This window comes from Sapajus apella, unplaced genomic scaffold (genome assembly GCF_009761245.1).
Source record: "Sapajus apella isolate SASKATOON/1434 unplaced genomic scaffold, GSC_monkey_1.0 scaffold2, whole genome shotgun sequence".
NCBI lineage: Eukaryota > Metazoa > Chordata > Mammalia > Primates > Cebidae > Sapajus > Sapajus apella.
Genome location: NW_022436942.1, coordinates 21931989 through 22003022, shown reverse-complemented (window position 1 = coordinate 22003022; position 71034 = coordinate 21931989). Strand labels below are relative to the sequence as shown.

Sequence of the window (71034 nt, the reverse complement as noted above, 5' to 3'; positions counted from 1 at the left end):
GCCGAGGTGGGCGGATCACAAGGTCAGGAGTTCAAGACCAGCCTGCCCAATATGGTGAACTCTGTCTCTACTTAGAAAAAAAAAAAAAAAAAATTAGCTGGGCGTGGTGGCATGCGCCTGTAGTCCCTGCTACTTGGGAGGCTGGGGCAGAAGAATCATTTGAACCCAGGAGGCAGGAGGCAGAGGTTGCAGTGAGCCAAGATTGCACCACTGCACTCCAGCCTGGGTGACAGAGTAAGACTCTGTCTCAAAAAAAAAAAAAAAAAAAAAAGAAAAAAACCAAAACTTTGAGAAAAATTAAAGGGCAGGGGATCCTTATAAGAGATCAGTGATTCTTCTCAAAGTGTGGTCCTCAGATCAACATCAGCTGGTAACTTGTTAGAAATGCAAATTCACAGATACCAGACCTTCTGAATTAGAAATTCTGGGAGTGGGACCCAGCAATCTGTTTCAACAAGCTTTCCAGGTGATTCTGCTGCATACTAAAGTTTGAGAATGATTGTGTTCTAGATATTTAATAAAGATTATTTCTATGTAGTTTCTGTATTTTGGAAATACAGCTCTCCACTGGACTCTTCCTAGAGGGCAGAATGGGACTGAAATATCCTTTAGTTGGAATTTTTAATTATAATGAGATTCTGAACAAGACAGCAAAGTAGGAAGAAAAAGTAGATACCATTGACAAGTTGTATCCACAGGCATAAATTCAATATTCCTCAAATTTAGTCAGACGCTAAAAACCATAGGTCTGTGGTATCATGTAGGGTACTAGATATAAACAAGATAGAGGACTCTGGTTCTGATTCTGTCTCTTACTATGTAAACTTGGGCAAAATTAATCAATCTAGGTTCTATTTTCTCTGTTGTAATATACGGTTTTTCAAGTCCCTTTTGTATAATTCAGGTGCTGGCTCCCCTTTGATTTCCTGGGCCATCTAAGGTTCCTAGATCACTTGAGAATAAGAATCCTTCCCAGATTTCTTATCCTAAAAACCGAATGTATATCACCGCTATTATCTAAGTATACTATATTACCCCTCACAGTAGAAAGTAGAGGTTACTATCCCTGTGTCATACATACAAGGAGAAGTTGAAGTCCTGCCTCGTTTAATATAGTTTAACAAACGTGTCCTAACTGTGGCCTTTTCAAAACTTTATGACTTCTCATACCTCTTAATTTTCAAGTATCTTATTTCAAATTTGGGCAATACCATACAGACTTTTCCTCCTCAGCAGTTGGGGAGTATTCCAACTTTTTCCCAGTACGCTAAAAGTCTTGTCCGATATAAAACTATATGCAAACGATTTAACTTATTTTCTAAAAACAACAAGGAGTACATACTGTAAGTTTCTTCCATGTTGGAACTGAAGGAGCTGAATCCAAGTGCTGGAAAAAACAAAAGTGAGTTCAGGGAATCAGAAATAAAAATGTAACAAAGGGTAACCCTAACAGGTGGAGTCACTTCTGGAACAGAAACTACCCAAGTTCAATATAAGAAACCCTTACTCTCCCCACTCCCTCCATTATTTTCTTTTCTTTAAAGCATTCTTCTTGGAATCATTTTAACATCATGGTCGAATTCACATTCTTGGAAAAAATTCTAGGGCCTACCAAATAGTTAAGGAAAACTAAATATGACTCCTATAGTTCAAATTTAAGCTGTATTTGGGTGACAAAATGTCTACCTTAGGTGCTATTACTTAAGTGCCTGTCACTGTTTAGTATCTGTTAGGGCTTGATACTATTAATATAATATTATTGATTATAATGTAAATATTAATATTTAACATTAGAGGGGGCAAGTCAAGATCAGGAAAATACTGTTATTTAAACTTATGCATAAGGACTGGGAGTGGTCACTCTCACGTCTGTAATCCCAGGACTTTGGGAGGCTGAGGCTGGAGGATCACTTGAAGCCAGTAGTTTGAGACTAGCCTGGGAACAAAGCCAGTGTCTCTATAAGCAAAAAAAAAAACCTTAGCCATGCCAGGACTATGTGCCTGTAGTCCCAGCTACTCAGGAGGCAAAGGCAGGAGGATCACTTGAGCCTAGGAGTTTTGAGGTTCACGCCATTGCACTCTGGCCTGGACAACAGAGTGAGATCCTGTCTTTAAAAAAAACAAAACAAAAAAACCCTTATATGCAAACATAAAAGCAGTGTTTTATTATAAATCTTTCCTCTCGGGTTCTTAAAAATACAGATAGGCAGGTTACCAGTCTTGCTCCTCTCTAGGACATGGAAATGCTGGAAACCATTGACAGAATATACTTCACCTTTCCAATATGCTCAGAAACGTGAGTTGACTATTTTCATGACTTTTCTTAAACATGACCAGGAAGGGCCACACTGACATTGTCCCTTTTTCTAGTGATGCTTCACCTCCTCTCCCCCAAGTCTTCAGTGCGAAAGTCGCAGTACTTTAAGCTTCTCCAATTAATACTCATTCCCTCTATGCACTGAGGGAAAACTTTTCAATGTTAAGGCTTAAGAACTGTCCATATTATGTATAACAGAGTCACAAGAGAACAAATCTGTAACAGGAATGTGAAAGATTAAAAGAGAAATGGTTTCATAGTTTGAATCCTCTTCTATTAGAAATCTCTTCTACTGAGCACTGAGACTAAATAAATTATTGTGGGAAAAACCTAATGTATATAAAACCGTCCCCATAGGAGACTTCTGAAAAGGGTCTTACTGTCTCTAGAGCATGCTCTCATGTGGCCTCTCATACAATTCTACACTCCTCACCCCCCCATTCTATGACATAAGCAGCGGTGGAACCTATAATAGGAAATACAAGTAATCGGCCAGAACTCTAGTTTTTTGCTGCAGAGCCCATTTGTTAATGACAATCATTAGCAAATTTGTCTTAAAAATATTTTTCATGTTTATGTTTTGGATCAAGAAATCATCCACGGCATCATCCATTCGAGGGCCTTCTTGGCGCCTTTTCTATGTTCTTTTTAAGTTAACCACCTACCCCACCTCCTCTTATTTAGTCTCATTGAGTAAATCTGCTGTGAGTGTTGTTGTTGTTTAAAGCAAGAAAAATGATTCTTTTACCAAGGCCGTCTTTTTGTCTCACTTACATGTAGTTACTTAATACTTTTTCATTAAAAATAAGAGTTTAGAAGTATGTTTTTTGATTTTACGTGGGTGATGAGCACCAGATTCAGCAGCTTGTAGGAAGCCAACCTATTCTTCCCAGACAAAAGGACGAATTACAGGACACTAGGGGAACTGGAATTCACAGTTAACATCACTTATCCATGTCCGTTTTACGTATCTTCCGCATCAAAGTGTTAAAAGGGGATTCTTTACCTTTTCCCTAGATCCCGGTGAAACCGGCAAACTACGCGGAAGCAATCAGGTGTAGCGGATGGATATAGTCGGCGGCTACTGGTTAAACGCTTAACAGAATTCTGGGCCTTAGTAAAAGAATCATTTTTCTTCCGGGCCTTGGTAAAAGAATCATTTTTCTTGCTTTAAACAACAACAACAACAACAACACTCACAGCAGATTTAATCAATGAGACTAAATAAGAGGAGGTGGGGTAGGTGGTTAACTTAAAAAGAACGTAGAAAAGGCGCCAAGGAGGCCCTCGAGCGGATGATGCCGTGGAACCGGCTGGTAGCCAAAACAGCTGCACTGAAGAGTCCACAAGGCCGAAGGCCACCGGCAGAAAACTGAAAACGGGATATTAGAAGGTGAAGGTATGCCAGTACGCAAAAGAGGAATTGTTCAGGGGTGCCCTGGGATGCCTTTCCTTACCTTGGTCCACACAGGCTGTCCTCACAGCCGAGTTCGTTCCTCGCGCGCCCCAGCAACGGCCACTTCCGGTGTCTGACGGTGGTGGGTGGGGCGCGGGCCCACACTTCCTGCCACCAGCAATCTCTGCTCTGGCATGGTGTGGGGCTGGGGTTTCACCTGTGGAGCTGAGCTGTGGGCCCCTAGGGTCAGCTCTCTGGTGGCCCTTCCCCATGACGATCTCCTCCTTGGAATCCCCCTCCTTGGCCCGTCCTACCCTGGCCCCCAGAACAACAGTGGCCTTCAGTGGGTGGAACTCGCATTTCTTTCTCCGGGGTTTGTGACAGCCATCTTAGAAAATGGGCACCTAAGATCACCTGAGGTCAGGAGTTTGAGACCAGCCTGGCCAACGTGGTGAAACTTCGTCTCTACTGAAAATACAGAAATTAGCCGGGCGTGGTGGACGGTCACCTGCAATCCCAGCTGCTTGGGAGGCTGAGGCAGGAGAAGCGCTTGAACCCTGGAGGTGGAGGTTGTGGTGACCCGAGATTGAGCCACTGCCCTCCAGCCTGGGCGACAGAGTGAGACTCCGTCTCAAAACAAACAAGAAATGGGCACCTGAGGGGATGGGACTGGTTAGAGGTGGGGAGCTGCCTAAGAAGAAGCCTTGTTTGTGGAAGCTGTCTAGATAGAAAAGTAATTTAGATTTTGAGGGACGAGAAGAGGAATTATAAAGGAGTTAGGCAGTACTGCCACAAAGCAATCACCAAGGACAGGAATTTTGTGTCTGGCTGTTCTTCTTTAGCATGTGTTATAAAATCCCAAAATTCAAAAGCCAGTAACTGAGAATACTTGGTAGGATGATGGTTGTCCCAGTCTGATTAAATAGAGCTTTGGAGTCGGGGAGAGAGCTTAATGAAGAGTTGGAGAGGACAAGAGGCCCGGAAGGTTACAACTTGATAATGGAATACCAAACGTAGTGGGTGGCTTTGTTCTGGGAAAAAAAAAGTATAAGCTGCAGTTCTTGTCGCCAAAGTGCTTAGAAAAACAAGTTCCAAAGTGGATGAAAGGTTTAATGGCAGTACAAAAAAATTCCCCCCCCCCAAAAAAAAGTGGTAGAGACTGTAAATTCCTCTAAGGAAAAAATTAATGGAGCCTGAAATGACTTGGGAAGGCACTATAGAGAAAAGGGACTTGTGGCCTTTGAAGGTTAGACAAAAGAAGGAAGGTGTTGACACTACAGGTAGATCTGGTGGTAATATTTTTCGAAACCAAGAAGTAAAAGATGTGACAAAACATTCTGTGCTGTCCAAAGTGTAGGAGGCTGTCTGGGAGATTAGTCTGGGTGCTGAAATACTGGGATTTCTACAACATTTCAGTGGTATAGAGCCCAAATATGACTTGAGAGGACTATCCTGACAAAAACTGAATGTAGCTTTAGTAAAAAGGATCAGTGGGACATATTCTTCTTCTTCTTTTTTTTTTTTTTTTTTTTTTGAGACAAAGTCTCACTGCTGCCCATGCCAGAGTGTAATGGCACGATCTCTGCTCACAACAAGCTCTGTCTCCTGAGTTCAAGTGATTCTTCTGCCTCAGCCTCCCGAGAAGCTGGAACTACAGTCAGGCACTACCACGCCTGACCATTTTTTTGGTGTGTGTGTATTTTTAGTAGAGACAGGGTTTCACTGTGTTGGCCAGGCTGGTCTTGAACTCCTGACCTCAGGTAATCTGCCTGCCTTGGCCTCCCAGAGTGCTGGGATTACAGGCGTGATCCACCGCGCTGGGCAAGGGATATTTTCATTTTACATGATTAATTTGTGGACGTCTATTGTTATTCCCTCTGTCCTTGTCCCTTCTTTTCCAACTAGAAGAAGAGTTTGCTTCACGGCCATCAGTTCGGATTAAGACACTAAAAAGAACCAAGTGTTGATGGAAGCCAGGCTCAAGCCATTCTTGTAGGCTAGTGGTTCTTAATCTTGTCTGGACCTTAGAATCACCTGGGGAGCTTTTAAGACATACCATGTTAACTTCCCATCCCAGACCAATTAATGTGAAAGAACCTGGCATAGCCATTTTTAAAACCTATCCGGATGATTTTAGTGTGTAGCTAGGGCTGAGAACAACAGAGCTAGGCACTGTTTTGAATTTATAAAAGCTATTCTTTCACTGGATGGCCTGGGTGATTCATCTGAAGGAGGAGCAAACTGTTAAAGTGCTTTGTGAAAGAATTGCAATGAAGGAAAGCTTTATTGTAAACTTAGCACTAAACATTTTTAGAAAAAGTTGCTTTGGAAAATCAGTTTTAGATTGTTAGGAAATATTTTAAAATGATTTTCATGAAATCCTAAACCTCTGAATTTATGACAATATCATTAATGCAGATTGGTGGGGCCAGTGTGATTTGAACTGAAATATGTTTTCAGGCCTTAAATTGCAGTAATCTGGTGAAATTGTTGACGCTGCTACTGTGACCCATAACTACTTTTTATTCAGATGCCTGCAGATTGAAATTTCTGAGGAAGAAAGAGCTAAGGCTTAGGAGGATAGGGGAATGGGTACTAAACCAGAATCCAAAGTCAGGCTTCACTGCATTCATAGTAATGCCTTGTCAGGATGACAGGACCCTCAACTGATAATGCTGTTTCATTTAGCACCTGTGAATAAGGCCAACTTTCAAACAAGCAAAAATCAAACCTGTCTTTCCATGGTGATTTTGAAATAAAAATGCACCACACATCTATTCTTTCTATTCTTAAGTGCTTTGTTCATTCGTTTCCAACCCATAAATTTTCTGCTTTGTCTGAGGTCCCTGCTGCGCTTTCTTTCAGACTGGTTTTTCCAGCCAGGTTGATTGTATTTGAAAAGGAAAATACAATAAGACAAGGCATTTTATACAAGGGTCATTCTGGAAGCTGGTGGGAATTAATACCCTAAACTGAATCTGATCCATGATGGTTCTATCTGTGCGTATATTAGCATTTACCTCTAAATGGTGTGTGTGTGTATATATATATTTACATTTTTTTGGTAGAGATGGGGGCAGGCTCGTTATATTGTTCAGGCTGGTATCAAACTGCTGGCCTCAAGTGATTCTCCCACCTCAGTCTCCAGAGTTGCCAAGATTACAGGTATGAGCTATGACCCCCGGTCTCCTATAGATTATATTCTTTTTTTTTTTTTTTTGCAAAACCACAGCTTTATTGAGATAAAATTCACATACCATACAATTTACTCATTTAAAGTGTATAATTCATCACGGTGTGTGGCTCAAGCCCGTGATCCCAGCACTCTGGGAGGCTAGTTGTTTCTTAGAATTAAAAAAAACAGTTACTGGGTGTGATGGCACATGCCTATAACCTCAGCACTTTAGGAGGCTGAGGTGGGTGGATCGATTGAGCTCAGGAGTTTGAGATCAGCCTGGGCAAGATGATTAGACTCTGTCGCTCTAAATACAAAAATTAGCCAGGCCTGGTGGTGGGCTTCTGTAGTCACAGATACTTCGGAAGCTGAGGTGGAAGGAGTCCTTGAGCTCGGAGGTCGAGACTGCAGTGATCTTAGTTTGCAGTTCACTGTGGAGTGTGGCACTGTACTCCAGACTGGGCAACAGAGTAAGATTCTGTTCCAAAGAAAAATTTAAAACAACAGAATTAACAATAGTAAAAATAAGATATCTGGACTAATGAGTAAATAGATCTATTCTCTTAATTATTGGAAAAAGCCCTTTGTTAGAAAAATAGTTTTCTCAGATTTTAGGATTGAAGGAATTCCAGTAGTCCTTGAGATTCCTTGGAAACATTCAGTTTTCAGACAACCTAATACAACTTAAACTTTTGCCAATCAAAATACCAAAATGTATTTTTTTGTTTCTGGCTTTGGTTTTATGAACCAAGTTCTCTCATCTAATTATTAATTAATTAATTAATTTTCTCATCTAATTATGATTTCTGATTGGCAGTTGAGTGTATAATTAAAAATGGAAAAACGATTCAATAAATTTAGCTGCAAATTCTTTCAAAATGGGGGCTTCGATGGGCATGGTGGGTCATTGTCTATAATCCTAGCACTTTGGGAGGCCGAGGTGGGCAGGTCATCTGAGGTTGGGAGTTTGAGGCCAGTCTGGTCAACATAATGAAACTCCATCTCTACTAAAAAATACACACAAAAAAATTAGCCAGTTGTGGTGGTGTCTGCCTGTAATCCCAGCTTCTCAGGAGGCTGAGGCAGGAGAATCGCTTGAACCTGTGAGGCGGAGGTTGCAGTGAGCTGGGATTGTGCCACTGCACTCCAGGCTGGGTGACAGAGTGAGACTCCGTCTCGAAAAGAAAGGGGGGCCCTATGGGGCAACATAATAGATACTCTTCTTGGTGAGAATATGTGAGAATAGATTGGGGAATATTGCTTTATCAGAGGATAAAGATGGGGTTGGTTACAATTGTTCAGGAAAAGTAGCAGGGAGAGGTAGTGAGAGCCAATGAAAATAAATTTATGTTTAAAAAAGAGTGGCTGATGAGAACTTGCCATTCAGCTCTAGAAAGCTGAAGTAAAATACAGAATGAGTAAAAAAACTGGTAGTGATATTTTGTTTACCTACACTTTATAGTCATTCTGTGTTCTAATGTGTAAATGTTACATATTTCTGTAATCCACATTGCCTGTAATAGTTGCCAGTATAACTGAGAAATCTATTGTTTATGTTTTTCCTTTACATATACAGTTCTTTCCCCAGGACTCAGCAACAAATATTTCCTTGCACTCTTTTTGGTGCTGGCACCTAAGATGTATATTGTAAGCCAAAGTTCATAAGCATCACTTTGGTAACTTCTTAAAAGACTGTTGAAAAGATGGTAAAAGGTGTGAACCTGTGGATTATATTGAAAAAAAAAAAAAAAAAGATGGTAGAAGGGCAGAATTATACTAAAGAAACCTTACTAAAAGTTGTGTAAAGTACTGGTCTTCCACAGAACAATTCTAAAATTCCAACAGTGCTTTTTTCGGATCTATTATTTTAAGGCATATAAAATGTTTAAATCCGTGGTTTATTTTCTCTGTGAAGCCTTCTTTTAACCTCTACCTGGGATTAAGTCCTTACATTCTCCCTCCCTCCCTCCCTCTCTCTCTTCCTTCCTCCCTCCCTCCCCCTCCTTCCTTCCTCCCCTCCCCTCCCCTCCCCTCCTTTTCCCTTCCCCTTTCTTTCCCTGTCTTTTTTTCTTCTTCCCAAAGGGTTTTGCCATGTTGCCCAAGCTGGTCCCGAGCTCCTGAGCTCAAGCCATTCTCCTGTCTTGGCCTCCTGAAGTGCTGACATTAAAAGCAGAAGCTACCGTGCCTAGCCCCAAGTCCTTATATTTTCTTTTAATCTTCCTCCACCCTTCTATCTTCCCAGCACTGAAACTGTCCCTGATACCAGTGGCTCTCAAAGTGTGGTGCATAGACCGGCAGCATCAGCATCACCTGGGATTTGAGAAAATGCACATTTTTGGGTCCTATTACAGACCTACTGAATCAGAAACTCTGGGGCTGAGGTGCCCCACAGTCTGTGTTTTAATTAGCCCTCCAAAGAATTTTAATATCCAATAAAGTTTGAGAACCATTGCTCTATACTGTAGTTGTCAACATTGTTCCCCCAGAAAGGACCATGGCCACTACAGTTTTTTTTTTTTTAAATTGAGTTATGATTGGCAAATAAATTGTATATATTTAAGGTGTACAACATGGTTTTTTGATACAAGTATAACTTGTGTAATGACTTCCACAATTGAGCTAATTAACAAATCTATTATCTGACATCGTTCTCTTTTTGTGTGTGTGTGGTGAGAATACTTACGGTCTAGTCCCTTAGCAAATTTCAAGTATGTAATACGTCATTATTAACTATAGTTGCCAGGCAGTACGTTAGATCTCCAGAATTTATTCATCTTAAACTGAATATTTGTACCTTTTCACCAACATTTATCTCCCTATTTCCCCAATACACTACAGTTTTTGAGTAGTAACATAGCAGATACTTGATTATTTGACCTGAGAACACAAGTATATTTTGTTAGGTGCTGCAGCAACTGTATGACATCATCTATCTTGTAAAGAGCGTGTGGGAAACAGAGACTAAAATATTTAGGTTTTTGAACCTGTTTTATACTGCAGCTGCTTGGAAAGGCAGAGCAAAAAGGCCTATAAAGTACGGACCAACCACAGGATAGATAAAGATGTGGAACCAATAGGATATGTTTTGGTGCATCTAGGCACGAATTATAGGTCTTAGCAATTTTTTCCCTCATAGTTCATACTATGAATGTAAGGGTTTAAACCTTTAAACCTGATTTTAGGGAAGAAACTTTATAGCCGGAAATTCTTTACTATTCCATAAATATAGCTTAAATCACCATTTTTTTTTTTTTTTTTGGAGACAGGGTCTCACTGTGCTGCCTAGCAGTGGCACAATCTCGGCTCACTGTAGCCTCAACTTTCTGGGTTCAATTGATCCTCCCACCTCAGCCTCTTGTGTAGCTGAGACCACAGGCACTCACCACCATACCTGGCTAATTTTAAAATTTTTTATAGAGGTAAGGTCTTGCCATGTTGCCCAGGCTGGTCTTGAACTCCTGGGCTCAAGCAATACTCATGCCTTGGCCTCCCAAAGTGATGTGATGACGCTTATGAGCCATCATGCCTGGCCTTCAATTGCCTTAATAGAACTTTTAATTTTATTTTATTTTGAGACAGGGTCTTGCTCTGTCCTAGAGGCTGCTGGAGTGCAGCAGTGCTAACACAGTTCACTGCAGCCTTGACTTCCTGGGTTCAAGTGATCCTCCTGCTTCAGCCTCCTGAGTAGGTAGGACCATACGTATGTGCTACCACGCTCAGCTAATAGAACTTTTTAGAGAAGAGAACCTGGTTACCAAAGTTTTTGAAAGGTTGATTTAATCTGATAGAAATATTTAGCCCAGGTCGGGTGGTGGTGGCTCACACCTGTAATCCCAACACTTAGGGAAGCAGAGGTGGGAGGACAGCTTCTGCCCAGGAGTTTGAAACGTGCCTGGACAATATAGCAAGACCTTGTGGTATTCTCCACAAGAATATATTAAAAAGACAAAAAATAGAGAAATATTTAGCCCAGACTACTGAGTCTTTTTTTATCCCATTGATAAAATATAGATTCTCCACATTCAGCAACCTTGATTGTAGGTACAGGACGACAACATAGCCAAGGTCATACCTATCTTAAAGCATCTTATAGCTTAACAATAATAAAGGAGATTGAAAGGTTAGTTGCAGACATAAGCCTGCTGTTACGGGAGCATGGTGGAATAGTTTAGACTTCGAGAACTCTAGGAAGGCTTTGAGGCAATTACTTTTAACTCTACTTAGAAAAATGTACGTGCGTTTTTGCCCCCATAAGTTTATTTGGTCTTTCTCGAAGATTTGACCAAATGTGATGTTAGAAATCACAAAGTAATGTTTTAACTTCTATTGTGCTTTCTTCCAAAGGCCTCAACATTTCTTAAAGATTTGAGTAGCTCTGGAACCCATATTTTGAATGACATAGTTGCCTAATAAGTGATGTTTTTACTCTTAAGACTGGGGTGGCCAACCTGATTGGTCTGGTTGTCCAAGGATCATTATTTTTATTTTTTTGAGATGGAGTCTTGCTCTGTCACCCAGGCTGGAGTGCAGTGGTGAGATCTTGGCTCACTGCAAGGTCTGCCTCCCGGGTTCAAGCAATTCTCTTGCCTCAGCCTCCCGAGTAGCTGGGATTATAGTCACATGCCACCACACCTGGCTAATTTCTTAATTTTTTTGTAGAGACAGGGTTTTGCCATGTTGGCCAGACTGGTCTCAAACTCTTGACCTCAGGTGATCCGCCTTTCTTGGCCTCCCAAAGTGCCGGGATTCCAGCCAGGACAATTATTGATAGTGACCCCTTTCATACTCAAAAGTATCCTTGTTTGTAAAAAAAAAAAAAAAAAAAAAAAATCATGTGATCACGTCAAATAAGACTGTATGGCCTTTTAAGGGAAGATTCTCTACACGTAAAATGTGATAAAGAAAGCCTTTGATGGTATTGGGTCATTTTCCTTAGGGAACTTTTTTTTTTTTTTTTTTTAAATAATGTGATGTCTATATACCAAAGGGTAATTTAAAAAATTGAAAATATGTGGCTGGCCGTGGTGACTCATGCCTGTAATCTCAGCACTTTGGGAGGTTGAGGCGGGTGGATCACCTGCTGAGGTTGGGAGTTTGAGACCAGCCTGACCAGCATGAAGAAACCCTGTCTCTACTAAAACTATAAAATGAGCTGGGTGTGGTGGTGCATGCCTGTAATCCCAGCTACTCAGTAGGCTGAGTGTTGGGATTACAGGCGTGAGACACGGCACCTGGCCAGGAAAAATATTCTTTACTTAAATAAATAAAATCGTGTTAAGATGCCAAAAATACCAAGAGTTGTTACCTAAAACTTGCCAGTTAAGATTTCTCCAAAGTTAAAAAAAAAAACTTAAAAATAAATATTCTGTCTGCTGGCTGTTTAATCTACAACTTCTCCATCGCTTTTTCTCCAGGACTTGTTTTTGGGATGTTTATCATCCACAGCCTCTTTTATTTATTTATTTTAGGTCTCCTGAGTCAACTGTAGGTGATGTTTATAAGAGGAAAGTTAGTTGGAATTCAGTCCTGGAGAATTAATCTAGATAATCAATTAGAAGAGATAAAAGTTACTCTGTCAAATGTAGTTGATATTACTAAGAGTAGAAATCATAGACACAAGCCACTGTACCTGGCCTCCTTTCAATCTCTTGACCAAGGCCTTACACGTTTTTTTTTTTTTTTTTGAGACAGAGTTTCAAAATAGTTGCTTACTTCCGTTTTGTATAATTCTTTTGCACTTTTCCATCTTCTTGTGTGCGTGGCAGGTAACTTCATTCATGACTCCTGTAACTCTTGGATGTGCCCTTCCAGCTTGTTTAGTTGGCAGTCCTGACCTCCTTCATGTGTAATATGCTTATTTGTTCCCCTTCACTGTTTTGGAAATTGGTCTTTTATTCTTTGAAAATCTTACACAGAATTAAGAATGTTATGTATGCAAGTCCTTGATGGAATACAGTCTGAAGCGGGGCCCTTGAGAAGGAATGGAAGTACTTAGGACCCACCAACACAGATCTTTTACATTTGTAATTGAAGCTTAGGCATCTGCCATGCCTTTGACCTGATGGCTGTCTCACTTTAAGAATCCAGGTTTAAAGGTATTCTGCTCCCTCTTACAACAATGAAAAGATGGTTTACCTTATCTTTCACAAACCAGCATTTTTGTAACAAAAGTCTTAAGAAAAAAAATGGAGTATGATGCATATTATCTAGAAAGAAGTAAGAAGTAACACAAGTACTTAGTTTTGTTTTGTTTTTTTTGTGAGGGAGTCTTGCTCTGTTGCTTAGGCTGGAGTGCAGTGGCGTGATCTTGGCTCACTGCAATCTCTGCCTGCCAGGTTCAAGTGATTTTCCTGCCTCAGCCTCCTGAGTAGCTGGGATTACGAAGGTGTGCACCACTACACCCAGCTAATTTTTTGCATTTTTAGTAGAGATGGGGTTTTACCATGTTGGCTATTCTGGTCTTGAACTCCTGACCTTATGATCTGCCTGCCTCGACCTCCCAAAGTGCTGGGATTACAGATGTGAGCCAACATGCCTGGCTAGTATTTTTATATGTTTGTAGAGAAGGGTAGCTGGTAGCAGAGATTTGAGTCTTCCTTCCATAGTTGTTGCTGAGGAGTGGGTGCTTTGCCAGGCACTACATTCCCACCTCCCTTACATTTAGGTGTGGTCACATGACTAGCTTTGCCAATGGGAATATGAATGAAAGTGTTCTTTTCCAGGCTGAGGTGGTTGAAAGACAGTTGCACCTTCTCCATTCTCTTTTTGTGGCAGCTTTGGACACCAAGTGTGGAAGGTGACAGTCACAAGATGGAAAGAGCCTGTGTTCTTGAATCACCATCACCCACTGAATACTTGTGTGGGATTTATACAAGAAAACTTCTGTTGTGTTAAGCCGTGTTATTAACACAATTTGGAGTTTATATATAGAAGCTAGCATTGCTCTAACACACACATGCATCTGTATTTAATATTAGTCACCTTGTGAGGTTGATTGTGAGGCAGCCTTGTACAGATGAAGAAGATGTGTTTAAGAAGTAACTTCCCTACTATGCAGCCACAAAAAAGAATGAAATCCTGTCCTTTACAACAACATGTATGCAGCTGGAGGCCGTCATTCTAAGAGAATTAACACAGGAACAGAAAACCAAATACAACATGTTCTCATGTATAAGTGGGAGGTAAACACTGAGTACACATAGACACAAAGATGAGAACAATAGACACTGGGAACTAATAGGATGGAAGGGAGGTGAGGATTGAAAAACTATTGGGTACTGTGCTCATCTCCTGAGTAAGGGGATCATTCATGCATCAAACACAAGTGACACAAAATTCATCCATGTAACAGACCTGCACTCTGAACCTAAAATAAAAGTCAAAACTAAAAAAAAAAAAAAAAAAAAAGGTAACTTCTGTTCAGGTCAGAGCAGATAGTCAAACCTAGATTGGACTGAAGGCTAGCGAGGTCTCCATGATAACATGCTGCATCTTAGAGAAAGAGATCACCCGAGATAAGACAAATCCCACCCTTTCAGATTATAAGTTTCAGTTTATACCAGTAATGTTTTTTATGGATAGGAAAGTGACCAGATATTGGTACGATAGGAAAAATCTTTTAAGTGTTGCAAGTGATTTTAGATTTTAGTTGGATTCCTTTTTACTGGGTTGCCTCCCCAGAGACAGGTGATATTATTAGATTTACTATTTTGATTGTTCTTGTGAAGAATTTTGTGGGAAGAGTATTTAGACTCAAGCCTTCAGAGCTTTAGTATTTATTACTATGAAGGGCTAGGGTCCAGGCCTTAATTCTTGAGTATATTCACTGTTTCACCTTTATTCACCTACGTTCCAGACATCAGGGTCAGGAATCTGGCAGTATTAGAAAGTTTTTCATTTAGTCCCAAACTTGGAGAAATAACCTTTGGAAGATTAAATGACTCTGAAATAAAGAAGACCACAAGTTATAGAAATAGAGAGGAACTTCTTTTTGTTTTTTTCCTTCCTCTTCTTTGTAAGTCTTCCATAGCTGTGAGATACTGGAGTGGGGGAGGAAGTGATAGAATTTTTTGCCATTTATCTGCTCCCAAAATGAAAAACTTACCATTATCTACAGCAGTTCTGTTGGCACGGTTGGCCTCATGTTCCTTGAACCTTTTTTATTGGGACCACATGACTAGCATTACTTTTGCAGTTAGCCATCTTTTTAACTATCTTTGGATTTTTCTAGAAAGAAAAAGTTCTAGGTTTTTCCTGTATTCCATCCTCCACCCCTTTCTGGAAATGCTGAAGAGATATCATGTTCCAACATGAAGAACTGCCAGGTGCTACATATAGTCAGAGGCTTGTTTCTTTTTAGAGATGGGTCTTGCCATGTTGCCCAGGCTGGTCTTAAACTCCTGGCTTCAAGCATTCCTCCCACCTCAGCCCTCCAAGGTGCTAGGATTACAGGTGTGACCCACTGTGCCCAGCCTGATTTTTTTTTTTTAAAACATTAACTTTTTATTTCTGTGCTTATTTTCTCCCTCTAGTGGTTTACAGTTCTTATCAGAAAAAGTTACCCTCCTGCATGACAGGTGGTGCTGTAACCTGATGGCTGGCATCCTGTGGTTTGGGTCATAAGGACATATTTCTAAGGCTTCTGGCTCCATGAGGACTAAATGGCAGGGACCACAGGTTGTCAAAGAAAAAGACTGACATTTAAGATCAGGTAGTCTTGGCATAGACCTACTTTCTATTGTCAAAAGAAAACTAATATGAAAGATATGAGTATCTCAAGTCTTACCCATGAAAGTTTTGAGTAACTAAAGCAATAGCCTAGCCAGTTAGACAATAGGGGAAGTTCACTGCTTCCCATGCCTTGGAAGGCAAAAAATTAACATTTGTATATACTTTTAGTCTTATAAGTTGTTTTAAATAGAGTGCTTATCTCTCAAAGTATTAAACAGACAAAGATTTTTGGAAAACTCACAGTCTGGGTAAGATGAAATTTAATACTGTAAGCTTGTGCTGGAGAAAGCAAGGCTGGGGCAGATAATTCCTTTACTATTCAATGTTGGTCCCTCCCTCCCTTCTCCAACTTACCTAGATTAAGCTCTTTGCCAGAGAAGGATGCTAATTGTCAGATAGGTCAGAATAGCCACTTTTGGAGAAAAGGAACTTTTATAATAAAAAAGGCTACTTTATAATAATAATTTTTTAGGGATGGGGCCTTGATGTTGCCCAGGCCGGAGTGCAGTGGTTATTCACAGGTGTGATCATAGCACAGGACAGCCTCAAACTTCTGGGCTCAAGCAATCCTTCTACCTCAGCCTCCCGAGTGGTTGGGACTACAGGTACATGCCACCATGCCCAGCTTGGGCTACTTTATAATTACCTGAGAATGCCAGTCTCAAATTTCTAAAGTTGTAGGTATTAACATATGAAGACTCCTAGAAGTGATCCAAGAATATACCATCTCAAATCTGCTGCATTTTACTGACAATAGAAGGCCTCCTTTATTCCACGGCTAGCTGTCTTTAGCTATCCTAGCAGACATACGTATTAAGGACTCTCAAGTTTCCAGGCAACAGCTACACTGAGATTTCTGCAAAGCAAGGACAGTATAGTTTGATAGGGGGCGAAATAAGATCAAGGCAGACTGGCATAAGCAGTAGGGATAGAAAAGTGCCTTAGAATAGCCCATTTCAATTCTGCTTTGCATCATGCCTAGGGCATAGATAAAGGGCACAGAGCTAGACTATTAAATGTCAGATCTTCCTGAAGGCATTTTGGTGACTAAATCCAGGGATTTAGACTCGGGTACCTTTCAGGAACACAAACCAGGGTAGTTCTTTAAAGCTTTCACTGCATATTAATGATGACATTAGAGCCATGAACCCTTATTATAAAGTGAATTGGCTCTCTGGAAAATGAAGGCTGCAGTATAACTCAACATTGTATACAGTTATCTTTAGATTCTTAAAGATAATGGAAAAAGAGCTTCAGTAACCCAAATGTAGTCTTTAGACAACACCAAACCCTCATTTTGGCCAGGAGACTACAAACATGAAGTATGACCAGGCTGATAAGGCTGGTCTTAATAGATGAAGATTGCTTCAGGATAGGTGGGGAGAATTGGTGATGTTGGATTATTCACCTAATTATGAATAGCTGAATGGAGGCTAAGACCATTTGGTTTTATATATGTTAGACATGGCAAAAGTATTCCCAACCTTGGTGCCACCTTGACACTTAAATCTAGCCTGAAGGATCTTGAGACCTACCTTATTCTTGAAGCAGTGTCTGTCAAGAATCTGAAGGCAAGCGTGACTTGAAAGGGAAGACAACCCTTTGGTAAGACAAAATAAGACAAATAGCTGAAGTTTGAGGAGAGGGAAAGCACAGTACCTTTTAGTCCAGTGATGTGAATCAACTTTCTATTCAAGCCACTCAATTCCTCTCTTCCCACCATATGTTCTATGATTTCTCAGAGGTTCGGAAATTTTTGATGTCATAGTTAAGTCTTAGAGAAATGGCTCTCAATCCCGATTGTGCATGAGGATCACTGAGTAGTTTTAAAGTGACAGGTCCTTTGGTCCCACTCCAAAACTACTGGATCAGAATCTTCAAGAATGGGCTCTGGCTAACTGTGGCTTTAAAAGAGTTCCACAGGCCTGTCACAGTGGCTCACTCCTGACATTCTAGCACTTTGGGAGGGCGAGGTAGACAGATTGCTTGAGGCCAGGATTTTGAAACCAGCCATAGTGAGACTCCCATCTCTACAAAAAAAATTTAAAAATTATTCTGGTGTGGTGGTGTGTGCCTGTAATCCCAGCTACATGGGAGGCTAAGGCAGGAAGATTACTTGAGCCCAGGAGTTCAGGCTGCAGTGAGCTATCATGACTCAATAGTACCCCATCCTGAGCATCAGAGCAAGACCCTGTCTCTATTAAAAAAAAAAGAAAAAAGAAAAAAAAAAGAAAGAGTTCTACAGGGGATTCTGATCTGCAGCTAGGGCTACCAGGCTGTACTTTGGTAGTAATTAAATACCTCTGGAAGAGTTCCTCCAGTTTATGGGAGAAACTGCTGAATGATCTTTCCAATAAAGTTTCTCTAAAGACTACCAGTTGGCATAGTTAGTTCCATTTAAAAAAATATTTTTTTCCCATTTATTTATTTTATTGCATTTTAGGTTTTGGGGTACATGTGAAGAACATGCAAAATTGTTGCATAGGTACACACGTGGCAGTGTGATTTGCTGCCTTCCTCCCCATCACCTACATCTGGCATTTCTCCCCTTGCTATCTCTCCCCAGCTCCCCACCCCCCACCGTCCCTCCCCTATTTCCCCCCAACTGACCCCAGTGTGTAGTGCTCCCCTCCCTGTGTCTATGTGTTCTCATTGTTCAACACCCGCCTATGAGTGAGAACATGCGGTGTTTGATCTTCTGCTCTTCTGTCATTTTGCTGAGAATGATGGTTTCCAGGTTCATCCATATCCCTACAAAGGACCCAAACTCATCATTTTTGATGGCTGCATAATATTTCATGGTGTATATGTGCCACATTTTCCCTATCCAGTCTATCGTAGATGGGCATTTGGGTTGGTTCCAGGTCTTTGCTATTGTAAACAGTGCTGCAATGAACATTCGTGTGCACGTGTCCTTATAGTAGAACGATTTGTAATCCTTTGGATTTCTACCCAGTAATGGGATTGCTGGGTCAAATGGAATTTCTATTTCTAGGTCCTTGAGGAATTGCCACACTGTCTTCCACAATGGTTGAACTAATTTACACTCCCACCAACAGTGCAAAAGTGTTCCTATTTCTCCACATCCTCTCCAGCATCTGTTGTCTCCAGGTTTTTTAATGATCGCCATTCTAACTGGCGTGAGGTGGTATCTCAATGTTGTTTTGATTTGCATTTCTCTGATGACCAGTGATGATGAGCATTTTTTCGTATGTTTGTTGGCCTAATGTATGTCTTCTTTTGTAAAGTGTCTCTAGCCATGTGCAGAAAGCAGAAACTGGACCCCTTCCTGACACCTTACACTAAAATTAACTCCAGATGGATTAAAGACTTAAACATAAGACCTAACACCATAAAAACCCTAGAAGAAAATCTAGGCAAAACCATTCAGGACATAGGTGTAGGCAAGGACTTCATGACCAAAACACCAAAAGCATTGACAACAAAAGCCAAAATAGACAAATGGGACCTAATCAAACTCCACAGCTTCTGCACAGCAAAAGAAACAGTCATTAGAGTGAATCAGCAACCAACAGAATGGGAAAAAATTTTTGCAGTTTACCCATCTGACAAAGGGCTGATATCCAGAATTTACAAAGAACTAAAACAGATTTACAAGAAAAAAACTAACAAGCCCATTCAAAAGTGGGCAAAGAATATGAACAGACACTTTACAAAAGAAAAAATATTTTTTGAGACAGGGTTTTGCTTTGTCTCTCAGGTTGGAGTGCAATGGAGCAATCACAGCTCACTGTAGGTCTCAACCTCCTGGGCTCAAGCAATCCTCCTGCCACAGCATCCTGAGTAGCTGGGACTACAGGTGTGTGCCACCACACCCAGCTAATTTTTGTATTTTTTATAGGGATGGAGATTCACCATGTTGCCTAGGTTGGTCTTGAACTCCTGGGCTCACGCCATCTGCCTACCTCAGCCTCCCAAAGTGCTGGGTTTATAGGTGTGAGCCACTGTGCCTGGCCTAGTTCCGTTTTTAAATCTGGAGTTTTTCTTGATGACTGTCAAATAGAATCCACAGAAAGTGACATAATAAGCTCACTACATACTCAAAGATCAAAGTCTTACTTTACTGTTGACATTTGTAATCCAATGTACCAGGTCTTGAACCAAACGTTTACATATGCCATGTTATTTAATCAGTTCCACAGTGGTATGTGGGATTACCACCATTTTATAGATTAGGAAACAACTCAGTGGTGATAGATAGCTAAAGTTACAAAGCTAGTAAGTGTTCAAATAGCATTATTAATATTATTTGAGGTAATACATGTAAGCTTGAGTGCTTATAGTACTTTCAATGCTTTACATATATAGAGTAAATAACTAGCTTAAAACTTTGAAAATACACACAATAGCTCCATGAATAGGAAGTATTGTCGATATCATCTTTATTTTATTGCCTGTAAAATAAAGGATGCGAATTCAAGGTATCTGGTTCCAGAACCTGGGCTCTTGGTTACTAAATCATAAGGCTCAGCCCACTGTACTCAACTACACTTGCGCCAAATTCTGTCTGATAACAAAGTGTAGGCTTTTCCCATATACGAAGTACAGGAGAATAAGTATTTCCAGGCTTCAACAATGTTTCGGTTCAGCTGGCTAGGCAGTATTATATGAAAGCTAGGCACAGAACCTGATTTAGATGTAAAGTATGTGGTATAGACCAAGTGTTTTGGGAGTTTGGTAAAACCTAGACTTGGGACTGTTGAGCTAGATCTTGAAGATTGAATAGGAATTGGATAAGCAAGAGGGAAAGCATGCATAAGTGAGGTTGGAGAGGCAGACATGAACATAGCACATTCACAGTAGGCTAAGAAGATGGTCCCCACCAAGCTGGGGAGTATCTATTGAGCAGAAAACAAGATGCCATGGCTTGTTATGGAGAGTCTTCAACCACATTTTTCAGGATAAAGACAAGAAATTCAAGTGAGGGCCAGGCGAGGTGGCTCACAAAAAATGCAAAAATTAGCCAGATGTGGTGGCCTGCACTTGAAGTTCCCAGCTACTCAGGAGGCTGAAGTGAGAGGCTCTTTTGAACCTGGGAGGTCAAGGCTGCAATGAGCCATGACAGTGCCACTGCACTCCAGCCTGGGCAACAGAGCAAGAGCTTGTCTCAAAAAAAAAAAAAAAAAAAAAAAAAAAAAAGTAATACAAGTGAGAAAGAGCCGATATAGTTATACTAACCCCAAGAAAACTGGTGCTATGCTGCTGCTAAGCTTCCTAGATGTTGTTCTCTTACTGCCTACTCCTTATTTTCCTTGTTAAAGATAGAGACCAGTAGAAATCCTACAAATTGCTTTAGTAAAACCTGGGTTTCCTTGAAAACAGCAGGTGATTCAAATCTTCATGACCAATATCACATTACCTCAAGCCCACAGCTTTCTAGGGACCCAATCTGGTAAATAAAATGGAAGGCAGATTTTATATTACTTAAATGCAAAGTCTACCTTAGAGATGTTTGAAATTTCATGCGTTAAGTGTTGCCATCTTGCTGCTTCTTTTAAAAATACATTCTCTTTGGAGCATAGATGTTAAGTTTCTTTTTAAAAGTAAAAAAAATTTAGATCCAGGGGATACACATGCAGGTTTGTTACATGGGTATATTGTGTGATGCTGAGGATTGGGCTTCTAATGATCCCATCACCTATGCCCAAGTAGTGAACATAGTACTCAGTTTTGTTTTTCTTTGCTTTTTTTTTTTTTTTTTTTTAAAGAGCCAGAGTCTTGCTCTATCAACCAGGCTGGAGTGCAGTGTTGAGCTCTTGGGCTCAAGCGACCCTCCCACCTCAGCCTCCTGAGGAGCTGAAACTACAGCCTTGTACCACCACCCTAGGCTAATTTATTTTATTTTATCTGTAGAGGGGTAGGGGAGGATCTCACTGTATTGCCCAGGCTGGTCTTGAACTCCTGGCTTCAAGCAATCCTTCTACCTCTGGCTCCCAAAGTGCTAGGATTATAAGCACGAACTACTTCACCTGGCCCCAACCTCTTAAGTAATAATGCGGATCAGCCTTGTCTCTCTTCTCCCACTCTCTCGGATTTATTGGGACAATGGGAACTCTGGATATGGAAAATAGGAATGATTGCAAACCCGAGAAAAGGAATGGCAAGGTGGTGGAAATGAAGAGAACGCTTTGATTTAGAATTTTTCCTAGGACCTTTTGCTTTGTGTCCTGAAAGAAAGTTGAAATAGAGTTGAAAATTTTCTTGAGTTAGAGGGTTAAGGCCTCGTTGGAATGGCAAGAATATTTTAATGCTAAAATTCATTTAAGTCTCTAAGATTTAAGGGTGATTACTAATTTCCTCTTTTTAATCTTGATTAATTTGGTTCTTCTTCATATTCTTAATAATTCAACAAATAAACCAGCATATTTACTGAGCGACTACTGTGTCCAAGAGGTGGTGTTCTAGATCAGTGTTTTTCAACATGGAATATTTGTAACAAAACCTCCTACAACAGTGCTTATGTAAGTACAGACTTCTAGGCCCCACAACAAACTCGCTTGCCTACCAGTCCTGAATCTGAGGACAGGGATTGATCTGTTTCTCAAGCACCCATAAATACCATAGTACTAGAGCACAGGTTCTCAAACTTGAGTGTGCATTGGAATCACCTGGAGGGTTTGTTAAACCACACAGTGCCTGGAATTTTGGATTCAGTGGTCTGGGGCGGGTCCTAAGACTCTGCATCTCTAACAAGTTTCCAGGTGATGCTGATGCTGCTGTGTCACATTTTGAAAATTACTTTGAGAATTACTATGTACTGTACAATACAATGCACTGTAGTAGAGCATTGTGAGGAATATAAAGAAGTATTAGATACAATTCCTGTCATTAAGGAGCTTATGCTGTAGTTGGGGGATATACAGCATCCACTATAAAAATTTAACAAGGCAGCTGGCCAACATGGTGAAACCCCATCTGTACTAAAAATACAAAAATTAGCTGGGCATGGTGGCAGGTGCCTATAATCCCAGCTACTCAGGAGGCTGAGGCAGGAGAATCGCTTGAACTCGGGAGATGGAGGTTACAGTGAGCCGAGACCATGCCACTCCTGCCTGGGTGACAGAGTGAGACTCCATCTCTCTCTCGCTCTCTCTCTCTCCATATATATATATATATATATATATATATATATATAATGTCTTTGACAATATAAAATATAATGCAATATAATATTTGACATTGAATGGGGTCTTTAGGAGGAGATGGATTCGATCTGGGTACTAAAAGATGATGAGGCCTAAGGTTCATAGGCATTCTTGGACATAAAAAAGGGAAATATAGAGGTGTACAGGGTGGGGTGGTAGATACTTGTTTGTCTAGCATAGAGCTTTGTTTGTTTGTTTTTCATTTGAAACAGAGTTTCTCTCTTGTTGCCCATGCTGGAGTACAATGGTGCAATCTCAGCTTGCTGCAACCTCTGTCTCCCAGGTTCAAGTGACTCTCCTGCCTCATTCTCCCGAGTAGCTGGGATTACAGGCATGTGCCACCACATCTGGCTAATTTTGTATTTTTAGTAGAGATGGGGTTTCTCCCTGTTGGTCAGGTTGGTCTTGAACTCCTGACCTCAGGTTATCCACGCCTCAGCCTCCCAAAGTGCTGGGATTACAGGCATGAGATACCACACCCGGCCTTTTATTTTTATTTTTTATAGAGATGGGGTCTTGCTATGTTGTCCAGGCTAGTCTGGAACTCCTGAGCTCAAGGGATCCTTCCACCTTGGCCTCCCAAAGTGCTGGGATTACAGGTGTGAGCCACCATGCCCAGCCTAGCGTAGAGCTTTGTCTAGGACACTTACGGGGGAGTAAGACCCAAAAGTTGGTGCCAGTCTGTGAAGAGCCTTGAAAGCCTGTCCTTCTCTTCAGCTCCACCCACTTCATAGCCTAACCAAAAGTGCTGTACAGCCAGAAAGAGGAAGTCTACCCTGCTGAATGTGCAAGAGGAAGCACAAGAAGGCTCTAAGGGCCTGTGAGCCATCATGACTGATTTCACCCATTAGCCAATTGCAGAGGCAACAGAAGACCAGCGCACCAACCAGGCTGGGTCCCTCCTCCCAGAGGGTGTCACCACCCAAGCTGAAAGAGTCTGGGGAGATTGGCATTGCCATCTGGTGCTCCTCTCTCTCTGTGGCCATCATGTCTTTGACATCTGCTTACCAGCATAAATTGGCAGAGAAGCTCACTATTCTGAATGATCGAGGTCAGGGGGTTCTCATCCGCATGTATAACATCAAGAAGGTAAGCATGAGCGATGAAACCAGAACTGATTATTCCAGCAACAATAGGGCAGGGAACCCTGAGGCGGCAGGTGCAGCAGTTAGACTCCCCGCTTTTTTCCACTGCTTTTCCACTGACTATAATCTACATAGTCACTCAGATTATATAGGCCAGCCAGTTCAGGAAGGCAGAAGCAGAGGCTTCTTTTCAAGGCTTCCCCTTTCTAGGTATGAGTCTCACTCCAATGAGGGCATCTGCTTTCTTCTGGGGATGGGGGTAGGGGTGAGGGTGGGGAAACAACTGTTGGATAAAGGTCTGGGGCCTAACATTCCGGGTTTTATTATTTTTTGTGGATCCTCTACACTCTGAAGAGACCTCAAGCTGGGTCTCTGGCAAAAACTTTTCTTTCTTTTTTTTTTTTGAGATGAAGTTTTGCTCTTGTTGTCTAGGCTGGAGTGCAGTGGCATGATCTTGGCTCACCACACCCTCCGTCTCCTGGGTTCAAGTGATTCTCCTGCCTTAGCCTCCTGAGTAGCTGGGATTACAGGCTTGTACCACCACACCCAGCTAATTTTTGCGTTATTAGTAGAGATGAGGTTTCTCCATGTTGGTCAGGCTGGTCTCCAACTCCCGACCTCAGGTGATCCGCCAACCTGAGCCTCTCAAAGTGCTGGGATTACAGGTGTGAGCTACCGAACCTAGTGTGGCAAAAATTGTCTACGGCAGTACTTCCCTAAAAGGAAAAACATTTAGATAATTAGATATTTAGATTAAAAAGGGTCGGTGCCTTCTGAGGTACTCCTGGGGTGGCTCATGCTGTGGTGGTTGTGTGTGTGTGTGTGTGTGTGTATGAGTGTTTTTTTTTTTTTTATTTTCAGAATAGGAATCGAGGAATTGAAAGAGGCTGCTTACAAGAAGTGGGATAGGGTCTGGGCAAACCATAGGTAGTAAAGAGATAAAGACGGGGTTTTTATGGGAGTTCCTGGCAGAGAAAATAGGGGACTTTATGGAGGGAGCTTTTGTAATAAAACAAATCACCAGGAACATGGTTTCTCTGTTGCCATGAATCATGTAAATGCCCTTTGGGATAAGACACTTACATAGTAAACAAAGCTGTGACACTGAATCTTGCACTGTATCTAACTCCTGAGCAGCTGCTTTTCTCATTCCTTCCGGCTTCAGTTGAGGGGCGGGGAAACAGCTTCCTCTTTGTGCTGAGGCCAAGCAGGCATTAAGCTCTACCCATCAAGACAAAATGCCCAGGTTGTTATTTAGTTCTAAGATACTTGGCTTAACGTCTTGGAATTTTTTCTTGACCTACTCTCATGCTTTTTAAATTTATTCCCAGATTGCCTTTTCCTAAGACAGATTATGAGAATGAATGTTGCAAGAAGAGGTATGTTTCTCAGGAGGAGAAAGGATTGCATTATAGTGTGGTTTCTCTCTGCAGACTTGTTCAGACCCCAAATCCAAGCCACCTTTCTTACTGGAAAAGTCCATGGAATCATCTGTCAAGTATATCAACAAGAAATTTCCCAACATAGATGTCCGAAACAGTACGGTGAGAACTTAGTCCTTCTCTCCTTTCTTTGATGTAACTCTCTGCTTGAGTGGCTGAGATTCTCCTCTTTTGATGCCGCTCTTCAAACTTGGCAGGGGAAGGAGTAGCCTTTTTAATGTAGTTTTCCAAGTTTCAACCACAGGGCTTCAGGTTGTTGTAGAGCTTTAAGTATTGAGAATTCTGAGATAAGATGGGATTCTTCCAGGGTAAGCTGGAGTGAAGCATCTCCCCGTTTCCATTGCAAGATTCAAGAGAAAACATTGTTTTTGTACAAGACAGCGCTGTCAACCCAGCAGGACGCATGTATTTTATTGCTGTCTCTGTTTCCCACTCATTGTTTCCTTGCTGTTTGTCTTAGATTTATGCATCTAATGGGGTATCTCTACTTTTCCTTTATTAAATGTTAACCCTGGAGTTTTCACCCATATTTGTAGCATCTTTGCATTCTGTTTCTTTCAGTTTTGATATAAATAGTATTATCTATTCATCTAAAAGGGTTCTTAAAATTTCCTCTCATTTAGCTCTCTATATCTAGTCATGATCACATGCAACCATTCTACCTAGATAATCTCCTTTGTTTAAACACCTTCAGAGCATTGGAGAGTTTCTAACTTCCTCTGTCAGTATATTTCAACCCTCTTTCTTTCTTTTTTTTGTGAGACAGAGTCTTGCTCTGTTACCCAGGCTGGAGTGCAGTGGTGCAATCTTGGCTCACTGCAACCTCCACTATCCCAAGTTCAAGTGATTCTTCTGCCTAAGCCTCCTGAGTAGCTGGGACTACAGGCGGCTGCCACCATACCTAGCTAATTTTTGTATTTTTAGTAGAGATGGGGTTTCACCATGTTGGCCAAACTCCTGACCTCAGGTGATCTGCCCGCTTTGGCCTCCCAAAGTGCTGGGATTGCAGGTGTGAGCCACCACACCTGGCTGCAACCCTCTTTAAGAATGTTTTAGGTATAACCACTGTTCTTCTTGAGTTACTTGGATCAACTGTCTTCTTATTTTGCCTTTGTTTTTTGTTTTTTTGTCTTATATTGTTTTGTTTTGTGTTTCTCTCAGCAACATTTAGGACCAGTACATCGTGAAAAAGCCGAGATAATTAGATTCCTCACCAATTACTACCAGTCATTTGTGGATGTCATGGAATTTCGGGTGAGCTCTCTCGACCCCTTTCCAATGTAGGCAAGGTCTTTCAGAGGCTATTTGTTCTTTAGATGTTAATTTATTTGCTCAATATAAGTTCTTGAAATAATGAGAGAGATATACTGCTCTGGAAAGATATTTAAGTTGTATTGTTAAATGAAAGCAAATTTCAAAATAGTATATGATACATCTCAGTTCTATTTTAACATATATATATATATATATATGTATATGTATATTTAGTAAATACCTAGGAAAGATCTGGAATATTTTACATTAAACTGTTAAAAAGAGATTGATTCAATTTACTAAGCTATGCACGTTTTTTCTATTTTAAATATTGTGGTAAAATACACATAACATAAAATTTATCATCTTAACTATTTTTCAGTGTACAGTCCAGTGGTATTAAGTATATTCATAATGTTGTCCAACCATCTGAAACTCTCTACCCTTTATACCTTAATTCCCCATTTCCCTTTCTCTCCAGCCCCTTGCCACCACAATTCTACTTTGTTTCTGTGGTTTTGACTATTCTAAGTACCTTATGTAAGTAGAATCATAAAGCATTTGTCTTTTTGTGGCTTGTTTTATCAGCATAATGTCCTTAAGGTTCTTACCTGTTGTAGCATGTTGTAGAATTTCCTTTTTAAGCTGAACGATATTACACTACATGAATATACTACATTTTGCTTACCTGATCATATGTTGATGGACACTTTGGTTGCTTCCAAGTTTTAGCTATTGTAAATGATGCTGCTATAAACATGGGTATACAAATATATCTTCAGACCCCTACTTTCAATTCTTTTGGTTTTACACACAGAATTGGAAATGCTGGAATATGATAATTCTATTATTAACTTTTTATTTTTGAGACAGGGTCTCACTTTGTTGTCCAGGCTGGAGTGTAGTGGTGCAATCACGGCTCACTGCTGCCTCAACCTCCTGGCCTCAGGTGACCCTCCCATCTCAGCGTCTTGAGTAGCTGGGGCTACAGGTACATGCCGCCACATCTGGCTAATTTTTTGTATTTTTTATAGAGTTGGGGTATCACCATGTTGGCCAGGGTGGTCTCAAACTCCTGGGCTCAAGCTGTCCACCCACCTCGGCCTCCCAAAGTGCCAGACTGTGCCAGGCCTATTTTTAACTATTTGAGGAACTGCTGTGCTGTTTTCCACAGCGGCTGTACTGTTTTACATTCTAACCAACAGGACATAAGGGCTCTAATTCCTCCACATCCTTGCCAGCAATTGTTATTTTGTTTTTGAGAGTAGCCATCCTAATGGATAAGAGGTGTTATCTCATTTAAGTTTTAATTTGCAGTTTTGCTAATGATTAGTGATGATGAGCATTTTTCATGGGTTTATTGGCCATTTATATATCTTCTTTGGAGAAATGTCTGTTTCATTCTTTGACTGTTTTTAAATTGGATTTTGTGTGTGTGTTGAGATTTAGGAGTTCTCTGTACAGGTTGAATATTCCTTATTTTCAGGTTAGGAAAGCGCAACCTATGTAAGTGATATATGTTTGCATTATTTGAGTTTTTAACATTTCAAGTATTTTTTTCACAATATTTTATTACAAACCTACTGTAAAATTTCTAGAATAGCACAATGAATATTGTTTTACTACTGGATCTCCTAATTGTTAGTATTTTGCCACATTTTCTTATCCTTCTCTATTTTTTTTGAGACAGAGTCTCACTCTGTCACCCAGGATGGAGTGCAATAGTGTGATCTTGACTCACTGCAACCTCCGCCTCCTGGGTTCAAGCTATTCTCCTGCCTCAACCTCCCAAGTAGCTGGGACTACAGGTGCACACCACTAAGCCCAGCTAATTTTTATTTTTTAGTAGAGACAGGGTTTCACCATGTTGGCTAGGATGGTCTCGATCTCTTGACCTCGTGATTTGCCCACCTTGGCCTCCCAAAGTGCTGGGATTACAGGTGTGAGCCACTGTGCCCAGCCATTTCTCTCTATTTTTTAATGAACTATTTGAAGCTACCTATTAGGTGATCTACATTTTACACGCTTTTAAAAAATTATTTATTATTTTATGGAGTCTCACTCTGTCACCCAAGCTGGAGTGCAGTTATGCAATCTCGGCTCACTGCGACCTCCGTCTCCCGAGTTCTAGCAATTCTCCTGCGTCAGCCTCCCGAGTAGCTGGGATTATAGGCAAGTACCACCACACCCAGCTAATTTTTTTTGTATTTTAGTAGAGACAGGATTTCACCATGTTGCCCAGGCTGGTCTTGAACTCCCGAGCTCAGGCAATCCACCCATCTCGGCCTCCCACAGTGCTAGGATTATAGAAGTGAGGCACCGTGCCTGGCCTACAACCTTTTTTAATTTAGAGGAATGGGACACAGGGATGATAACATCAGGAAGAGTGTGTATAATATAATAGAGACTTGTGCCTATGGAAATATAGGCATTTGGCAGTGTAGCTGATAGGGGCCCACTGGTGGCTTACTAAGGAGGAACTTCCTCCCTCTTTTGACAGTGACTTTCTTCTGTTACTTGGCTTTCTAAGACCTCTAAGGGAGAGGTCCCTTCCTAGAAGTTCTGGTAGTATATCACCCCCTCTTTGTTCTTTATTCATTTTTGTCTTCACTTCTACCTCCAGGATCACGTATATGAACTTCTCAACACCATTGATGCCTGCCAATGCCATTTCGATATCGTAAGATCCTTTGCAATTCTCTTCTATGGTAGAGTCAAAGAAAAGGCCAGATCTAGGTTGTAAGGTCTAGGTCTAGTCACAGGATGGGGTGGGAAGGGACTGGAAGAATGGCTATTTCATTTATTACTCCTCAGGACTATAATTGTTTTGTAAAAAGTGCTGAAGTGAAAATGTATTTACATGTTAAGCAAATCACCAATGTGATTTAATTAATTAAAAATTACATAAAAATCTTCTTCACCTTTTCCATCTCCTAAATGTTACCTTATTTCCTGGCCGCTTTGTATCTTGAGCTCACTTTTAGCCCCTGACTTTTGTTCCAATTTTCTTGTTCTTCTTTTCAATCCTGTCAGTTTCTACTTCTAAATAGATTCACTCAATCTATTGAGCACTGTCTCAAGTGGTTGGGGAAATAAGGATATCCAGGTTAACTGGCCTTGCTGTCCTTGGATTCCTATGTATTTTCCTTATAGAATCTCAACTTTGATTTCACTCGGAGTTACCTGGACTTGATTGTGACTTACACCTCAGTCATTTTACTTCTGTCACGGATTGAGGATCGACGGATACTCATTGGCATGTACAATTGTGCCCATGAGATGATGCATGGGCATGGGTGAGTTAAAGGAATAGTATTACATGAAGAGTCTCATACATGATGCTATGATACAGAGAGTCCCTCATACAAGGGAAATTGATGCCATGATTTCTTATATGAGAACCTATAATCTACACTGACCCAGGTAAAATAAGGTACACTTTTACATATTCAGTTGACTCTGAAACAACATGGGTGTGAACTGTGTGGGTCTACCTTATACATGGATTTTTTCCAACCAAACATGGATTGAAAATGTAGTGTTTGGGGGATGTGAAATCCACCTATACAGAGGGCTGACTCTTCAAATGGTGTGGGTTCCTCAGGACTGTCTGTGGGACTTCAGTATGCACAGGATATTGGCATATGCGGGAGTCTTGGAACCAATCTCCCTGCCTGTACTGAGAGGGAGCTGTAGTTAACTCTTGAATACCTGCTAGTGGATTATCCAATTTGTGTAATCTCTGATCAGTTTTTAATCCTGGACTGGCTTCTATCTGATTTTCAGGTTATTGCAAAAGGCAAAGAAAATTCTTTTTAGTGTTGGTAGGAATAATATTAGTAAGGTAAATCCATTAGAGGTAACTAATGCATGGTAACACATTTGAAGCCGAATATAAATGGATTTTGAATTGTCTGCGGTTCTGTCCCCCTCCATTCGTGCAAATGTAAGTATTTCAGGGCTGAAAAATGAAGGCTAAAGGGATCAGAGTGGGTTGTGTGGCACGTTGTTCTATGCATGATGGGTATTCCCACGTGCCTACATGGATACCTAGACACATGCCTTACCCGTTAGCTTTGAATATTTATGTACCCTTTTGGGTTGTATACTAATTTGGATCTAGGCATGTTACTTAATTTCAAATTAACACAGATTTATAGAGCACCTATCATATGTCCAACCCTATTTTTGGTGCTTCTAAGAAAGAAAATTTCATGGACCTGCCTAAAATGGAATGGTTCTATGTAGCCATAGCTTAGTACACCTGAGCCTGGAATGGGGTATCTTTATATGTAATTTACAGTTTAGTATGTATACCTCTGGAGGTGTTGGAGAGTGCCAGCCTATGCACATATCTTTATAATATATGCAAATGTAAGAGTTCATGTCATGGGTAAGGGAGGGCTGGAAACCCTCTCCTCTGCTTTCTTCTAGTGACCCCAGTTTTGCCCGTCTGGGTCAGATGGTCTTGGAATATGACCACCCTCTGAAGAAGCTGACAGAAGAGTTTGGGCCTCACACAAAGGCAAGTTCCCTGAGAGTGGAGAATTCCTCAGGTGGAAGTATACTGTCCTCATCATTGCCGCTAAGGTTTCATTTGCTTTTCCCCGCAGGCTGTGAGTGGAGCTCTCCTCTCTTTGCACTTCCTCTTTGTCCGAAGGAACCAGGGGGCTGAGCAGTGGCGCAGTGCCCAACTTCTAAGCCTCATCAGCACGCCCCCAGCCATGATTAACCCTGCTAATTCAGATACAGTGAGTGCCCTTTTCCTTTTGTTAGTGGAAGCATTCTTTTTGCCAAGGCCATTGTCTCTGTAGAAGGTGCTTCTTTCAGGAAATATCAGGACTAAAGAATGCTTTAGTCTTCTTCTAGGATATGCCTCTAAATTGATCACTTCTTGTAGCTAAAAAGTCATGGTTGGTTTGGGGCTTTTGTTTGGATCAGGGTTCGTGGTTTAACAAAAGTGATCTATAAGCAGTTAGTGCACGCATGGAAGGAATTTAGTAAATATTCACCGAATGAATGAATGAATGAATGAAACAGAGTCATGAAGCAACTATTAAGCCTAGCAGCAACTTGATTTTAGGAATCAATTGACCTATTTTTAGTTTTTTGAGACAGTGTCTTACTCTGTCACCCAGGCTGGAGTATACTGGCATGATCACTGCTTATTGCAGCCTCTACCTCCTGGGCTCAAGTGATCTTCCCACCTCAGTCTACTGAGTAGCTAAGATTACAGGCATGTGTCACCATGCTTGGTTAATTTTGTTTATTTTTGTTTTTATTTTTGAGACTGAGTCTCATTCTGTCACCTAGGCTGGAGTGCAATCTTGGCTCACTGCAATCTCCCCATCCTGGTTCAAGCGATTCTCCTGCCTCAGCTTCACAAGAAATTAGGACTATAGGCATGAGCCACCATGCCCGAGTAATTTTTTTTTTAATCTTTAGTAGAGATGGGGGTTTCACCATGTTGGGCAGGCTGGTCTTGAACTCCCAACTTCAAGGGATCTGCCTGCCTTGACTTCCCAAAGTGCTGGGATTACAGGCGTGAGCCACCATGCCTGGCCTATTTATTTATTTTTTTATAGAGACAAGGTATCACTATGTTGCCCAGGCTGGTCTTGAACTCCTGGGCTCAAGTGATCCTCTTGCCTCAGCCTCCCAAAGTGCTGGGATTACAGGTGTGAGCCACTGTGGCTGGTCAGAAATCAATTAATTAATAAATGTTTTTGTTCAGTGAATATGAGTTCAAATTCCTTCCCTCAAAGAACTTATAGTCTGGTAGGGAACATATGCCATGTAGTCATAAAAATATAACTGATAGTACATGATTAGTGACAAGTGCCAAATGAGTGATTTATACTTTAACCGGTAAAAGAATCCAAAAGATTAATCATCATAGGGAGAAATGATGAGAAGGTTTTAAGTCTTGCTCTCCTCATTTTATTGTTATTAAAAATATTTGAACTGTTGAAGAGAAGTTAAGTTAAACCTTTGCTTGTTCTGACTTCCAGCCCAAGTTCCTCTTTTTTTCTCAACAGTATTGTCTTTTCCTCACTCCACTTCCAGTGCCTCATCACCTCCATTAGTGGCAGGTTTCCCTGCTGTTGGTTTATCAACGTGCCCTATCTAGTCTGGTAAAATAAAAATTAGTTAAAAAAAATTTTAGAGACAGGGTTTTGCTCTGTTGCTTAGGCTGAAGTGCAGTGGTACAATCACAGCTCACTGCAGCCTTCACCTCCTGGGCTCAAGAGATCCTCCTATCTCCAAGAGATCCTCCTATCTCCACCTCCTGAGTAGCTAGGACTACAGGTACACACCACCACGTCTAGCTAATTTTTAAATTTTTTGTAGAGACAAGATCACACTGTGTTGCCCAGGCTGGTCTCGAACTCCTGGCCTCAAGCTATCCTCCTGCCTCTGCCTCCCAAAGTGTTGGGATTAAAAGCATTAGCCACCACCGTGGCCAAAAGTTAGTTTTGATACTCAGATTCTAGCTTGTCCTTTCTCCTTTAGCTAAGTTAAATAAGTGATCATCTTTGCTTCTCTTCTCACAGATGGCCTGTGAGTATCTGTCTGTGGAAGTAATGGAGCGCTGGATTATCAGTAAGTTTAGCGGGATTAGGTGGGAATGGATGAAGCAGCACGTGACATGAAGAGCAAGTCCTAAAAGTGTTCCTCTGCACTGTTTTCCCACCTACAGTTGGGTTTCTTCTTTGTCATGGGTGCCTCAACTCCAATACCCAGTGCCAGAAGCTGTGGAAGCTATGTCTGCAGGGCTCCCTGTACATCACCCTCATCCGCGAGGATGTGCTGCAGGTGCACAAAGTCACAGAGGACCTGTTTAGCAGTTTGAAAGGGTGAGGAACATGAGAGCCAAACTGATCTTCCTTGAATATTTTTTAGCCCCTCCCAACATCCTTTTTCATTCTCCATGAACGTTCCCAGATACAGGTGGCTAAAATTCATTCCAACTATTGAAGAGGTAGAGATTGAATACCTACTATTAGCTAAGTGCTTCACTGGGTTTTAGGGATACAATAATGAATAAGATAACATGGAGGTTAAGAGCATAGACTCTGAAACAAGACTGCTTGGGTCTACGCACTAGTTGCGTGGCCTTGGGCAAGTTGCTCAAATTTTCCATGCCATTGCCTCAATTTCCTTATCTCTAAAATGTGGATAATGGTAGGTAGTACCTCCGTTATCACGTACCTCGCAGGGTTGTTGTGAAGAATGAAAGGGTTATTTGTAAAGCAGGTAGAAAAGTTCCTGGTGCATTGTAAGTGCTATGTGCTTGTTGAAGAAAAAAAGACAGTTTCTGCTCTCAAGGAATTTATAAGTTGGGGGGAAATAGACAAATTGTTTGATAGAGTAAGAGATTATATGTGTAAACACAAAATACTGTGGACACATTTAGGACACTTAAACTGGCCTTGCAGCATCTGGAGAAACCTGGAGACAGGTAGATCTGAAGACTAAATAGTGTGTGTGTGTGTGTGTGTGTGTGTGTGTGTGTGTGTGTGTGTAATTGTGTGTGTGTAATTGTGTGTGTGTGTATGTGCCTGGGCATTGGGTAGAAAGGTAGGGGAGTTGATTGAGGCAAAGAAAGATATTCTAGGCAGAGTAACTATCAAGACTTTTGAGGTAATGAAGAGCATGGCAAGTTCTGAGAAGTTCATGTAGTTCAATGCATGGGCAGCTGGGTTATAAAAATGAAGATGTTGAGATATGAATTTGGAGAGGTAAATTGGGATGTTGTATGCTTTGCCGTGAGTTCGAATCCATCCCAAAGAGGATGGGGAACTGTTGAGTGATTTCAGACAGGGGAGTGACATGATCATATTTACATTTTAGAAAAGATCATTCTATCTGCATGAAAGAAAAGAAATTAGATGGGCAAAACTAGAGGGAGAGATTAATTAAGTAAATGAGGAGGAATTGAGGATGATATCGAGGTTTCTGGCATGGATATCTGGCATTCCTTAAGATAAGAGAACATGTGTTAAAAGCAAGTTTGTGGGGGAAAGATTGTGTATTTAGTTTTAAACAGTTCAACTTTGAAACATCTGTGGGCCACTGAAGATAGATGTATTAGGCCTTCCACTTTATGGTTCTGGAACTTGGAAGTGATGTCTGGAGTCAGATAAAGATTGGTGAATTGGTAATAAAAGCCAGGAGAGTAGTTGAGATTACTCAGGAGCAAATGTGGAGTGAGAACAGGATGGGATAAAGCTCTGTGTACCTTGATATTTAAGGGCCAGAGTAATCAGTGGGAGATACAGAAAAGAAAAGGGAAAAGAGAAGCCAACAAAGAAAGCAATTCCTATAAGGAAGGACCAGTGACCTATGTTAGATGATGTTGAGAGATCAAATAAAATAAGAATTGAAAAAATGTTCATTGGATTTGGCTATAAAGTTGGTTTTAGTGCCCTTCTTGTGAACAACTTGAGTGGTGAAGTTGAAAGCTGAGTTGCAATGAGTTGAAGAGCAGATGAGAGATATGGAATTTAATAAACAACTCTTTTAAAGTTTGACTATAAAGGGAAGAGTAGCGAGAGCTAAAATGAGAAGGAGAAATGGGATTAAGGAAAGGGTCAAAATACCTATATCATTTTTTTCTGGTTGCAAATAGAACATCCAGAAATATAAAAAATGAAAAGTGGAAGTTAGCTGTACTATCACCTTCCAGAATAGTTTGTTGTGCATCCTCCAGATGTGTGTCTGCATGTGCGTGTGTGTGTGTGTGTGTACAAGCACATAAAGGTGGCATGTATTTTCAACCTTATGAAAGTAATTTTTAAAAGCAATGGATCCACACTCTACATTATGTTTTATGGTTTGCTTAAAAAAACTTACTATGTTTTGGATATCTTTGACTATTTGTCTATAGAGACTTATTATTTTTGAGATGGAGTTTTGCTCTTGTTGCCCAGGCTGAAGTGCAATGGCGCGATCTCGGCTCACTGCAACCTCCACCTCCCAGGTTCAAGTGATTCTCCTACCTCAGCCTCCTGAGTAGCTGGGATTACAGGCATGTGCCACCACACCTGGCTAATTTTGTATTTTTAGTAGAGATGGGGCTTCTCCATGTTGGTCAGGCTCGTCTTGAACTCCTGACCTTAGGTGATCCGCCTGCCTCTGCCTCCCAAAGTGTTGGGATTATAGGCGTGAGCCACCACTCCCGGCCTTTATTATTATTTTTAACAGTTGAATAATATTACATTATGTGGTTGTAACATAATTATTTACCCGATCCTCTATTGATGGATAAACTGTTTCCATTTTTTAAAGTCAATATAAACAATGCTATAATGAAGGTTCTTAGATACATATTTTTGTGAATCTGTGAATATTTCTTTTCTTTTCTTTTTTTTTAAATTGAGATGGAGTTTTGCTCTTGTTGCCTAGACTGGAGTGCAATGGTGTAGTCTCAGTTCACTGGAAACTCCGCTTCCCGGCTTCAAGTGATTCTCCTGCCTCAGCCTCCCAAGTAGCTGGGATTACAGGCACGTGCCACCATGCCCAGCTAATATTTTGTGTTTTAAGTAGAGACAGTTTTACCATGTTGACCAGGCTGGTCTTGAACTCCTGACCTCAGGTGATTCACCCACCTTGGCCTCCCAAAGTGCTGGGATTACAAGCGTGATCCACTGTGCCCAGCCTTGATGTGTGAATACTTCTATAGGATAAATTCTTAGAAGTGAAATTGCTGAAAGGTATGTACCTTTAAAATTTTAATAGCTCTAACCAATAACTGTTTACCGTCTAAACAGTTATTATCAAGAGTATTATCTCCCAGTATCAAGTGAGAATACTGATTTCTCACACTCTCAGCAACTGAGTATCATCATTAAAAAACACTGCCAGAGTTGGCTGGGCATGGTGGCTCATACCTGTAATCCCAGCACTTTGGGAGGCTGAGGCTGGCGGATCATGAGGTCAGGAGATCAAGACCATCCTGGCCAACATGGTGAAACCCTATCTCTACTAAAATATAAAAAAAATTAGCTGGGCGTGGCAGCATGTGCCTGTAGTCCCAGATAGTTGGGAGGCTGAGGCTGGGGAATCACTTGAACTGGGAGGCAGAGGTTGCAGTGAGCCAAGATCAGGCCACAGCACTCCAACCTGGGCGACAGAGCAAGACTCCGTCTCAAAACCAAAACCAAAACCAAAATCAAAAACCAAACCAAAACCAAAAACAATCCCCCAACAAACAAACAACATTGCCAGAGTTAAGAAAGAGTAAACCTAAGATAAATAATTAGAAGTTGCAGGAGGTGGATTTGGGCATATGTATGAGAAACTTTCTTGTGATTACTGCTTCTGAGGAATGGAAGGGATGTTTAAGGCTGTTCTGTTCTCCATCACTAAGAACTGCAACTAACTTGTATGATTTATAGTTCAGGGAGTTCTTTGACATAAATGATCTAATTTATCTTCATGCTAATTCAAGAATAAGAATGAATATCTTTTTTTATAAATGAGAAAATGGAGGCTCAATCTCAGTGTCACTCAGTTAATAAGAGGTGAAATTAGGACACAATTTCAGGTTTTTGGACTCTGAATCTTTTCTCTTTCCACTGTACTATGCAGAGATTGAACTAATTATCCAACAGGATTGCAGTGGAGTTGAATCCTGACTTAAGATACTTTCCAACTCCAAACATCTTTCGTTTTGTGCTAGTTCAATAAAGGAGTGATTTGGAGAGGGGAAATGAGGGGTGATGAAGCCCCATTAATGTGGTGGCAATAGTGACACAGGACAAGAGAAGACAGATATAAGGAACATAGAGAGGAAAGAGTCGCAGATAATGCTGGGATTCTGAGCCTGGGTCACTAGGAGAAAAGAAGAGATGTGGTTAAGAGAGTCAAATATTGCAGAAAATTAAAAGCAATGAAAAGTCCTTCTAATTTGGTGATTCAGAAGTTCGCATTGACCTTAGAGATAGCAGTTTGCTTAGTGCTGAAGGCTTTGTGGGATTCAAAGGTCAGCGAGAGGTGAGGAAGTAAAGAGAGTTTAAGTGTCTCTTTGGAGAAGTTTGGTGGTATGGGAAAATAAGCAAAGTTCAGTGGATTGTCAGGGTCAAGCAAGGGTCTTCGTAGAATAAGGGAGGTTTTGAACTTGTTTGTTGGGAGAGGAGTTTAAGCCAGTGGAGAAGGAGAGATGAAGTATCAAAAAGATAACCAACAAAGGGAAATTCTAAAAGGAAGTTGGTGGGAATGGGAGCTAAGGTAGAGCCTGAGTAACTACTTTTACTTGAGAGCAGGGCCTGTGTTATATTTAGACACTGCTCCATTTATCCCCTCAAACCTGGAAGAATTCCTTGATTTGAAGGAGTCAAGGCAGGAGCACAGGAAGAGAAGTCTAGCCCCAGCTTTGCCATTAAAGCCCCATGTGACCTTGACAAGTCATTCCCCTTCCTTGGGTATTATTTTCAGTATCTGTAAAATTAGGAGTGGAGTTGACTGATCTCTAAGCTGCGAGTCTTTTATTAATAGGCCAGGGTGAGAAACGGGGTTTGAAAAGACCCTGCCTGTGAGCGCTGCCCATGTTCCCATCAGGCTGTAGACTGGATGCTCGTGACTGGGAAGGTGAGGCTAGGGCCCTAATGGGTAGTATGGTCAACCCTACTGTGCTTGTGTCAATCCTCAGGTATGGCAAGCGAGTGGCAGACATAAAGGAGAGCAAGGAACATGTAATCGCAAACAGGTAAAGGGTGGCGAATACGCTCTCTGAGAACGGATGGAATAGGAATCTCTTCTCACTTTTGTTCTCACCTAGGCTATCCTTAGTTTCTGTACAGCTTTATTGCCTCAACCCCGCTTGCTGCTGTCCCATCAATTCTTTCTTCTTTTCTTTTCCCTCCCTCCCTCCCTCCCTCCCTTCTTCCCTTCCTTCCTCTCTCTCTCCCTTTCTTCTTTTCTCTCTTTCTCTTTCTCTCTTTCTTTCCTTTCTTTCTTTCAAGTCTCACTCTGTTGCCCAGGCTGGAGCACTGTGGTGTGATCTCGGCTCACTGCAACCTCCACCTCCCGGGTTCAAGTGATTCTCATGCCTCAGCCTTCTGAGTAGCTGGGATTACAGGCACCTGCCACCATGCTTGGCTAATTTTTCCGTTTTTGCTAGAGACGGGGTTTCGCTATGTTGGCCAGGGTGGTCTCGAACTCCGGACCTCAGATGATCTGCCCACCTCAGCCTCCCAAAGTGCTGGGATTGCAGGCATGAGCCATCACTCCCGGCCCTTTTTTCTTTTTAAACTAAGTCTAACTTGAGCATTTAACCTTCCTTCTGCCCGATGCCCCTTCCTAAATATAGCTTTCTTCTGCGCTGCCTGTGGAGGGTTTTTAAGTGTGGGAGAGGTAATAGTTATGCTCCCCTTTTCTTCCTTAGTGGCCAGTTTCACTGTCAACGGCGGCAGTTTCTGCGGATGGCAGTGAAGGAGCTGGAGAGTGTGTTGGCTGATGAACCAGGACTACTGGGTCCCAAGGCAAGAAGAAGAAAGTTGGGAGGGGGATGATGGCCGGTGATAAGAGACTGGTAGCCACATGGCATTCATGAGATTTTGCCTTTCTGAGTCTTTTGTGATCCATTTGTATGTATATATGCTGATTTCCTTGAATCTTCTTGGAGTACCCCAAAACTTCTTATATCTCTTTTTTTGGCACTATACAGAGTATGTCCTGTGTTATAGCTACTTGTATACTTGTCTTTTCCTCTATTTGAGTGTTAACTAATTGGAGACAGAACTTTTTTTTTTTCTTTAAACCACATAAATACCCAGTAGATATTTCTAGAACTTAATTTGATAGGGAGAGAAGGGTACTAATTGTGAGCTGGTGTCAACTGTGTACCTGTCTGATTCTGTGTCATATAGCTGAGGTTTTTTGGTGAGTCTGAATGTTTGTTACTGGACACTGTGGTGGCTACACAATGACATCCATATGTATATTATCATGCTAGTTTTCTCTGTGCTTTGAGATCTATTTCTAAAGTTGAAAATTCTAATAGTCTCTGTCCTCTCCGTAGGCTCTTTTTGCTTTCATGGCCCTGTCCTTCATTCGTGATGAGGTCACCTGGCTGGTTCGCCACACAGAGAATGTCACCAAGACAAAGACACCTGAGGACTACGCTGACTCGTTAGTACTTGACATGACTAAGAACCTTGTCCTTAGATGGACTGGGGACAGGGAGGGATCAAATAACCTCAGGAGGTCTCAATTTCTGCCCTGTTCTCACTGTGTTTGTCTCAATTGATATTTCTAGTCTCATTCATCTCTGTTCTCATCCTCAACTTTATAGGAGCATTGCAGAGCTACTTTTCTTGTTGGAGGAGATTAGGTCTCTGGTCCGAAGACACATCAAAGTGATACAGCAATACCACCTTCAGTACTTGGCAAGATTTGATGCTCTTGTGCTCAGTGACATCATTCAGGTATGATGTTTAATTGATTATACTTTGGAAATTCCAGGGTGATCCCTGCTGATTTTCCTGTTGAAACCCCTCTGGCTGAATGTCATGTTCTGTAAGTTGGGTGTCAGAAAGTCCAATCTGCCCCTTTTTATTTGTTAAAAGAAAAATAAAAGATTAAAAATCTCGGCAGTCTTTTTATTTTTCCTACTAACTGAAACCATGTAGAAATAGGAGAGAAAAATAAGGGGAAACTGGGTGTTAGAATGGCAGGGAACTCAGGAAGTTTCCTCCATCTCTTGCTTGGCCTTTTCTCTCTGTTTTTGGCACTTAGCAATTCTTTCCACCTTCATATGCTGACTCAGCCTCATGGTCCTAGCGAAACTATGCCCATTTGATGGTAACTGCAGCTCCTCTTTCAGAACTTGTCTGTGTGTCCAGAGGAGGAGTCCATCATCATGTCCTCGTTCGTCAGTACCCTCTCCTCTCTGAATCTCAAACAAGGTAACTGGAGAGAGGTTTGGGGGCAGGGTGTATGTGAGGATGAACATCTTTTATCTGGAAATATTGATCTTTGAGTCAGGAAGTAGGACAAGATGTCTTTGAAGAAGATCTACCAGTTGCATATTGATGTGCTGTTTATGGTTTCCTTTCATGCTTGCTTCTGTTGTCTTGCAGTTGATAATGGAGAGAAGTTTGAATTCTCAGGATTGAGGCTGGACTGGTTCCGCCTACAGGTAATGATCTATTCCTGTTAATGATTCCCATCCTCAGACTCTTCCTCCCCAACAATCCCTTCTGTTTTTTATCTCCTAAATTTGCTTTGTGGAGTGAGTCAATTTTGAAAACTGCTGATTGGGCAAGACACACCCAGGCCAAACTGTAATTCCAAGGCTGGGGGCCCTTTTCATTCATCTTGTTTTTCTCCACCCTTTCCCAACTCCAACCGCAGGCATACACTAGTGTGGCTAAGGCCCCCCTGCACCTGCACGAGAACGCTGACTTAGCCAAGGTGATGAACCTCATTGTCTTTCACTCCCGAATGCTGGACTCAGTAGAAAAACTGTTGGTGGAGACTTCTGATCTGTCTACTTTCTGGTATGTTTTGGTTCAGAGCTCTTTTTAAAAAGTTTTATTGTTTTCTGTTTTTTCTCCATTATGCCACTTACTTCAAGGAATTTTTCTTTTCTCTAAGAGACAGGTCTCACTATGTTGCCCAGGCTGGTCTTGAACTCCTGGCCTCAAGCAATCCTCACATCTCAGCCTCTTGAGTAGCTGGGATTACAGGCGGGAGCCACCAAGCTCTGAACTAGAGCTCTTTATAAATTCACTTGCTCTCTTGCCTGGCCTCTGTGGAGGCTTGTAATTCCCCTAGATAATCGGAAAGTGTTATTTTCTTTGGGATCCCCTTAAGATGCTCAAACTCCACAGCTCACTTGTGTCAGCTTTTTGCCAGTAATCCTAAGTGATAGGAATTTAAAGTTGATTCCCTTTCATTCTGTATTCCCGTTTGTTCTTTTATGGAAAACTATTCAGATTTTATACAGCCTTCTCTTCTCTAGGTTAATTAACCCATATGTCTAGTTTCAATCTCCTCTCTTTGGAAATGTCTTCAGTTTTTTTTTTTTTTTTAGCTCTAGGAATATTGTGCTTTAAAAGAGACATGAAAAACTGCATTTTAGTGGACAGAAGTGAAAATAATTGAAAGGGCTAGAGAATAGACCTATAGTAAAACACCGAATATCCCATAAAAACTAGAAACAAGCTATCTGTGAAAATGTTTTATGATGTGTGGATTCATCTCACAGAATTAAACTTTATTTGGATTCAGCAGGTTGGAAACACCCTTTTTGTAGAATCTACGAATGGACAATCATAGGAATGGACAATTTGGAGAATGAGCATTAGTTTGTCTTCTTTAGACAGCACTTGACGTTTTTAGGTGACCCCTGTTATGCATAACTCCACCCTTTGAAGGATCAAACAAACAAGTGAAAACACAGTGTGTTGTCTCTGCTTTCTGCAAGCAATATAGGTGGGGAGATATAATTCCCAGATGTGAAAAGGACATCAGCATAATACTTGCAAGTGTAAGGAAGTGTAAAAGAGTATATGAAGTTGCGAGGATGTGGGTTAAGGAAAGATCTGTCTGAGGGGATTAATTTGAGAAGATTTTCTGGAGCCTGAGTGTTACATTTTGGGAGGAATGTGAATTAACACTACTGAAGGACTTCTAAATTAGGGGGAATGGCCCAAATCATGCCAAGGTTCTAGGGGAGGAATAGTCCATTTTGTGCAAGGAAAGAAGAATATCATTAAACTTGCCTGGGGTCCTTTATAAAAGCCTGGAAGGGTTAAGTTTCTTGGGTTCCCTTCTATCTTAAGGGACCAGCACTTATACTCTATTTCTTTTTATTTTCACTCACCACTTTACTAACAAGGACTAAACTCTGATTTAAAGTTTTCCTTCTCATTTCTCCGCAGCTTTCACCTCCGTATCTTTGAGAAGATGTTTGCTATGACCTTGGAGGAACCTACCATGTTGCGTTATGCCATTGCTTTCCCCCTGATTTGTGCTCATTTTGTCCACTGCACTCATGAGATGTGCCCAGAGGAGGTAGGCATCCTGAACTCCAGACCCCGCCATCTTTCTAGCCACATCTCATCTTTGTCACCCAAAGCACAATTCCAAGGATTGATTTTGGTCCCAGAAAGGGTACAAACATAATGTATGATATGGGTCCCTAAATACCTCAGCTCAATGTAGAATCTATCCTCTCTCTGGGCCTCAGTTTCTTCTTCTGTAGGAATGGGTAGGAATCTTCCGTAAGCTTCAGGCAAGGGATGAGGGCAGTATTGCGAGGAAGAAGTGGCCGTCCTGGTGATGGCGATCTCTTCTTTGGTCCCTCTTTCCCATAGTACACCCACCTGAAGAACCATGGTCTTCACCACTGCAACTCCTTCCTGGAAGAGTTGGCCAAGCAGACCAGCAACTGTGTCCTGGAGATCTGTGCTGAGCAGCGAAACCTAAGCGAGCAGGTAGGCTCAGCCCTCTCTGTTTCACTCTCCCCTCTGCTAGCCCTCAGTGCCTTCCCTTCTATCTAACTTTATTTCCCTCTCAGAGGCCAAGCTCAGTAGCTCCTTCTCGCAAGTAGGGCTAGGGCCTTTGTGTACTTGAGTTTATGGCAGAATTCTTTGCTTAGTTTAGTCCCTTCAGTCTTTCCTCCCTTAGGACTGGATAGAGGTGTCTAAAAATACTCTTCTTTGAACAGCTGCACTCCAACAAAATCTGCTCTCACTTGAAGGGTTCTGAGAGATGAGTTAACTTTCTAATTTACTTCTCCTCCTGTCTTTGCCCTGTGTACACATACTAAGGACAGTGGCCCCCAGGTCACCTGTCTTGTCTCATCTTTCTGTCTATCTGTATCCTAATCTGTGGCTATCTAGACATTTTGGGGCATCTCTTCCGTGTTTATCCTCAAGGCTGCTTTCTTGCCTCCTTCTTATTATTTTTCCCCTCTCCTCCCTTGACTGACTTTTAGCACCTCATCATAATTAGTTCAAATTAAATTTCAGAAAATTTGAAAATGAGAAACTTGTTTTGCTGTTGCCTTGGAGTCTTTTGGGTTTCCCAGACTACCTACCTTTCCTGGGTTTGAGTCAGGCTTGGTAAAGGGAAGTTGTGTGTGTGTGTGTGTGTGTGTGTGTGTACAGATGCACAGTTACATTATTACTTAACCTTTTTATTTTTCATATGCAAATTACACACAATGGGGATAAAAATACTTTCTTCATAGAAGTGTCATAAGGATTAAATAGAATACATTTAATATTTGATATATAGCACTTAAGAAATGTTACCTGTTATATTTGTTGTTACTTACTGGGCACAAAGCCCTGTGCTGGGTTTTTGGGTTGGGACCCAGAAGGAAGGTACGCAATTCCTGCCCTTGGGTAATGTCCCAGTTTAATAGAGAAAGGAATATACCTATATTTAAAAGAAAATTAAATAATTAATGCAAGAAAGATATGCAAATGAGTATAGTTGCAGGTATATTCATCACTCAGTATGCTTCATCTTAGCCAAAAGGCTGAGAAATCCAAGAAGAGATCATCAGTCAGTATGAGTGACTACCACATGCAAGAACACTGCTGCAGAGATTTGCTCAGTGCTGTCTCAGGGATGACTAAAACATGATATGAATAATTTTCACACATACTAGAACTTTTGCAACTAAATGAGTATTGGCTTTCTAAAGTTAACATTCTGAGTAAATAATTAGTGTTACTGCCATTACAAATGGAATTACATATTTTGGAACTGCTTTTAGAATCTGCTACAGACGCATAATCTTTTGCATAATCTCAGGGTTGACAGATCCTTTTCCATCGAGGTGGACTTGATTTTTTTTGAAACAGCCAAGAGTTTGGATTTAAAAAAAGAAGGTGTGACTATAAAGTAACAAAACTGGTTTTTTTGTGTGGCTCTTATGCTGCTCTCAGAATAATTTCAACCGAGGAGTTTCCAGACGTGGCCTGCTCATGCTCAGCAGCTCTGGTATAAATGGAAAGAATTCCAGTTACCTTGAAGGAGGGGGCTGACTGGGATGCCGGGTTGATGTTTAAGCTAATTAGCAAGAAATATGATATTTTTAAAAAGTGGAAAGACAGTGCTGGCCACACTGTGAACTCCGAATCTTTGGAGGATTGTGGTGGTGTGGGTAATTGTCTCATCAGATGGAATAGGAAAGGATGTGGCACGTGAGATGATTGTTCCATCTAGAAAAAAAGTAACTTTTCCTATCTTGGAAGACCCTGCAGAGCACAAGTGAATGGGACTTTCAGCTCTTATTCTTTATAATTGAGTTTTTCCATGAAGAAAGTCTCTCTCAGGACGTGGGCATGGGAGTGAGGCTCTGATCCCTGAACGACACTGCTGTCTTGAGACTTTGAGCCTATACATGCCGAGATATTTTTGAAAACTGAAAGAGGTGAGCACATTCTGAATAGGACCCCATTAGAGAAAGAGATGCATGGAAGGAAAGAGAGAGGAAGGCAGAAAGATAAAATAACAGACAACAATGTACAACAGCCTTTTTATGACTGTCAGATGCAGTTTTAGCAACAAATCTCATTTCTCTATTTACCTGTGTTTGTTTCTGAAGCTTCTACCTAAGCACTGTGCCACTACAATTAGCAAGGCCAAGAACAAGAAAACCATGAAGCAGAGGCAGACTCCCAGAAAAGGAGAGCCTGAGAGGGACAAGCCAGGAGCTGAGAGTCACCGGAAGAACCGCAGCATTGTTACCAAGTAAGGATCTGTCTGGGCCTTCGATGGCCAACTGGGTACTGCATCAAAGAAGGCAGAAAAGGAAAGAGGGAGGGTGACACAGAAAAAAGAAGCGCACAAGTCGTGGTGGGGATGAGGGGTATGGAAAAGCACTTAAATGTGAATTTTGTACTTTGCCTTTGAAGTCTGCATCAGCGTATACACTTCTAGGCTGAGTATACCTAGAAGATGGGTCATGGGCCCAACACATCCTTCCTAGACATTAGCAGACAGTGCCAGACCTGTAATCCAGGCTTATTTTACTTTCTAGCATGGACAAGCTACACCTAAACTTGACAGAATTGGCACTGACAATGAATCACGTATTCAGTTTCTCTGTGTTTGGACATACTATCTTCCCTTCTGAGTACCTCAGCAGCCACCTGGAGGCCAGACTCAACAGGTATCACTCTTTCCTTGTCCTCTGCTTGGATGGCCGTCCTCATACCATAGCATATACCTCTGCATATAGTATGGTAGTCCTCAAAGCTGGGTCCAGTTACATTCGTCCTGGTGGTCATGCCACAGTGGAGATTCCGATGCAGTCAGTCTAGCACAGGTCCCAAGCATCTCTGTTAAAGGCAAACAGAAGGAATCCCAAACCTCTGTAGGTGGTTTTGATGAACACCTAAAATTGAAACCACTGGTTTAGTAGAATGAGCAGGGCCTTTGCAGTGAGCAGAACTGTGTTGACAACCTGGTCCTTAGCTAAGACATTGGAGCAGATCATTCAACTTATTTGAGCCAGTTTCCTTCCTTGTAAAGTAAGAATAATGGCATTTACCTTACTTATGGATAATTGAGAATTACTCATAATTGAGAATTGGTAGAGAATTAGTAATGAGTGCAAAGCTCCTGACATATATTAGGCTTTAATAAAATACACCCCTTTCCTCCACTTTGCCTCTCACTCCATTGCCCTGTAAAGTAGGAGGCACACCCCTTACACTGGAATTGGACATTACAGTCAGCAAGTAGGCGAATGGGAGGAAGAATTATTATGAATAATCTTCAACTCCTCTGTGTTTTGTTTTGGAGTATGTAGCTTATTCATTCATTCAACAAATATTTATTGAACACCTGCTGTGTCTCAGGAGTATTCTAAAAACTGTTTATATAGCAATATATGAAACAAATAAAAACCTCTGCCTCCATGCTTACTTCTAGTGGGGAAGATAGATAAACAAAATAAGAAAGTAGAACACGTAGTAGATTCAATAGTGATAAGGGCTAAGCAGAAAAATAAAGCAGGAAAGGGAGACAGGAAGTTTGTGTGGTGGTAGCTGGGGGGCCGTGGCGGAAGTGGGTGTTGCAGTTTTAGATACCGTGGCCAAGAAAGGCCTCCTTGACAAAGTAACATTTGAGTAAACCTGTGAGGAAACCAAGAAAGCCAGGCATGTGACTGTTGGGAAAGAGCATTCTAGGCAGAGGAAGCAGCAAGTGCAAAGGCTCTGAGGTTTGAACATGCCTTCTCGGTTCAAGGGACACAGAGGAAGACAGTGTGGCTGCAGCCCTATGAGCCTGGGAGAGACTGGGAGGATGTGAGGTTAGGGAGGTCAGAAAAGTGGCAGATGGTGTATGTGCTTATATGTCATTATAAAGACTTTGGCTTTTATTTTGAGTGAGATGGGAGATGGGGAACCTTGGTAGGTTTTGTACAAAGGTATAACAATTAGACTTGACTCAATATTGTACTCTGGCTACTTTAGCGGGGACAAGGACAGAAGCAGGGAAACCAGTTATGAGTCTATGTTTTGATTATAGGAGAGGCAAATTTATTTTTCAACTAGGTTTTTGCTCAGGTGAAATTAGTTTGTTTTCATTACGTATACATGAACTATATGGAAGACAGTGTCTCAGTTGCACACATGATGTCAGGAAGAATGACAGTGTGATAATGGCCCATGTGCAAGCCTTCAGACGCTGCTGGTGAGTTCCAGGCCCTGAAGCAGCATGAGTGTGATATTCAAGTTTTACCCAAATCATCTCTGATACTTGCTTCACTGACATCTTGCTCCCAAAGACCTAAAATTGGCCTAGAGATTTGGCCACTGTTAACTCTAAATTAGATTAGTCTTGCCCTTAGTCTGTCCCTTCTGTATTATTTTCCCTCAAGTGGTACTTGAGAGTCCTTTTTCCTTTCATCTGTAAAGCAGACCGGCTCCCTCTTTCCCATCCTCTCCCCTGCCATAAGCATTTTGCCAAAAACATAAAACAAACAAAAAACTCAAACGTCTGTGGCTTTAGGAAGACTGGGATCAACTCATTGATACTGAGGTGTAAATAACTGACAATGTCTATCCCTTTCCTCTGTGGTTTACATTTTAACAAGGAAAAAAGTCCTTAGTCAGAAGACTAACTCTAATTGTGAAATCTCAGATACCTGGGGAAGGTATTTTGAAAGGGGTTGGGGTCCAGTGGTGAGGGATCTTACCGGTGTGCCCCTACAATAATATAGTGTGGATAGTTATTCTACCCTTTCTTTTTTTAAATTTAATTTAATTAAATTTTTTTTTAATTTTTAAAAAACATTTTTTTTTAGAAAAGACGGCGTTTCACTATGTTGGCCAGGGTGGCCTTGATCTCTTGACCTTGTGATCCACCTGCCTCAGCCTCCCAAAGTGCTGGGATTACAGGCATGAGCCACCACACCCGGCCTATTCTACCCTTTCTAAAGTTGGCTATAGCTGCATGCTAGCCACGCACAATCTCCATTTAGCCCTGGCACGCTGTGGTTACTCAGGATTATACTATACTTCCAAGGATTCCTTCCTTCCTTCCTTCTTTCTCTCTCTCTCTTTCTCTTTCCTCCTTTCTTTCTGAAGTCTCACTCTGTCACCCAGGCTGGAGTGCAGTAGCATGCTCTCAGATCACTGCAAGCTCCACCTCCAGGTTCAAGCGATTCTCCTGCCTCAGCCTCCTGAGTAACTGGGACTACAGGTGCCCGCCACCATGCCCAGATAATTTTTGTATTTTTAGTAGAGACGGGGTTTCACCATATTGGCCAGGCTGGTCCCGAACTCCTAATCTTGTGATACGCCCACCTTGGTCTCTCAAAGTCCTGGAATCACAAGCATGAGCCACTGAGCCTGGCCACTTGCAAGGATTTCTAAGCATGTTTTTCCATTTCTGACAGTGATTGGAACTAATTTTTTTCAAGGAGAAAAGATAAATACTGGCACTGAGAATGCAAAAGGTGTGAACTCTCAGGTAGAGGTAGATGGAATTAGAGAGCCCAGGTCTTCTACTACCTGACGTAATTTCTCCAGAGGAGGAAGAAAAGCTTAGTAATTAGGGATCAAATGCTATTGGAATCAATTCCCAGCACTGCCACTTCCAGCCGTGTCTTCATTGTGGTCTTCTAATGAGTTATTATTTCTGTGTCTCAGTTTCCTCATCTATAAAAATGAGGATAATAACTGTCCCTAGCTTATTAGGTTGCTACGAGGTTTAAATGAGATTATATGTGTAGTAAAATCCTAGCACAGCACCTGGAACACAATATACACTCAACAGTTGTGACCGTATTTATCATTATGACTGTAATTATAATTTTTTAAATCCCCTAGAGCCATTGTGTGGCTGGCTGGCTACAATGCCACGACCCAGGAGATTGTACGCCCTTCTGAGCTGTTGGCAGGAGTGAAAGCATACATTGGTTTCATACAGTCACTGGCCCAGTTTTTGGGTGCAGATGCTTCCAGAGTCATCCGCAACGCCCTCCTGCAGCAGACACAACCACTGGATTCCTGTGGGGGACAGACGATCACCACTCTCTACACAAACTGGTCAGTGTTGCTTATGCTTTCCCACCGCCTGGCTTTGTGTTGGCACTTTTCCCTTTACAAAGTAGGATCTCAGGGCCCAAGCATTTTAGCTCCCAGGGTCACAGCCCCCCACATGGAGGGTTGCTGCTTCTTGAGAAATGGAGCAATAACCTGGGACAAACCCAGATCTCCTGCTGTCCACCACGAAGTTTCCTTCTCACCTTCACTGGACCATCCTTTGGCCTGCCCTGCAGTTATGTCACCTTTTTCCTCCAATATCCAGTTCTTAACCTTTCTTTTTTTGGATTCTTACTGTTTCAATTTCAAATGATCTCTCTTCCTCATTCCAAAGTTCTCTTATTTATCTTTTTGCCCTCACTTCTCCTTTTGAAAACCATTCTGCCTACTACTATCTCTCTGGAACGTCTCCTCATCCTCTTAACAGAGAAGGGGGCCTTCTTCCCCAAACTGAAGATGGGAATCAGCACTGTTTCCTTTGAGATGTGAAGGAATGGAAAGGATCTGGAGTCCTACCTCCCCAAGCCACTGGGTGGCGCTCTTAATCCAGAATTAGCTCAGTAGGAGCTGGGCTGCAAGGAAGAACCCCCCCAGAGCAGGGGAAACAAAGTTTGCAAACACAAATGCCAACTGGGGCTGGGCAGGAAAGGTAAATGGATGCGCCACGTGGGGCAGACAGAGACTTTGAGGAGTTGGAGAGGGAATGCCCCTCTAAAGGGAACAGCCACACTTAGCTCCACCTGATTGTTGCCCTACTAAATTCTTATTTTTTATTTAAAAACCTGTTTCAAAATTTTGACAAAGAATTTTCCGTAGGCTCCAGAGAAGGCAATTCAGCCCCTTTTCCCCTGTAAGTCATTTCAGAATAAATTCAAAGGAAAAGAAAGGGCCAGGAGCAGTGGCTCACACCTATAATCCCAGCACTTTGGGAGGCTGAGGTGGGCAGATCATGAGGTCAGGAGTTCGAGACCAGCCTGGCCAATATGGTGAAACCCTGTCTCTACTAAAAATACAAAAATTAGCTGGGCGTCGTGGCACATGCCTATAATCCCAGCTACTTGGGAGGCCGAGGCAGGAGACTCGCTTGAACCTGGGAGGCAGAGGTTGTAGTGAGCTGAGATCACACCACTGCACTCTAGCCTGGGTGACAGAGTGAGACTCCATCTCAAAAAAAAAAAAAAAAACAAAAAAGTTCGACTGGGTTTGACTCATGGTTAGCTTGTAATGTCCATTAGATACAGACCCAGATCAAGTGCCTAGGAGAGGTGGGTTGGTCGAGCTCTCCTCTACCCACATTGGCTAGAGCCCAGCTCCTTTAAGTTTGCCCAGAGGTCAGGAGGAAATATTTGGAGACTGATGACCTGTGTGCACAGGCTATCTCTTTGCCCAGGAGGTTTGAGAGTGTATTTCAAAGGAGCCTAATTAGGTAGTGACTTTTTTTCTTGCCAGGTTGAGCCTGTCTTACCTGCTGGAGGGTAAGGGTGAGGGAATACAACTGTTGGAAAAGAGCAGTGGCTGAGGGCGGGGAGTGCGTGCTATTGCATTTGACAGTGTAGCAAAATATCCTGCAGGTTAGAGGCGACGTGGAATTACAGTCCTGCCAGTTGTTTTTGATCCAACAGCTCGGGGTGTTAATTGGAACGTCGTACTATCTTCTTTAAGCTTCTTCTCCCTACCCGTCTTTCACAGAGTTTTTCTTTCTGAGCTCAGTGGTAGTAGTAGGGGGTGGTGGGAGGGAGAAGGGATTGGACCCTAATCTGTGCTTTCTTGGCCAACCCTGTAGGTACCTGGAAAGTCTGCTTAGACAGGCAAGCAGTGGGACCATCGTCCTCTCCCCAGCCATGCAGGCCTTCGTCAGCCTGCCCAGAGAAGGGGAGCAGAACTTCAATGCAGAGGAGTTCTCTGACATCTCTGGTGAGCCCAGGGCCTGGTCTTCTTGTCAAGGAGCTGAGCCCTTCCTTCAATGCACAGAGAATAAAAAACTAGGACATATATTTAGGTTGGTGTGAAAGTAACTGCAAATTTTGCAATGAAAAGTAATTGCAAAAACTGGAATTACTTTTGCACCAAACTAATATAAAGGGTAAGGGATAAAGCGTAAGGAGGACATTCTCCTGTTTGGAATTATTAAACAGTGGTCTGCTGTCATGGCATCTTCTTCTTTAGGGATACATTTTAGAGTCTTAGCCAGTGTTTGGATTGCTGATGTTTAATAATAACGATGATGAGATGATACATGGCATTTATTGTGGGCTAAGTTCTAAGGGTTTATACATATTAACTCACTTAATCCTCACAACTGCCTTGAGGTATGATAGATACACTCATTCCCATTTTTCAGATGAGGACACTGGGACACAGAGAGTTTAAGGAACTTGCCTAAGGCCACACATTCATAAATGGTAGGACTGGGAGTTCAACTCCAGGCAGTCAAACTCCAGGACCTGGGGGCTCGAGCACTATTCAGTGCTGCCTTCCAGTGTCTAGAAGTGGGAGGCAGGTAAGGAATGTGTAGTGAATGAGTTGGGAAACCGTTCCCTTTCAAAAGAGGGTTTGAAACCATACAGATCCTTTTTAATAGATTTGTTTTTACCAACTAATTCATGAACAAACCTACTTCTTTCTCCTTCCTCTCACCTCCATATAAATCAGGGATGCTGCATAGTATTTGGGACAGGTAGAAGATGTTCCAGTGACCCTGTCCTCGCCAGTCCTCTTCTTTGGGGGTGCTAAGAAAGCCAGAGTACACAGTTCTGTTTTCCAGTTCTGCCTCCTTAGCATCATCCTGCCTCCACCAGCAGGCTGACCCTACGCTTTACCTGCTGCAGGTTTCAGATGTCCCCTTCTCATCAACTCTACCCACAAACTGTAGGCAGCCTCTAAAATCAGCTTTAGGTCTTGCTGACAAATGACAAGCAGCAGGAGGTGATGCTGATTCCCCTTCTACCACCCCCACCCCAATTTCCCTGGGTTGCCATAGTGATGGGGCAATGCTACTACAAAAATAGATAGATGGAAAGAGAAGGATGCCCTAGGGTTGCTAGCTGGGGGTAGAGAAGGCTGGAGTAAGGAGCTTTGGCAGATCCAAACTGGTAGATCACTGTTTCTCCTGTCCGTCAGCTCCAGTGAGGGTGATTTGGCTCCTCTTCCTCTCTGTCAGCCATTGTAGCATTATCCAAGTTGATAGGTCAGGAAATACTTCCATAGCTCTCAGCTCAGTTCTTTCTATTAAAACAGTTGACTCAGGCCAGGCGCAGTGGCTCACGCATGTAATCCCAGCACTTTGGGAGGCCGAGGCGGGTGGATCACAGGGTCAAAGGATCGAGACCATCCTGGCCAACATGGTGAAACCCCATCTCTACTAAAAATACAAAAAATTAGCTGGGCGTGGTGGTGCGCACCTGTAGTCCCAGCTACTCAGGAGGCTGAGGCAGGAGAATTGCTTGAACCCGGGAGGCGGAGGTTGCAGTGAGCCGAGATTGTGCCATTGCACTCCAGCCTGGAGACAGAGCGAGACTCTGTCTCAAAAAAACAAAAAACAACAACAAAAAAAACCCGAAAACGAAACAAAAACACAGGTTGACTCTAAAAATGTTTAATATCTACTGTGGACAAGGCTCTATATCAGTGGCTGCGACCATTTCCACTTCTGCTGTCATTGATGGAGGTGGAGATTACTGGTCCTGCCTTCAAAGACGCGAGTGTGGAGCCTTGACTTCCTTTTCTCTCTGAACTCTTATTAGCAGTATTAAACTTGCCTTTCTTTACTGGTCTCTTGTTGTTGTTACTTCTGGTCTTTCATGGTTTTCCCTGCTGGGATGGCCCGTAGCCAGAGATCATAGCTAGAGCTTCTTCCTGTCTAGATTTGTCACTAGTGTTTACAACATGGGATTTCCCCAGGCAGGTTTTATTTAATTTACAAAGGGCTAGAGCAGGCTAGGTGGCAAGGGATAAAGCATTGGGACTGACTAGCAAAAAAAAGGATTTAGAGGAATAAAGAACTGAGACTCTGGGGGATGTGTGTTGATTATGAAAAAAGAAAAGGTAGCTCAAGGGGAGGAAAATGTGGACAGCGAGACACTAAGTAAGGGCAGTAAAGGGAAAAACATACAAAAAAAAGTCAGACCTTAGATGAGGAACTAGTTGTATCTGCTGAGATGCAGTAAGGGGCAGTTAGATATTGCACTAGGCTTCCAGTACCAGCCCCTGATGTGATTAAGTGGCTTGGACAAGCACTTAACCCCCTTGTCTGTAAAACGATGATGACTGTTCCTATGACACATACTTCAGAGGGCTCATAACATCATCATCATAATCCCTTATCCCTATATATCTTTATAATTTTCCGAAGTTTTTATAATGTATCTTATTTGCTCTCACATCAATTCTGTGAGTGTTCATGGCAGATATTCATGTCTTCATTTTACAGAGAAGTAAACTCAGGCTCAGAGAGGTTCCGTGACTTAAGGTCTTACATCTGATAAAATTAGTGTAGCTAGTATAGTAAGAATAAACCCCAAGTATCATGTAAAGGAACATGGGAAGTGTAGATCTTATAGGAAAGTAAGGTAATTAGTTATCATTTGTGGTAAGTCTTGGTGTGAGTACCAGTGGAGAGAGGGCAAATGTCCCATGGGCTGGCCGGACTTGTCACTTGAACGTAGGATTTTAGGCCACTTTTGCTCCTTGACTTCTCATTTTTTTTCCTTGCTGGAAAACATTTTAAATGTGCAAATTACCCTATAGCTGTTGTGCGAATACTCTAGTGCCTTCTGCGTCCCACATGGGGCTTCTGTAATTCCGTTCCAGAGATGCGGGCGTTGGCCGAACTCCTGGGTCCCTATGGCATGAAGTTCCTGAGTGAAAACCTGATGTGGCATGTGACCTCTCAGATTGTGGAGCTGAAGGTACTGTAGCAACAAGCCCCTGGGAAAAAGGTCCTGCCTTAGGGAAAGAGGGTGGGTATGGAAGACTTGGGGGGAAGACGTAACATTGGTCTCTTCTTTTCCTGCTTAATGTCTCTGTGTTCCTGGGCTGCAGAAACTGGTGGTGGAAAACATGGACATACTTGTTCAGATGAGATCCAACTTTAGCAAGCCAGAGTTGATGGCTTCTCTGCTGCCCCAGCTGACAGGTAAGCATCCTCTTCCCCTACAGTGAGAAGGAACTGTGGAATCACGTTGCAGATGACAGGGATTTTCAGGAATCCGGAGGCTAGGCTGGGTCTTTAGAATCAAAACCATCACTCATCTCCTAAATTCTCTTCTCTAACACCCTTCTTTCTCCTCAGGGGCTGAAAATGTGCTAAAGCGCATGACCATCATTGGGGTTATCCTCAGTTTTAGGGCCATGGCCCAGGAGGGACTTCGGGAGGTAAGTTGGTGGGGAGGGGCCTGTCACAGAGTCACAGATATCCGTGACTCTGGGTTTGTATGAGGAGTTGTGGAAGGGGTTGGTTGGGCATTGAGAAGAGGGAGTGTAATTTGGCAGAGATCCTAGAAGGACCCTAGGAGTAAATGGGCTTAGAAAACCTAGAGGTATAAGGAGAGGGATAGCTTGGAAAGCTGGCGAGGTTCATCAGATCTATCTACGTTGTGTGATCCCCCCTTTTATTTCCACCTATTTTTGAAGGCACTGGTCATAGTCTTGTGGACTCATTTATCTTCTCTTTCCTCCAGGTTTTCTCCTCCCACTGCCCATTTCTTATGGGTCCCATTGAGTGCTTGAAGGAATTTGTCACTCCAGACACAGACATCAAGGTATGGGGGAGCGCAAAGTAGACTCTAATGAGGAAACTTTTGTTGTTGAAAAGGAGGTAGCTAGGATCTTGTAAGGAAGAGCAGATTCTGAAGAATACCACAGGGATAAGGGTGAGGGTTTGAATAGGAAAACTGGTCAGATGAATATTCTCGGAGAGAAAGAGCAGAGCTGGTGAAATGTGGGGGGATGGAGAGAAGCGGGAGGCTGGGAGACACTGTGGGGTTGGGGAGATATTACTGGAGGAGGAGGGGCAAGACCTAGGATAGTACCTGTAGGTTTTCACCTGACATGAGCACTGTGCATGTTAGATAAACTATGTGCAAACAAGTCCACTCTTCAGTCTTGAGGTTAGGTGCTGTAGAAAGATTTGTTCCTTTCATTCCCACCCACCTGCCTACCCTCAGTCTTTTCTTTTCTTAGCCTTTTCTTCCTTCCATCCTTAAGCTTTCTGGTTCCTCTATGTCTCAGACCCCCATTTACTACAGGAGATGGAGAGAGGAAGAAGGGCTTCTGCAGACAATATAAGTTAAACCATTTTCCACCCATCTCCCACCTTTGAGTCATCTTGTCTTTTGAATCATTTGGAACTAAGAAGTATGCTATGCAGGAAATACAGCTAAAGCCTAGGAATAGATCCTTTTTGCACAGGGCAGGAACCTTCTCTTGTAATTGATTCTTTTAATGGAGAGTGGTCTGTGATAAGAGGAAACTGGTTAGCAGGAAGAATTAAAGTTGTATGTTAAGAAAAGCTTCCTTACTTTGAGATCAACAGAGTTGTGAAACTTCCCCCTCTAGCTGCCTAAAATCATGAGGGTCAAGTGACTGTGGGGGCAATGAGGGGGCAGTGTTTCACTGGGATAGCTGCCCGTCTTGAAAAATCTTTGATTTCAAGCTGAGCCTGGGTTTCTGGCAGCTGCTGATGTTGGTCCAAATTCTCTAGGCTGTCAGGGGCTTGTCTAGCTGATAATCTCCCGGGTAGCTCCAATCTTTAGGCTCTGCCTGTCTGTGAAAATAAGCAGGTAGGGGCAGAGAGGGAGGATGGCCTGTCCATCAGAGATGCTGTTACTGCCTCAGAGGAGCTAGAATATTAGAAGAAGAAAAAATAAAATCCCTTCAGCCCTCCCTTTCTTCCTCCAGAAAACCTCATGAACCAGGTTCGTATCTCCTAGGTGATGGTTCCACAAACAGGTCATTTAGGTAGTAGGGGACTTAAATAAGGGCAGAGCAGAAGGTGGCAAAGATTTGGCTTCTGTGTCAGTACCACAGGCAAAGCGTGTGTATGTTGTTATGTCTGTGGGGTTCTTTTTTTTTTCTTGAGGCAGAGTCTCACTATGTCTCCCAGGCTGGAGTGTGATGGTGTGATCTCAGCTCACTGCAACCTCTGTCTCCTGGGTTCAGGCAATTCTGATGCATCAGCCTCCTGAGTAGCTGGAACTATAGGTGCATGCCACCACACCTGGCTAATTTTTGTTAAGACGGGGTTTCACCATGTTGGCCAGGCTTGTCTCCAACTCCTGGCCTCAAGTGATCCGCCCGCCTTGGCCTCCCAAAGTGCTGGGATTCAGCTGTGAGCCATCGCTCTGGCTAATCTGTGGGATTACTTGCATAAGATACTTAGTTGTCCAGTATTATAACAATTATCCTTGTTCTTTCAAAAAGCTTTCATTTTTTTTTTTAAATCTAAAATGGGGTCTAGGTACTTTAGTATGAGAGTGGGGGCTTAGGGCTATGTCCTGGGAACCTGATTGTAGGTACGATGACAGATTCAGGTATCAATCAATCAATATTTATTGAATGCCCTCTATGTGCTCAGCATTATGTTAAACACTAGAGATGATGAAGAGAAATGCAAAACTTCTGGCTTTAAGATAAAGGGAGAGGATGGAAAGGCATCACATTTTCTCTATTAGTCACTAGGGTTGATCACATGTGTGGTCTAATTTAATCTTCACAACATCTATATGAGGTAAATGCTATTATGCCAGTTTTATAGATGGGAAAATGAGGGATCAAAGATGTTAAGTAACTTTTAGCCAAGGTCACACACTTAAAAAGTGGTGTTGCTAGGACTTGAACCCAGATCTCTCTTACTTCAAAGCTTTTTTCTCCCTTCACTATGCCATGAAGTTTTAAAAAGCTATCCATTTGGTGAGATGAGGAGATGAGTCTCGCATTCTGTCTAAAAAGATAACTAACACCAGATGCTGTGTTATCAGTGCTGTCAGCAGTACCAACGTGAGGAGGGAAGGCTGGGTTTGGGCTGAAGTAATCAGGTAGGGCTTCACAGAGATGAGATCTAAGGGATGGGTGTGACATAGATATAAATAAAAAAGAGAAAAGGACCCTCAAAAGAGGGAAAGACCTGAACTAGAGTATGGGAGAGGAAGCTGTAGTACGGGGACAGTGAATACATTATCCTGGCAGCACCGAAAGAAGGAAGTATTTAGGAAAATGAAGCTGAAAAAGTAAATTTATATGATGGAGTGTCCTAAAGGGTTTTTTCCCCTGTAGGATAGGGAGAGCTATGACGGGAATATGTAGAAAAGATGATAATAAACCAGAAGTTTAGAATCTGTGATTAGCTGGGCACTGTGGCTCATGCCTGTAATCCCAGCACTTTGGGAGGCTGAGGTGGGAGGATTTCTTGAGCCCAGGAGTTTGAGACCAGCCTGGACATAATAGTGAGACTCTCTCTCTCGATAAAAGTATCTTTAAAAAAAATAAAATCTGTGATCCAGGAGTCCTGGCTCCGCACTCCTTCTGTCAAGCCCTATTCCTGTAAATCCTCCCTAGAATGTTGCTTTCTTCTCTCCAGGTGACCCTGAGTATCTTTGAGCTGGCATCTGCTGCAGGGGTGGGCTGTGACATTGACCCAGCCTTGGTGGCTGCCATTGCTAATCTGAAAGCTGGTAAGATTGGGGAAAGGGAGCAAGATTTCAGAAAGGAGGGCTTGGGCCTTATTTCGGGTGGAAGAATGTCAATGTCAAAGAAGCCTTTATTTGAGATTATGGATTCAGAGGAGATAAGCTGGGAGCAAAGGAAGGACCCTAACCTCCAGAAAATACTTACATAAGCAACGTAGATTTATCCTTAGGTTCCAACTAGTGGATCTGCCAATCAGCTAAAAAGCACTAAGTGAGAGTCTATTTGGTGCTCAGCAAGTGCTCACAGGCATTTACAATCTGGTTGGGAAAATAAGATTAACGCAAATAAAACAGTGAAAGAACAATACAAAATAGTGAGTTGTGTGGTATAGCACCGAAGCTCCCCATAGTGATTTTGTGCTTTTTCCCTCCACATAATCACCTTGACACTGTTTATTTCTTCCCATCTCACATTTGACTCTTATATTTTCCATTACACATTTCCTCTGATTACATTCATACTTATACACACTCAGAACAGAACGAACCAAGGGGCTAGGATTAAGTCCTTTCAGAATGGCCAGACTTACAGAATGATCAGACTTAACCCTCTTCTTCTGTCTTGGTGGGCGAGAATCTCTCCTCTTCTTCCTGCCTCTCCCCCCCATCAGGCAGCAGACAGGCATCCTAGGGTTGCACTGTGTGTCAGCAGAGCCTGTGGCTGAAAGTTCTGCCTTCTCACCAGAGAGGCCTCCAGGACTCAGGCCTCTCACTATAGGTGGATGCTAGTCCTGTTTCTTCAGGAAAATTAAGTAACAACTCGCCCATAGGGATTTGTAAAGCGTTTTCATAGATGTTTTCTCATTGGATCCTCACAATTCTGTGAAGTAGGACCCCCGTAACAGTTAATTCCTGTTTGTTGACCTTGTTCACTTTTCCTCTTTTCTTTTTCCCTCTCACCAGATACTTCATCTCCTGAGGAGGAATATAAAGTGGCCTGCCTGCTCTTGATCTTTCTGGCAGTTTCCCTCCCACTCCTTGCCACTGATCCTTCTTCCTTTTATAGTATTGAGAAGGATGGTAAGTAAGGGGTAGGTTTGAGAGACCAGTGCTATTCAAGTTAGTGTCTTGGGGTAGAGACAGGAGACATTGGAATATATAGACAGAGACACTGGAATATATAGTCTTCTGATTCACGTATAAAGTTCTATTTCAAAAAGCACTTGAAGGCTGGGCATGGTGGCTCATGCCTGTAATCCTAGCACTTTGGGAGGCCAAGGTGAGGTGGGCAGATCACTTCCATGAGTTCGAAACTAGCCTAGGCAATGTGGTGAAACCCTGTCTCTACAAAAAATAAACTAGCCAGGCATGGTGGCCTGTATGTAATCCCAGCTACTTGGGAGGCTAAGATGGGAGGATGGCTTGAACCCAAGAGGTCAAGGCTGCTGTGAGCCATGATTGTGCCACTGCACTCCAGCATGGTGACAGAGCGAGAACTTGTCTAAAAAAAAAAAAAAAAAGAAGAAAACACCCCCTACGTGAACACACACACACACACACACCCACACACACACACACACACACACCTCTGAGAATGGACTATGCATAAAATTCGATTTCAATAAGATTTCATAGGAATATCCTGCCTCTAATCCCAAAATGCCTTCTCATCCTTTTAGTGTCAAATACTGGTGGCTCAGCCTGAAAACGTGAAAACTTACCAGTTTGGGTCATCCTGGAGTGGCTTACTTTGTCATTTCCTTTGTTTCTCTCCACCTATATCAATAACAACCTAGGTTACAACAACAATATTCATTGCTTGACCAAAGCCATCATCCAGGTGTCTGCTGCCCTCTTCACGCTCTACAACAAGAACATTGAAACTCACCTCAAGGAATTTTTGGTGGTGAGTGGGTCTTGGTTATAAAAATTTGAAGATTGCAAAGGGCTGGAATTGGTTTGACTTAACTCTGTAGACAATTATTGTTGAACAGGATTTTGAGTCTAACTTCTCACCTAATTCATTCAGTAAAGAGTGAGAAGCTACTATATGAAAGGCAAGAGTTTCTTCTAAATTTCCTAACAGCTGGTGTTTCAGCCTCTGCTTGAATATTTGGAAAGATCATTGGACAAAGAGTCAGAAAATCTGAGTTCTAGTTTTGGATCTGCCATGAAGTAGTTGTGTGACCTCGGAAGTACCAAGCTTTTGGGGCCTCAGTTTTCTCATATATAAAACAGGGAGATTAAACTGAATCCATGAATTCAGATTAAACCGAATCCATGCACCTTGGTGTGCATCAGAATATCCTGGGGTGCTTGTTAAAATACTGACTCCTGATTTTTACATCAGACCTACTGGGTTAGAATATTGTAGGGTGAGTCTAGGCCTCTGTTTTTAAGGCCTCTGGGAGATCAGGTGCTCATTAAAGTTGTAGAGACACTGAGTTTTATAATCTCTAAGGCCCTTTCTAACTCTGTGTGGACAACTAGTCAATGACTACTTCTCAAACTTTAAAGTAAATCAGAATCACCTGGAGAATTTCTAACTTAGTAGATTAAGGTGGGGCTGAATATGTGCATTTCTGTTCCCAGGTAATCTTGACGGTGCTTGTCTTGGGATCTCACTAGAACCAATAGTCTAGATTTCTAGGGACTGGAACTTAGAAGTAGGCAGCAGATTCCACTGTAGATCATGTCCAATTTCTTTGAAAAATATTGCCAAAAATTTTAGCCAACATTTGACTCCCTGTAACTCTCACCATCGATCTTAGTTTTGCCTCTGGGAAAACTCAGAATAAATAGAATAGGCCCTAGAATTTTCCATTCTAAATCCTCCATGGTGGTATTTTGTTCATATACTTCTGATACATGGTTCATTCCCCTCCGCCTCCTTGAGCCTTCTCAGTAACCGAGAGCTTATTTCTTTGCAAAGTATGGTCCTGATGTAAGAACCAGGGCCTCATCTGTCTCCTTCTAGGAGGAAACACAGCAGATCACATTGTTCTCTCAGAAATTATTCCCTCGTCCTGAGAAGTACATGTCATGGATCATAAGCTTTGTTGGAGTTTCTCTGTTTAAGCTGAGGCACCCAACCAGATAGACCTGGCTCTGAGCATCTTAAATGCAAAGAGGATTCACACCAGATCTCTAAGAAGGGGTGAGAAGGGAATCTCCCCACCCTTGCTTTCCCTTTTATCCTCTTTGTTTGCTAAATGCAGGTCACCTGGGCCTAGAATACAATGAATTACATTTCTTCTTTTTTGATCTGTGGGGCATTGGGGGTGATGGAGTTGACAGCCATTTGGGAGTTGACAGGAAAATATCAAGAGCACTGTGTCTGAATCACAGGCCCAGCTCTGCCTCTAGTCAGATGGGGAGTCAGCTGTAAACAGCCTGATGACAGTGGTGTCTGGAGGCTGCCTGGGAAAAGAGAGGTTAATTTCCTGGCATACATCACCTGCCTTTGCTCTAGGTTGTTTCCCTGCCCCTTGTAATCCCTCCCCTAGCACTCCCTGGCAACCTGTTGTCTGCACTGAGAGCTCAATGAGATCCAGGCTGGCTTACAGGCAACGTGTTTCTCTGACACGTCGGAGATTTGCCACTTTCCACCCTGAGTCTTCAGTAACGTTCTAGCACTTCTTAACTCTCCTCCTTGATCTTTTCTTAACTTCCTGCAGCCTGAGGCTGTCTTATTCTGACCTCTATAAAAATCTGCTTTACAAATTCTTCCCTTACAGGTGGCCTCTGTCAGCCTCTTGCAGCTGGGCCAGGAGACTGACAAGCTTAAAACCAGAAATCGAGAATCCATTTCTCTGCTCATGCGCTTGGTATGTATCTTGTTTAAGTTGGTCTGAGAACAGGGAGCAGAGGGGCCAGAGGGAGACTCCTCTTTAGGGTCTTTGCATCCTTGTCGTTGTCCTCGCCCAAAAGCATCTGGTTAGCATTCTAAACTTGTCTATAATCCCAGAGTAGAGTCTTCAAGGACTTCTGCAAGGCAGGGCCTTCCTGGCCCTTAAGCTGGCTGGGCCCATGTCCTGCAATGTTCCGAGGCTGACCTGGTTGGGCAGCTGTGCCCCTTATTGGTTAATTACCTGTCCAGTACATGTTTGGTTTCACTTGACGATTTCCTACCACTGTATTTCTTGTCTTTAAGAGTCCTATGAAAAGAGCGCTGGATAACACAGAGCTGAACTTAGAGGTTGAGGGGTGGGGGCTCAGAGGAAGGAAAGGATTTTAGCTAAAAAGCTGTAAGGCAGGGAGCCTGGTGGGCCATGAATCGGGCAGCGCCTGCTGTCTCTTCTCCTTGCTTCCCAAGCTGTGGGCTTCTCTCTACTCTGGCAGAAAGTTTTGGGAACTCTGACTCAGTTAACTTTAAAAGCTTTTTTTCCTCGTGACCCTGTTTCCCTCTTCAACACTCTTACTCACTCTTTTGCTCTGATTCTCCAGGTTAGTAACACACTTAGATATGGACAGGAAGGACTCCTGCCCTGGATCCAGAGTTTAAAAGGACCTCCTTGGGCCTTCCTCTAGTAGAGTGTTCTGGGGCCCTCCTCTGGACAATGGGAACGGGGAGAGCCCATGTCCTACCTTGAGGCCCACACCAGAGATATCTGGGGCCCCAGAATAATTTGCTAAGCAGCTTCAACCCACTTGTAGGGCCTGTGTTAAACTTCTTCGTACTGAGGTGGACCGCGCTGCTGATGGACATACTTCTAGTGCCCAAGGGACGTATGGCTGGAGTCTAGACATGCAGATAGGGAAGTCTACGTGTGCACCCAAAATCCCTCTAACTGAGGGTGGGAGGAGAAGGGGGACTGGGCTGGAAGCTTGTTTCTTCCCTGTACCTTGTTCTGATGCAGAACTTGGAGGAGTCCAGAAATTTTTAATTCAAACCTGGGCGTCCAAAGCACTACAAAGGTACATTGTGAAGGTTGAAAGATAGAATATACTAGTTTGTTAGCTTGATTTCATTAGTCATATGATATGTGGACCTCCATTTATATTCTTGTCCCAGACCCAGAAATGCTGGGGGCTAGGGATTCCTGGGACTCCTTCCAGGTCTTCTTGAAATACACAGGCACTGAGTGGTAGTTATGCCTTAGTTTCTCCAGCTAGAAAAAGGCTTAGGCTGGGCTGGTTAAGGGTTATGATAGAGAGGAGAATGGACCTGGAGGTGGATGTGTTTGTGTGGGATGTGTGTGGTGAGGCAAGAGGGCAGAGGATGTGGATGAGGGCAGAGGGAGGGCAGATGCCAGTGGTGGGCTATGTGGGGCACAGTACATAGGGCAGCAGCATGGCCTTGGCAAGGCAATGAACCCTTCTGAGACTTTGGCTCTCCATCCATAAAAGTGGGTAATAATCCTTATGGTAGAGTGGTTAGAATTCATGAGCTATTATGTGTGAAAGTGACTAGCACATAGTAGATACCCAGTGAATGTTAGTTCCTGCTCTCTGCTGTTCATTTTAGGTTCTGGATGATTTTGGCATGACTTCATTTCCTTAGGTAGTTTTCACCCATCAGGTTGGAGGTGATTCTGTATTACACCCCCCCCCACCCCACCCCAGGCTTTCCTCCTTCTGTTTAGACCCCTTCCCACACCCCAAAATGTGGAAAGTGTTTGCCCCTTGTGGCCTTCCAATGAGGCCAACAGAGTGACAGGAACAGAGCTAGGATCAGGCACTTTTTGTTGGAGGGGAAAATAGAAGGACTCGCTGCTGCAAAGCAATTTAAATGCAAATGTCTCCACAGAGAAACTGGAAATGACTGAAGGCGGAGGAGCTGTATTCCGAGTTAACAGGCTACTCTTGTAGTCTCAAATTCTGGCCAGCACTTCCGTCCCTGGGGTCTTTCTGTTTTGGCTGTCAAGCCTGGGCCATGCCCACCCCTCAGTGTTGCCAGTCTGTTCCTGGCACAGGTTTCCTGGGGAAAGACATAGCTCTTACAGAATCATGGAATCCTAGATGCCAGAAGCAGACCAGATCCTGGCAACTAGTCCAGTACTTACAAGTTATAGATGAGGAAACTGAGGAATAGGGAGGGAAATCAAGGTCTCCCATAAATATATGGAGATTTGGGATGAGAACCCAAGTTTCTTGGCCATCACTCTAGGGCTGTTTTCACTCCCGTAAACTTCTGCCATTTGGGAGCCCTGTTATTTTCTTGTGCTTCATGGAGAATAGAAAGTCTTGGGCCAGTGGATTCTCTTGAAGGCATTATTCATTTCCCTGTACCTGTAGGTAGCATCTTGGAGAAGACAGCTCATCTCTTTCCTGGCTTAGGGTTTGAAAGTCTTGCCTAGCAAGAATTTTTTTGTTATTGAGCCTGTGATCAGGGCTCCAGTTTGCCAGCAGATTTCCCTTCCTTCAGCCTGCAGTTTCTGCTCTTTTGCAGCTGTTGCACGTGCATGTGTTTGAGGATAGGAAGATCTTACACATTTTAAAACTTGAAAGGACTTCAGAGAGAGAGAGACATGTTAGAGTAGATACGGTAGATTCTCTTTCCTTAGTGAATTTTCAGGACTTGGAGTACCAGATATATTGTGGAGAACCCATCTGTGTGAATTGCCAGAGGATATGGGACACCTCTCCAGAGTGTGTTTTTTAGTCTCATTACCTCTTGGATAAGGAAAGCACTGAAGGAAATACACCTTGCTCCTTCCTCAGGGATGGGGACCCTCCAGTCCAGCACGAGGCTAAGGCTGCTCTTCATGAACATGCCCTGTCCACCACCCCCCTCCCCCTCTTCACCCTCACCCCCACTCTTATTCTTATCCAGGCATCTTGATCTGTCTTCCTGCTTGGCTGTGGGGGCTGCTGGGATTACCACAGCATGCAGGTTTCTAATTAAACTAATTAATCATGCCTGCTCCTTTATGCAGCATCCTTACCGTTCTCCAAGCACTGTGCTGAGAGAGGGCGTAGACTGAGGCCCAACACAAGAGGACCCCTGCGAATTCCAGGCCTCTCTTCCTTGGCCTGCAGTGGTGTGTGTTTCTCTCGCTGCAAAGCATTGTAATTAGCACTTTTATACGTCTTTACCTGCATCTGTGTGCTGCCCACCCACGTGTGATTTAGTATCCTGAATGGGAGAGAATGGGGTTTACTGCCACTAGGGAAGAGGTTCTCTCCTGCCCTCTGCGTCTGTGCCCTTCACATAGTCCTGATGAGGGGGTCAGGGTCAATTATAATGGAGTTGAAGATGCCACATTGCCTTATTGGAGCCAAACCAGGTGAGGGAGGAAGAGGGGGGTGTGATTTGGAACCCTGTTCTCTTGTAACTCTCAGGGCCTCAGAGGGCCTGGGAATAATGCAAAAAGGAACAGCGTATCAGAGACAAATGCTCTACTTAAGGTTCTCATCTCTTGGCCGTGTCTCTTCCAGGTGGTGGAGGAGTCATCTTTTCTTACCCTGGACATGCTGGAGTCCTGTTTCCCTTATGTCCTGCTTCGAAATGCCTATCGGGAGGTATCCCGGGCCTTCCACCTAAACCGAGTGTCTGCCAGTACCCACTGAAGAGCCCTCTGGACCTTCCTCATCCCTTGCCATAGTGGAAGCTGTGGTCACTTTCTCAAGGGGTGGGGTCACTAAGGAGAGGGTCAGGAGCCAGAGCTGATGAACAGATCTGTGGAAGGATGATCCAGGGCTGAAAAATCGTAGAGCAGTGAGGCAGGCTGGAGGCATGGAGGATAGTTTATGGAAAAAGTTAGGGTGTGGGGCCACATGTGTGAAGTTTGCAATGAAAAAGGAGTAATGTACAAGTATATTTTCTATCTTCTGGTGACTTGAGCTTGAGCTCTGACAGGCATGGGCCTCTCCGACCTTCATCACTATTCTTAGGATAATGCTGGCGGGCAGAGATGATCAATCATCATGTTAAACCATAATGAGCTCATAATCCTCCCACTGGAGCTGCTGTTGTCTCCTGCACATTCATTAGGACCATTATCTTCTCTCTTCCTTTTTCAAATGTGTTCAGCAAACATTCAGCCTGCTCTTACTGCCCGCGAAGGAGCCCCTCTTTTCCTTTGTGGGGCTCTTTGAGGAGTCATTGGGTCTCTTCCTTTGCCCCCAGCTTGACTGCATTTCCACTGGGGCAAGGAGGTCATGCCCTTCAGAGATTTTCCCTGCCCACCTGCTCTACCACATTGCATGTAACAAGCTCTCTCATGCTTGAACCCCTCCTGCTTTGATATCTCCACAACCCGCAGCAGAAGGTCAGTTAGTCTAGGCCAACTCTAGGTCACACGACAGCTTATTGGACCAAACTCAGGTGGGTTTTCCCTCCCATACCATTTGGGGGTACTCTGTCTTCTATTGGGAGGACTCATTTAACCCCAAATCGTCTTGTCAGCCTGGGTACAGCTGTTGCTCCAGGCAGGGATTTCTCTTCTGGATCTTAAATTTCACAGACCTCATTAGGTTGTACGGCCCTGAGAGTGGGTATCCTTGAGGGAGTACAAGCTGCTTCAACTTAGCCCTTTTCTGCACTAATTAGAATTTCAAGTGTCACAGAGCCTGGGGCATTCAAGATAGCTCTGAACTAGGTTTAGTTAACTCCTTGGCGGGAAATATTGCCCCGCATGCATCACTTCTGTGTACCCACTGCCAGGGGGAACTGAAGAAACAGATCATATATGTCACAGGTCTAGAGTGGTTGGAATTGACAAATATAATTAGCTAGTTGATTAATTAGGGTCATGTTCATACTTTCATGATGAAAGGAAAGCAACTGTTGGTGTTCAGCAAAAGTCATTCAGTGCTCATTAAATGTATTTGATAGCTGTTTTGGGGTCTTGTACGTGTGTTTGCTTTTTATTTCTTGAGACCCAGGCTTGGTCAATACTTTCTTAACTTGGCACCCATAATCAACATACAAATTTTTCTTAGCAACAATTGTCTGCTCTTTAGGATGGAAGCAATAAAGAATCCCGCTTTGTGCATCAGCTAATCCTCCTTCCTTGCTATGGGAAGAAACTTATATTCTAAGGAATGATTCAGTGTGAGGCTTATGAGACTGAGAGTCAAGTTGATGAGGAAGAGAAGGCTCAGAAGTACCTGAACAACTACTCTCTATGCTTATATTTTTCTGCTTGAGGGGATAGAGACCCCTCCTTCATCTGCATGTAGAATTGCTTAAGAGGAGCCTCCTAGAGGACAGCAAGACAAGTTGCGGCAGGGGGATGCAGGGTAGACGGAATGCCTTTTTTTTTTTTTTAAATTAAAAATTTTATTGAGAGAGTAATCCATCTTCACTTGTAAGAAATAATACAGATAGGGCTGGATGAGGTGGCTCATGCCTGCAATCCCATCACTTTGTGAGGCAGAGGAGGGTGGATCATGAGGTCAAGAGATCCAGACTCTCCTGGCCAACATGGTGAAACCCGTCTCTACTAAAAATACAAAAATTAGCTGGGCGTGCTGGCACACGCCTGTAGTCCCAGCTACTCAGGAGGCTGAGGCAGGAGAATCGCTTGGACTTGGGAGGCGGAGGTTGCAATGAGCCTAGATTGTGCCACTGCACTGCAGCCTGGTGATAGAGGGAAACTCCGTCTCAGACAAAAAAAAAAAAAAAAAAAAAAGAATACAGTACAGAGAAATTCTGTGTACCTTTACACAGTTTCCCTGAATGGTAACATCTAGCAAAATTATATAGTACTCTGCCACAACCAGGATAACGGACATTAATATAAGCTACTGATCTTGTTCAGATTTCCTTCCCCAGTTTTACTTATGTTCATTTCTCTCTCTCTCTCTCTCTCTCTCTGTTTCTATATAGCTTTATTAAGTGTAGATTTGTGTATCTGTCACTACCGTCAAGATACAGAACAGGTTGGGTATGGCGGCTCATGCCTGTATTCCCAACACTTTGGGCGCCCAAGGCAGGTGGATCAACTGAGGTCAGGGGTTTGAGACAAGCCTGGCCAATACAGTGAAACCCTGTCTCTACTAAAAATACAAAAATTAGCTGGGCGTGGTGGCAGGTGCCTGTAGTCCCAGCTATTCAGGAGGCTGAGGCAGGACAATTGCTTGAACCTGGGAGGCAGAGGTTGCATTGAGCTGAGATTGCACCACTGTACTCCTGCCTGGCAACAGGGCGAGACTGTGTCTCAAAAATTAACAACAACAACACCAACAAAAAGATATGGAACAGTTCCATCACCACAGGGATCCCTCATATTGCTCTTTTACAACCATGCCCACTTCCGCTCCTGAAACCCCTTCCCCACCCCTAGCCCCTGGTAACACAGATATACTCTCTATTTCTAAAATTTTGTCATTTGATATATCTTTTCATAAACATATAATCATACACACACGTTTCTCTACCACTTACACTTTTTCAAAGTGCTTTTGCATCCTTATAGCAATTCTGCAAAGTAGCCAGGGAAGGCTTTCCTATTTCAGGTCAGAAAACAGATTTAGAAATATTAAATGACTTAATGAAGGTCACATGTTTAGCAGTAGAACTAGAACTGGGACCCAAGTCTGCTGTTCAGTCCCAGACCTTTTCTACCTACCTGATCTGATTCTTCACAAGGGAAGGCTTGGGTTTTAGAATCCAGAGACCTCAGAAGGAGCAAATTGGAGAAGGAGAGGGCATGATGGCCTTTACCACCTGAAGCAAAAAGTGAATGTCTAGGGGCGAACAGCGTTTCAGGCAATTTGCTTCCTTTACCAGGAGATTCTCTGTCCTCTTACAACCTGGGACACAATAAATGGTGAAATGCACTCACACGGTTGGAGGAAGAGTGTTCTTCCAGTCCTCCTCCCCACAGGGCCTCCTGCTTCTCCTATGTACCTGTCATCAAAGGAAATGAAGATGAATCCTTCTTCAGCCCCCACACCTCAATGGGTTGTCAATAAGTTGTGTTCCAGGTTGTATGTTTGCTTTACTTAGGCCCAAAGGAAATAAAGAATGGATGTCAGAAATTCTTACCCCAATGGTTTTGTCTTACAGGCACAGGGTAGCTTCTAGCCTCAGCATTTTCATTAATGCAGTGTTTTCATTAAAATCTCCATTAACTTGTTTGCAGCAGTGAGATGGAATTATCCCTCCCACAAGGCCTGGGGCAAGATACTTGCAGAGGTGCTCCCTTTTGTTTGGACGGTAGAAACACTGCCTTCCCTGCCATGGTGTTCAATCAAGTTGGCAGGTGGGTCAACTTCAAAGTGCAGAAGGGGCTGCGAGCCAGCCGTGTAGCTCACCCCTGTAATCGCTACACTTTGGGAGGCAGGCGGATCGCTTGAACTCAGGAGCTTGAGACCAGCCTGGGCAACAAGATGCAACCCCGTGTCTGCAAAAATACAGAAAATTAGCTGGGTGTGGTGCCTGTTGCCTGTAAACTCAGCACTTTGGGAGACGGAGGCCAGTAGGTCCCTTGAGCTCAGGAGTTTGAGACTAGCCTGGCCAACATGGCGAAACTCCGTCTCTACAAGAAAATACAAAAATTAGCTGGGCAGAGTGGCTCTCGCCTGTAGTCCCAGCTACTTGGAAGGCTGAGGTGGGATGATTGCTTGCATCCAGGAGGCAGAGGTTGCTGTGAGCCAAGATGGTGCCATTGCACTCCAGTCTGGGTGAAAGAGCGAGACCCTGTCTCCAAAAAAAAAAAAAAAAGGGGGGGCAGAAGGTCCAGGGCCTGGCCAACAGGATGTTGCCCTGTAGCACTTTGCTTTGCAGGAAGGGAACAACTGTGGTGTGAGCACCAGGATCCAGGAGGGAAGGAGGTCCGAGCTAGGGACAAGGCTTCCTTAACCTTAGGTCCTCATGCGTATATCAGTTCTTCTCCAACAAAGTTTGACTTTGAGAAGAAGCTGGCACATGGCTGAAATGCACTCACGTGGTTGGGGGAAGAGTGTTCTTCCAGTCCTCCTCCCCACAGGGCCTCCTGCTTCTCCTAAGTACCTGTCATCAAAGGAGATGAAGCTGAATCCCCCTTCAGCCCCCACACCTCAATGAGTTGTCAAGTACTCTCCCTCCCACTTGAATAGGAAGCAGGAGCAGCGGGCCAGGTTGCAGGCTGAGGAAGTCAGAAGTTAACTTGAGCTGAGTTTGCAGCTCTGGAGAGATTGAGGAGCAGACTTTTCTCTTGTCACTTTGGAAGGAGAGGATTGTGAGGCTGCCCCTTTAAATAGCATTCCCGTAGGAGGCAGATCACATCCATCCGTCACCTGCTGCCAAAGCATCATTTTTGGTCTCTATCAAACTCAAAGCTTGTTGGAAAGAATTGTGGGGTTAGGGGAGTGAGGAGGCAGAGCCTCCTAGGGGTAGGGGACAGTTTAGAAGCTGAAAAGAAAGGGAATGAGAAGGAGCCTGGGAAAGGTGGGGGTTGGGGACAAGAGGAAAAGACAGGGAGAGAATAGTTGTCTTTTGAGCCTCTGAATGGAACAAGTATACCCTATTCTTATCTCTTTAAAGATGCAGCAAGGTAGAAATGGGATTGCATTGCAACAAGAGGAATGAGGTTGAGACTAAACACCAGGACTGGTGACTAAAGAAAGTGAAAGAGAGCCACAGAGTGGAAAAGGCTGGTAGACTTGGCTCTGGTTTTATCACTTACTCTCCGTGGGACCGTGTAATTTTTCTGGGTTAGTTTAGTTAGTTCTCATTTATTTTTATTTGTACTTTTTTCATCACACTGTGTTGTCTATGAAGCTTTCCCATTTATTAAGTGAAGGGGATTACAGTAGATGAACTCTAATGTATCTTTCATGAATAACTTCTCTCTCTCTCTCGCTCTCTTTTTTTGTGAATTATCCTTAAAATGAGTCAGGAGCAGGGGGTCTTGGGAGATCAGGATGTGCCACTGTGTTAACAAGAAATGTTGAGAGATCCCTCTGGATGTACGTCTTACCTCTTTCCTACCTATTCTAGTTTAAAGACCTGCCTAAATTTGGAAACTCCTTAGCTTTAATCCTAATTTACTAATTAGAAACTCTTTAGCACAATCCCAATTTGCAATTCTTTCGTAGCTTCCAGCCCATTTCATTTTCAGTTGATAAGGAGGAGATTGCTCCCAAATTTTCAGAAACGGACTGTGTAGGAGTGTGACTAGGGTCGCAGAGGCAGCTATTTCTTGGCTGGGTCTGTTCTTCTACTTATGTTCATTTATCTGTGTGTGTGCAAGAAGGAAAAGGGGGTGTGTGCTAAAGGTAGATGGACAGAGGGTGGGAAGTCCCATTATTCTTTCCACTTCTTTCTCCATCTCTGACTCTGCCATCTCTTGCTGCCTCTGTATTTTCTGGGAGCTGGTTCTGCTGATAATTCTGCTGGATCTAAATGCTGGACCTAACTTGGCGATTCTTTCATGTTAGGAGTCTTAGCTGCG

The 71034-nt window shown here is 42.7% G+C and overlaps 2 protein-coding genes across 5 annotated transcripts in view; one reads left to right on the top strand and one right to left on the bottom strand.

Moving 5' to 3' along the window:
* Positions 1-3846, bottom strand: part of GTSF1 (gametocyte specific factor 1) — a 19236-nt gene extending 15390 nt beyond the window's left edge. The window contains exons 1-2 of the mRNA XM_032291810.1: positions 3775-3846; positions 1343-1387 (exon numbers count right to left, since the gene is read on the bottom strand). Coding sequence (XP_032147701.1) covers positions 1343-1358 — 16 coding nt within the window. The 5' untranslated portion in view covers positions 1359-1387; positions 3775-3846. The remainder of the gene's footprint in view (positions 1-1342; positions 1388-3774) is intronic.
* Positions 3847-23584: 19738 nt separating this feature from the next.
* On the top strand, positions 23585-66493 carry NCKAP1L (NCK associated protein 1 like). Of its 4 annotated transcripts, none has more exons than XR_004272966.1 (31): positions 23585-23873; positions 25303-25413; positions 26473-26565; positions 29189-29245; positions 29719-29861; positions 31000-31090; positions 31179-31316; positions 33120-33168; positions 33266-33422; positions 38219-38275; positions 38954-39050; positions 39590-39699; positions 39863-39995; positions 40394-40475; positions 40650-40708; positions 40924-41069; positions 42456-42588; positions 42891-43010; positions 45137-45282; positions 45572-45703; positions 48870-49088; positions 50869-50999; positions 53895-53992; positions 54126-54219; positions 54376-54458; positions 54764-54844; positions 57661-57754; positions 58673-58789; positions 59506-59615; positions 60687-60866; positions 61447-61493. XR_004272966.1 is itself a non-coding variant. In XM_032291739.1 (31 exons), the coding sequence occupies exons 2-31, from the start codon at positions 25351-25353 to the stop codon at positions 65219-65221; spliced, it is 3255 nt and encodes a 1084-aa protein (XP_032147630.1). In that variant the 5' UTR covers positions 23723-23873; positions 25201-25350; the 3' UTR covers positions 65222-65464. The 4 variants fall into 4 exon arrangements, 3 of the variants coding, with proteins under 3 accessions (XP_032147630.1, XP_032147616.1, XP_032147638.1); XM_032291739.1 differs by lacking the exon at positions 60687-60866 and adding an exon at positions 65090-65464 and having other exon boundaries at positions 23723-23873; positions 25201-25413; positions 61447-61536; XM_032291725.1 differs by lacking the exon at positions 60687-60866 and adding an exon at positions 65090-66493 and having other exon boundaries at positions 23741-23873; positions 61447-61536.
* Positions 66494-71034: the final 4541 nt, after the last annotated feature.

Excerpts from the sequence above, each read along its gene's own strand:
- NCKAP1L (XM_032291725.1), top strand. The coding sequence starts at position 23,772 with ATGTCTTTGACATCTGCTTACCAGCATAAATTGGCAGAGAAGCTCACT. Across the intron at positions 25,414-26,472 it reads TAGATGTCCGAAACAGTACG|CAACATTTAGGACCAGTACA; the intron begins GTGAGAACTTAG and ends TGTTTCTCTCAG. Across the intron at positions 45,704-48,869 it reads CTGGAGGCCAGACTCAACAG|AGCCATTGTGTGGCTGGCTG; the intron begins GTATCACTCTTT and ends TAAATCCCCTAG.